Source organism: Coffea arabica, chromosome 10e (assembly GCF_036785885.1).
Source record: "Coffea arabica cultivar ET-39 chromosome 10e, Coffea Arabica ET-39 HiFi, whole genome shotgun sequence".
NCBI lineage: Eukaryota > Viridiplantae > Streptophyta > Magnoliopsida > Gentianales > Rubiaceae > Coffea > Coffea arabica.
The window spans coordinates 5,324,491-5,388,540 of NC_092328.1; the positions used below are offsets into that span (position 1 = coordinate 5,324,491).

Sequence of the window (64,050 nt, forward strand, 5' to 3'; positions counted from 1 at the left end):
TTGGATGATAGGTTGATGATCTAATCCATTCTAAGGTCCGATATATGAGAGGGGAGATTATTGAGTTTATCCATATAGCTAAGGTCCGATGTATGAGAGGGGAAAATGTTGAATTTTATCTCAGGGGCATGGCTTTTCCTTACACTACCACTTTGATAGCTGATATACGATAAAGTCAACAATCTCCCCCTTATAGCTTAACAATCTCCCCCTTATCCTACCTAAAGTCAACAGTCTTCCCCTTATCCCATCTACCCCTTCTATAATCGATATCGGATAAAGTCAACTATCTCTCTCTTATCCCTCAACAATCTCTCCTTTATTCCACATCAGTTATGGAAAGGGTGAGACTTTTTTTCGCACTTATAACTAAGCACACATTTCCCACATCAGTCCCTCTCTCTTATCCCACATTGGTTATGGAGGTGAGAGTTTCTCTCGCACTAATAACCAAGTTATCTTATCCCTCAACAATCCCCCCCTTATTCTACATCAGTTATGAAAAGTGTGAGACCTTCTCTCGCACTTATAACCAAGCGCCCTAATCCCTAAACAATCTTTCCCTCTCCTTGTCCCACATTGGTTATGAAAGGGATGAGATTTTCCTCACATTAATAACCAAGTTCATGGAATGAGTAAGACTTTCCCTCACACTAAGAATCAAGTTCCATTATCCTACATTGGTTATGAAAGAGGTGAACCTTTCCCTTACACTGATAACTAAAGCACATTTCTCTCACACTATCCCACATCAGTTATAGAGGGGGTGAGACTTTTCCTCACACTAATAACCAAGCTTTATGAAAGGGGTGAGACTTTCCCTCATACTAATAACCAAGTTCATAGAACAGGTGAGACTTTCCCTCACACTAATAACCAAGTTCCCTTATCCCACATCGTTATGGAAGAGGTGAATCTTTTTCTTACACTAATAACCAAACACATTTCCCTCACACTATCTCACATCAGTTATAGAAGGGTTGAGACTTTCCCATATTGATTATAGAAGGGATGAAACATTCCCTCATACTAATAGCCAAGTACCCTGCTTTTTTTTTTTCACAACCGATATGAGATAAATTTAACAATGTTCTTTTCACAATCGATATGGGATAAACTCAATAATCTTCCCCTCACAACTGATATGGGATAACGATACGAGATAAATTTAACAATCTTTTCCTCACACATTGGACAATTTTTCATCCAAGTATCTATAGGAAGAGTTGTCATAACTAGGTTTTGATACCAGTGTTGGGTGCTATTAGACCTTCTCAACCCCAAAGCAGTTCAAAGGGTGAGCCAAACTTTGACACCACAGTTGGGTGTTATTGGCCCTTCTCACCCTAAAACCAGTTCAAAGAGTGAGGCTTTCCCTCACACTTATAACCAAGGACCTGTGCTTTTCACAACTAATTTGCGATAAACTCAACAATGCGTAATAGGGCACCAGTCAATTGATTAATTCAATAACTAATGTTAATGGGATGCCAATACGACATTTATTCTAGGGGCTAAAAAACCTTAATTGAATTAAGAGAACGAAATGTTAAGATTCCAGCATAGTGTGTATGGTCCGGATAAAGTCGGCCGTTCCAACTATTCAGTAATGCTGGTCCCATTTGTTGTTGTTGTTATGGTTGATTTTTCTTTTTAAAAAAATGCATGCTGGTCCCATTTGTGATGAACTGTAATCATTGTGTTCTTTCTTAAAATTGATATTTGTGAAAAACTATGGCATGTATTATGATTGCTCTATACAATACTCTTAGAGATAGCTGTCACCAAATTTGAAATATATATATATATGCGCGCAGACACACATACGCATACATAGAATTGTGTTGTCCTTGTTCTCGTCCTCGTCACGATAATCAGAAAGAGCCAAAGAGGTAGGAAAGTGTTTGGATAAAGAGACTTGTAAAAAGATCAAAAGAAGGGACATAAAAAAACAAACATGCGTTGAAAAAAAGAACAAATGCCGGAAACTAACAACACCAATACCTGATAATGTTGTTGATGGTAGATAAATTCATTGTACATCATGAAGGATTCAGTTAACATCTGAGAGGCAGTAACAAGAGACAATTCGGTGAATGGTTAATTGGTGGCTCTACCGGAGGCCCTCAATCCAAAATAATGTCTGTTTTTTCCATGAACGCCTGGCCAGTAGACCTTCAAGCAAGAGGCTTATGCGTTTCAATTAAGAAAGGCAAGTTGGGATTACTAAGGTACAAGCCAAATCACACACATAAATAAACAGAAGTATATAGTCATATGTAGGGTTGATTTGCCATCACTCTCGCATGCAAAACAATTGATGATTGCATAACGATTTGACTAGACAATTTGTTTACTATGCATTATATGTGAATTCGATGTGCGAATTGTTTGTTGTCAAATGTAAAATAACATATCACAACAGTATCAAATGGTTTCTATTCTTTCGGAATCAGAAGGCTGAGGCTTTGAGCACGATTTAATTAGCAGCAATGCTAGAATGCAACCTGACCGCATGCGTCCAAATTATGAGTTCACAATAGGCAGACCTAACCAAGATGATTCTTTTAACAATATAAAAGAACTGCAAGTAGCTTTAATTACTATAGATAGTATTGCAAGAATGTTGTAGTGACCCTTTCCAACTATTGATAATTAACTATGTACTTGCATAATTATGTATGTACATAATTAACTATGTAGTAGCTTTTGACTATATACGTACATAATTGTATCCATGAAAAGCAAATACCCATCTAGTGCCTTAATAAGGATGTCAATAAGAATTCTCCCAAGTACATAATTAACTATCAGGCTGTGGGATAGGTCACAACTCGTTTTAAACAAACTCGTGCATCTTAATTAGGTTCCCTCTACTTGGGAGAGAATTCTTATTGACATCCTTAAGTAATAATGGCACTCCGTCCTATCTTTTCGATTATGTCAAGTAAACAAGAAATATTTCTATCCTTAATTCCATTTACAACTATTACTGTTTTGTCAAGTTGTGACTAAACCAGAAGTGATGGTATCTTTATATGTTCAAAAGAAAAGAAAAAATTATGGCTTTTGTCATAAACAAACAAACAGACAAATATGGGAGTGTCAACTAAACTTCCCAGAAAGTGTACCAAACATTTGCAATTTAACATGTGCCATCATTCTTGAGCCGCCATGGATTAAGTGGAAAACAAGTCACTGGGCAGAAGTTGAAGTCGTTTTAGTTAAATCCTTTTCAAGTCAGGAATTTCAATTTTTAACTCATAATATAGTACCGTGTAATTGACCGACCAGCACAAATTTTCTTAGTCAACATGGGAATTAAGTCAAGTTGAAGCAAATACAAGTCCGGAATGAGTGGCTTCTGAAGATGAGTTGATGATGAAGCCAGAAGAAGCAGCACATAGTTTCTGTATAAGTTAATGGCTGCGTGACTTATTCTGCCACTATGAACTAAGTCACGACATTTCTCCTTTGCAGAAGGGTTTTTTTTTTTCCCACTTATGTTCCTCATTGAATTGACCCTAATAATAATATATTCCAGACATATTTCACTATCCCATTGTCCTCTTTCCCTTCCACCAAAAAGAATCAATTATGTGTTCATCGAAGCCCTCTAACTATTTTGTTCTAATAAAAAATTTCACACAGGTACAATCCACAAGTGGAAATATTTTTTGTTTAACCCGTTTAAAATATGTTTAGAACCAGAGACTTGGTCCACGAATGGGAGTTTGTTTAATGAGACTCCTGTTTAGTTAGGAATCCTCCAAGAAGCAAATCGAATAGGGAACTAAAGAAAAGGAATTACTCCTAAAATATGGTACATCCGCTAGCATATACCATGAAAAAGTAGATCGTCTGTGAGTAGTATTTTGATTTGTACATCCAAGTGCATGTAGTAGTGGATAACTTTTGCATTACTAGCATAGAATGATATTGCGAAGTAGTTACTCTTAACTTTTACAGTTTGAACAAGAGTGCTGTTGAAGGATCCTTGACTAGGAAACCCTGAGTGGTACACTTGTCGCACGTTTTATTGGGTACAAGTACAACATAAGGTTTACGAATACATATATTTTGCCACAGCAAACCTATCACAAAGAACAAGAAAGGAGTACAGAAACAGTAGAATCACCCTAACAGGCACCGAACTACTTCAATACAAATATTGGAAACCATACGAGGATAATTAAATTAGGTCAATAATGCACCATTTCTTGGAACAACCACAGCTGAGAGTGGCTTCTTCATCTCACTTGACAGCTTCAATACCTCAGTCAAATCAACTGGCTGAGCTTCATTGTTCTGAGCCAACATGAAATTCTGCACCAATTTAGCCACCCAAAGGCTCACAGTCGCAAGTCCTAGGTTCTTCCCTGGACAAACCCTACGGCCTGCTCCAAATGGTGCAAGCCTAAGGTCATTTCCTCTCACGTCCAAATTTACACCACCAGCCCATGGTATGAACCTTTCTGGCTTGAACATCCATGGCTCATCCCACACCTGAGGGTCATGTGTTATAGCCCACATGTTAACCATGGCAACTGTGTTGGCTGGTATGACCATCCCATTGCTCAGGTGGACATCATCCGTCGATAAACGGGCCCACGACATAAGGGGTCCTGGTGGATGCAGCCTCAGAGTCTCTTTGATCACAGCCTGAAGGTAGGGTAGCTTAGCCACGTCTGCATCTGTGACACTTTTATCTCCCAAAACATTTTTCATCTCATTGTAAAGATAGGTTTGGACTTGAGGGTGCAAAACTAATTCTGCCATGATCCACTCAGTTAGAAGTGCAGTAGTGTCTGTGCCCCGAAAAATCATTTCCTGTAAATCATGTACATCAACAGGCAGCTAAATAGTCACTTGGCTAAGTGCCGAAGAATAAAATTTTGTTTCTTTTGTGTTGGTCACCAGCAAAAGAATCGAATTCTTGAAACCATACCATAGGAACCAAAAATAAATTACATTTAGTCTAATGCAAATACTGCAACAACCCAACCTACCTAATCAGTCCTAAAAAGGTTAAGTTTTATTTTCTTTTAAGAAAGGTCATTTTCAGCGTGCTCTGGTGCAAAAGTCCAGGTATATACTGTCGAAATTCGTTAAGAGATAGAAAGTTATTTCCCAGGAAGACCTTCATGATCCCTTTAGAAAATTGTTTGCCAGTTGGCATTTAATTGGCATGAAAGAAATAATTTACATTATCAAACAGAAAAAATGGCATGCCATCTAGTAGTGGTAAAGAGAATTGAAATGCATTTACTAACCCATAGAACAGCGACCATATCATCTTCATCAAGCTTTTCTTCACCTTCTAGAGAGAGCAAAACATCGACAAAATCAGAATCATCGGAGACCTCAGCTGACTTCCCAACTCGATGTTCTTCAATAATCTTTTTAACAAGTTTTCTAACCCGAATGACAAGAGCTGAACAACGTTGTTGAATGCGAAAAGGGTCATAAAAATTCTTCAACCAGGGCAAATGATCAGACCAATTGAATGCTCCCAAGAGCTCAAACCCTTCTCTGACCATTTCATGCAACTCTTGAGCCTCTTCACTAAGTGATGTCGTTTCATACCTTTTACTAAACACAATTTCCATTATATTGTTTAAGGAAGCTACTTGTAGGTGTTTTCTAAGGCTTACAAACCCTTGCATGGTTTGCTCCTTGGAAATGGCCCTTAACATAGCTGCGCATTCTAGCTGACGTCCAGCTTCATGGGCTAATATGCGTTTGGGTGCAAAGAGGTGAGATGAGGCAATTTTCCGCAAAAGCCTCCAGTAGGCTCCATTGGGAGCGAAACCGATGGCTCGGCTAAACATGAGCTGCTTAGCCGACTGTTTTATGGGACGGCTGGAGAAGTGGGGTGAGGTCAAGATCTCACGAGCCGTTCGTGGTTCGGAAGCCACTACGATGGGAGTTGATCCCAAGCTGAACGCCATGAGTTGACTTGCACCATGGCTTGAAGCCATGCATGCAAGAGTTCGGTGAGCCAAGCCGTGGCTCAAGTTGAATAAGCTGCCTATAATTGGCAGGCCCCTGGGTCCGGGGATTGGAACTTGGCCTAACTCGTTCCGGCCAGCTCTCCATGCAGGCCCTCCAGAAGAGAAAGCCCAAGTCATGAGCCCTGCAGCTAGGAAGAACATGGCAGTAGAGAACAAAATCCAAATGTTGCATAAGTTCTGGGATTCAAGAATTGCTGGGAGTGTAAAGAACACCCACCAATTATCCTCCGAGACTGATGAAAAATCCATGTTTTTTGGGTGGTTTGAATGATGGAGTGGAAACGAAAAGAGTTTAATATGGAATGGAAGAGGATTTGTGGAAGGAAGATTGTGAGGATGAATTGAAAGGAATAAGGTGGCAATGCTGCTTAAATAGGAGGCATGTCGTGTAGTGGGAAGCAATTTGAATGGTTAAAATATTAGTACCATGGCTTTTATTTTTGTTTTCATTTTTTTTGGAAGAAAGGGTTTTTTTTTTTTTTTTGGGTGGGAGGAGGACTGAGGAGTGGTATGGTGCTCAAAATTGACTCAAATGACGTCCAAGCACACATTGGACGGACCATTAAGCGAATGGCTGTGTTTGAAGTATTGTTTACTCGGCCTTCGTCTCACCTAAATGAGTTTGTATTTGACCTTCCCTCATACTTTACAAATACCTCTTCACTTACTGATCACTTCTATACTTGGCAGAATACCTGTGATTGCACAAGTTTTTATGGTTTCTTATTCTTAATATTGAATCTTGATCTTGTGCAAACCTATGATGCCAACATCTTATAGAATACAGCAATTTGGTAAAACTAAAGCACAAAGAATTTGTCAAATAATGATAGAATTCAGGAAAAACCCAATTGGAAAGAGTCAGCTAAGCAGAGTCAAGAGCGAAAGGGAAAGAACATTAGACAGTGAGAGAAAAGCACGCCCAAAAAAAAAAGGATCACATAGCTATCATGAGACGTGAAAAGTTAGTGCCTCAAAAGGAACTACATGCCAAGTATCTTCTTAATCTTTTCCATGGACGGATCATCTAATTACCGGTGAAAACCTCTGTTAGAAAGAGTCTACGGAGCAGAGTCACTCTGCTAGAAAATGGGAAGAAGTAACACAGGCAGTGGAAAGAAAAGTTTATGCCTCAAATGCAATTATTTGCAAAGTAGTAATTTCTTAATCTTTTCCTAGGATGGATCAACTAAAATATTCCGTTCTTGAAAACTGACAATTTTCTTGGTAAGTTCACATTTAGATGTATACATTCAGCATCCAAAACGATTGGATTACTGAGTATTTAGAATAGTGAATGATGTGTGCCGGCTCTTTCCTAGTGAAGTACACACCACAGACACATCTCTTTCCTTGCTTACATCGATGATCTGCCGTCAAGACACGAGCATTTTCTTTCTAAGATGTATTTCTGGAAGAATTTAACTAACATTAGTTTTCTATTTCCAGTTGGCTAGGATAAGATGGAAAAGCATTCCAATGGGAAGTCCATTATCACCCTCTCAAAAGCTAGCTAGCATGGTGAGCTGTGTAATGGTTGACGGCACTGTCATTAACAATTGCATGGAACTCTCTCAATCAACTAATTGGTTTTATTTAATTGAGTTTGGTTTGCTTGATTAGTTTGATTTACCTTGTTAATGTTGCTTTTTCGTTCTTAATTACCACTACACTGTCTATGGAGTTGGAGACGATGATAACACCCAAAATTACTATTTGGTTTTCAACAAAGTCACTGGACATTAATTTCAATATTGGCAATCATTTAGTCATATTTATTTACATAAATCTCTTAACATACATGAAAACTTTCTTTAATAATCTGGTCTATCTCTCATACACACGCGCATGCACGCACACATTAATTTAGGACCTCAAAGGTAAGTATCTTTTACTAAGTAAAAGCTTCTACACCTAAAAATAGAAAGAAATTAAGCCAAACCCTCGATGAAAATAGATACACGTCTTATTGATTTAAGAGGATAGACCATTAATTTCATTTTAATATTTTGAGAAGAATTATTCGTATTATTTCCAGCGTGAAGTGAGGGAATAATATTCCGTGGCAAATAATTTCCTAGAAAACCCCACCCTACTTTAATATATAACTTAGATCAACGTTTCAAAGACTGGGATTTACGGACTAAATTTGATCAAAAACTGTACACAACTGAGTTTAATGCGAGCAAATGGCATGAATAATGGATAATTAATTAACATAAATAGAAATTTTCTAAAAGAATGATAATAAAAATTATAGATAATAGAGAGCTAGCTGTGAGTTATATCATGACTTTCCGGTAGAGGATGAAATATAGGACTCTTTCCACTAATTGTGGAGCTAATTTTTGTCTATGGTCTTTGGGAACAATAGAAAATGAGTTTTCCTGCAGACAGACAGCTGTGGAAAACGAAATTTAGTTAAATATGCATCTTGCTTGTCTAAATGAAGCCAAACGAAGAATGATGCGGCCTTTCCTTAAAATGATGCTTATTCACTGTCACACACGCAGGCACACGCACAAGCACCTCTACATGCACAAAATGGCACAAATAAACTGCCAAATTCTAATATTCAATTACTATATATCCTTTTGCTCAGAGAAATGCAATATCTATAATTAATGCAGCCAGTGTACAGCAATTAAGAGCTGAGGAAATTTGTCGGTGTGTATTTTCACATCAATCTACCTATTGCGTGGCAAATAATTAAGGTATTAATATCCAAAGACTTTGCAGGCTGAAGAGACTCGATTAGAGATATTTTGGTGCAACTATGCATATCGATATGAACCCTAGGTATGATCAGGTCGGATTACTGGAAAACATAGTACAGCTAATTGCTAATCACCAAGAAAGTTTAGGCACCGACCCCTTCCAACTTTGAATGTCACAGTACCCGTTGTGTTTAACCAGCCTCCTTGTTTCCTTAATTTGACCGGTTGATGATTGGATATAAACCTGTCTACTGTCTTGAAGAAGGCGGATACAGCTATTAATTTTTGTTATAGCCATCACAGAATAAAGAAGTAAATAAATTTTGGGCGCACTGAATAAGAAGTGGGTCTAGTGTTATTTTTTCTGTGGAAAAAAAAAATTCTAGTGAAAGTATTGCAATTCAGAGGGGCGGCGGGTGGTGGTTTTAAAGTATCCATAATTAATCCACTTTTTTTTTTTTTTTTTTTTTAGTGTGCTTATCATAATTGAGCCATTTAAGGTGCAGTATTCGGGCTAGTTTACCTCGTAGCACAATTACTTTAATTCTAGTGAAAGTACTGCAATTCAGAGGCGTGGGTGGTAATTTAATTTAAAGTATCCACAATTGATCCACTTTCTTTTTTTTTTTTTAGTGTGCCTATCATAGTTGAGCCATTTAAGGTGCAGTATTCGGCTACTTCACCTAGTAGTGCAATGCTTGTATTGAAATTTTTAAGAGATGAAATCTAAAAAGAAGTTTTTTAATACGTGCTCAACGGTCATTCGTTAACATATTTAAATTTTACCTGACTTATCATGTATATACACATATTAATAATTATTACCTTTTATTACATTTATACACACTTGACCTACATCTTGATAATTGTCAAATGGGTACCCGTTAGACATATCCATCTAAAAATTAGTTATCTTTTAACGCCCTATGGGGCAACGACTAAATGACCAAATGCAAAATAAAACAGGAGGTTTCGAGGGTTTGGATCGTCTCCTCCCAAGGAAATCAATTACATCACCTAATTAATATAAAAAAAAAAAGGGCATAACTTTGTTCATAGGATACTTGTTCGGACATTATGACTAAAATGTGTGTGTGTTTTTTGGTTATCCTGCGTTGTATAATCTTTAAGTGATCTGCTGATCTCTGCTGTGGTCTCGTATAGTGGAGGGTAGAAACAAATGGAGGCAGAATACTGAGCTGAACTAAAAAGAAAGCAAAGGTATTTGCTGATCTTTTGCAGGAACTTAAAAGTAGCAGGTTGATTAGTCCAATGAAGAATAGTAATCCCCGGCAATCTAGGCAGCAGCACAACACTTTCCACCCCGTTAATTACTCTCCTTTTACTAATAATTGCCCTCATAAACATTCATCCGAAAGCATAGAAGACCACACGAGCATTTCATCAATCTCAACCACGCAATCAGCACTTCACGCAAGCGAGCACACACACATTTACAATTCCAAAGTTAGATCCCTAACCTAATTAATACACAAAGTTTATCGTCAAAATCGACGCGTGTGTGCGTGCGGTTTGGCGAGAAGCCAGGAGGGCGGGTGGGGTGATTAATTTGCATAATCCCAATTAAACTCTCCAAATCCACATGCCAAATTCGTATCTTGCTTACGAGGCTTCCCGTTGTTGATGCAAGTGTTCGCCTGACCTCCGTTCATTGTTGCATTTTCACAAGGTTAATAGTAATTTAGTAATCTCGAAGATTTGACACTAATCATGCTAGGTCACTGATTTGCGCCGTCCTATTTTGTTCTGCGAGCCTACGCTAGGAGCTGCACGGGACTAATTGGTTAAACGAGTCTGAAATTATTAAGTACGAAAGTCAAAGAGATTTTGAAAAATTTCATGCAACTATATAATGTTGTTTATTATAGTTTTTGTTAAATTTTGTGAATGTTTGTTGTCTTGGGTGTCTTGCATTTCCGGCTGCAACTGTTAATCGTTGGTCGACCGTTGACATGCATGTCCATGCACGCCCGTTTAGGTCGCTTAGTAAGAAGTGAGAAGCAAAAAAGGCGCCTTGACGTTCTATATCACATTATGTATGGTCATATGCACAAAACGAGGCAACAACCAAAAAGAGCCTTGATGTTTACTACTAATACAAAGTGGATCGGAGGTTCACGAGTTGAATTCTATGAGTTTCTTGTAAGAATCTCACAAATTTATTTGAATTCAACGGAACTCAACTTGTGAGACCTGAATTGTACTCTCTCTGTCTTATTTTGATAGTCCTAGTTTTTTTCTCACATAGTCTAAGAAAAAATAGTTAATTTTGTTAGAAAAATAAATGCAAGTTGCTATTTTTCTAAAATACCCTTATATTAAATAGAGTACAACTTTATGTTAATTATTCATAAAAACTTGAATTGATGGTTTATGGAAACTTGAATTGATGGTCAAGAAGAATCAATTCTCATTCGTATATCAATATGTTTTGGAAAATATAAATGTATTAAATGGGGTAGGTTATATTCAATAACAATCTATATTAAATAAGGTAGTTTATACTAACAACAACTTACATTGAATAAGGGTATTTTAGAGAAATTAAAAAATAACTACATTCTTCAATTAAACTACAATTTAGGACAAATGAAAAAGGGAAACAGGACTATCAAAGTGGGACAGAGGGAGTAGTAAATTTATTTATGGTGTTTGACGCAAATGGCAGATAAGCAATAGGTTGGGGCTTGGGAGACACTCAAGGAAACTCGATTTATGAGTTCACTTGCAAATTATTGCATATGATGTGGTCTATACACGGTAAAATAGTCATTGTAATATATGATAATGTCAAAAAAATATGATGACATGTCATGTATATGATATAAAAAAAAAAATTGTCTGAATATATAGTAATTTGCTCATCATCTGTTGAACATGCATGAAAAGAATGACAAATATGTCTTACAAATGGTTCCATATCTTGCAACAATTAATAAATTGCATTATCATCAAAGCGTGGTTGCAGACTACTCTATCTACCCAGTGATCAGTTCTGATAACGAATGATAAAATCTCATTAAAATTCGTAACACATTAATACAGTCACCTATTTTGTTTTCTCATCAACTCTGTCCAAGATAAGATTACTAGCAGTAAACATGTGACAGGACATCTTATATAGAATTAGGTTTTATCATTTTTGAGATTATCTATTACAGTTAAGAGGTCTTATAAGAAGACCACATCATCATAAAACATTACTTAATTTGCCCTGTGCAACAGTTGGTGAGAGTCGATCTTCACATTCACTGTCCTCCTCATTTACAGAACTGATCAGCTCATGTAACTAGTTGCTTATTTGCTTATTAATTCGTAGATCTTTCTGTTCTTGTCGCCTCTATAATTAGGTATGTTGGGAATACAAAACAATAACTGATCAAAGAAGACAATGAGTAATCTTCAAGAAAGAGTACGATGCTAACTTGTATAGAAGATGTTAGAAGCAAATTCTCAACCAAAAAAAAAGATTACAAGTATTTCTGTGCGTTGAAGATTTACAATATTACCTTTTGTTTAAATATACAAAGAGCGTATAATAGGAATTCTTCCGATAATAATTTTGCTGTTGCAAGGTATTTTATTTCATATCTTGTTAAACATTTTATGTTTTAATTATTTGGTAGAATTCTCATGTTTCTGTCTTACATCAATGTACTTAGACCATTATTTACAATTTGAACAAAAATGGCCAGCCCACAAACTTAATTTTTTAGCTTCATTGCCATCAATTAATGATTAAGCATAATTAAATACTTTCTCATGTAAGACATTAATTTTTCTTGGCTTGCAGCAATTTCTGTAGACACTTTTCTGAATGCCGTCATCCTTCCCGTCTACTCTTGCTTTCTTCTTCAAGTATGGTCTCTTTGTTTTCCACCACCAAAAGCACCAAACTTATATTACGAAAACCGACAAATTGCTAGTGCCATATGAAAGAATCCTTTTGCATGACTTCTTTTTATATATTGGAACAACAGAATTTCTTGATGGAGAACGTGAAAAAATCAGCAAAAAGAATTGGCTGAAGAAACTTTGGAGCAGATTGCCCCAGTGCAATTTGCGAAGTGACAAGTCTAGCATGTCTTGCAAAAGGATGCGCTACATTATTACATATGAAAGAATTTCGTACGAATTAATCTACCTTTAATGTGAAATACCTGCGGTCAAGAATTGAGGAAATCACTCTAGTATCTACTTTTTTTTTTCTTCTTTTCTTTTCTTGTTTTTCATAAGAAGATCAACTGCGATTCTTTATTTACTTCTCGATGATGACTCGAATTCATGACCTATTGTGAAGCGTCTTACCATATAGGTTGCATTTCATTGTCCACTAGTTATCTATTGATCAGAAATTAGAGAGGGGTGATTTAAAAAAAAAAAAAAAAAATTGGCCAAACGTAAGAACGCTAACCTTTTGAATTTTATTAAAACACTGACTGAAACTACTAGATAGAGGGGACACAGGCCTTACACTCGAACAAATCAAGGACCATATAAAATGATTCACTAGATTAATATTACAGCTGACAATTAATGGGATTGCTTATAAAATAATGACCAGTATTTATCCAGCCCATTGGGCTCCTAAAATTAGTAATGGGTTACTTGGAAAATTGGGTTGTTTTAGGTTTGGTCTGAATTGGTTTGCAAAAATTGCATTAGACAAAAAAGTATCTTACACTCAAAAGTTTTTAAAAAATCAAAGAAATTATTATTATCATTTATCAAAAATACTAATAATCAGGAAAAACATTTTAACGAATCATAATCAAACTTAAAAGTGGATATAACGGATAGCAATTTACGATAACACAAAGGCAGATAAAGATTGCACAGAACATTTCAATTGAGGCCATGTATGGTGTACGGGCAGATGCTTGAACAAACACCATGAGCCGCAATTCCGCAAATTTGAAACCATGGAGAGTGTTTGGATACCCCAATTATCCCAAATAATATTTCGCTTGCATCATAAACACATTTCCCAATCTACCTTTTTATATTTCCAATCACCTTTTTATTTCACATACATCACATCACAAAAAATGCTACAGTAATTATTCCAAATAATATTTCAAATAATACACTATCCAAACAAACCCATAATATTTGTCGCTTCAAATGGTAATCAGTTCCCGGCCTTTTCAAGTTGATCTTGACCCCGCTTCACCGGGCTTGAACAGTGAAGCTCTCGTGCTCAAACTCGAGTTCGTACTTAATCTAGTTCGAATAAAATGAAAACTAATTATAATTTTTTTTTTCAAATGAATAAAATCGGTATTTTACTGTAATAAATATAAAAGCACAAGGGACTTGCATTGTAACTTCACAACGAATAAAAATTTATAAAAAAATATATATGTTAGATTGATCCGGTTTGACGAATCAATGAATCGAATATTGATATGCAGTCTCAATTTGGCAAGTCAAAACTCGATCAGTTTGTAAGCGATCGCAATGCAGCACTAAGTACCTTATAAAATTTCATCTAGATTGTTTTTGTTGCATCAGATTTCTTGCTTGAAGTATTGAATTGAATAACTTTTCACACAAATTCAATTCTAAGTAACCTAAATTACGTTAAAACCAAACATGCCAAGCGCACATGCACAATCTTGACATAGAAAATGTAAGATAGATATTTATTTCATCGAATCCAATGGTTCAAGACAGGAATTGCTGCAAAAACAGTTCATGGCGACCAATCTAATAACACAAGGGAAATGTTCAAGGTGACAAATTGCAGTTTCTCAATCAGACATGAAGCGCACGGGTTGACAATCTTGACAACTAAAACACAACTTCAATAGGCTCAAACCCCTTGTCAATAGAAGCCTTAACTGCGTCAATAACAGCCTGTGTCTTTCTACTGATGTTTGGCCATTTCTTCTCAGGCTTTGAACCATTTAATTTTATACCACCAACCAAAGAAGAGAACTCCCTCACCATCAGGGCTTCCTGAGGAAGATCCGTTCCCACAATATGCTCATTAGGGGAAGGATCACACCCTATAGCGAGCTCAACAAACTTGGAATTTGAAGTCACATAAAATGGTGCAGCACTTTCTTGGTATGGAATGACAAAATCATGAACCCGAAGATTTCCATTTGTTCCAAGAACTGTGATGTCCATTGTCAAGTTGGTGATGAAAGAACAATAGAAAGTTGCAACTTTTCCATCTTCCCAGCGCAAGGATGCACCGCAGGACAAGATCACGCCTGCTTCATTGAATTCAGGATCAGGCAAAGCTGTTACAGTTTTAGGGAGTTCGTATTCTGCAGCCCACAGAATTGCCCGAGTGCAATACCAGCCGGTGTCACCCAAAGCACCAAGTGCATCAAGATCAGGTTTTACTCTGATATCATTCTTGAGAAATTCAGGGCCCTCAACGTATGAGAAAATGCTGTGGACCTGTTGAAATTATGAGAACACTAACATCTATATATTAAAAAAAAGGTAGTCCAATGGGCACTCCAGTAGTCTTAAAAAACAAAAAAGGAACATTAGCATCTAAAAAAAGGTTGTCCAATAGTCTAATTCAAGCTTTTAATAAGGCAACTACCATATATATATATTGTCATTTCCATTATTGATCCTACTGTTGCTTTTGAATTCCCATTATTGGTCCTTTTGTTGCTTTTCACCCCGTATTCATTGAGTGAACCTATGCATCAAGAAGAAGGACTATTTTATATCAGTACCAAAAAAAGTCATGGCTTAAAAACTCCAATTCTTGTAGTTACATCAATAATTAGGCAATAATTCATTCGCGAACTCTTGTATAACGTGTGTACGTCTTTAAAAGACCACATCCAGCTTGATTAAATTTGGATTGGAAGGACTAAATAATCAAAGAAGAGAAAAAAAACATGTAAATGGTACCAATGATCCACTTTTTGGTTCAAATTCAATACTACAAACGAGAAAAAATTTGGCTGCTGTTCATGCCCCAGTCTAATTTTATTTCCCATGGTAATTTTTTGCACAAAATTGCCTAACTTGCTCTTCACAAATCCAGTGCAGTTTACAATTAAAAGATTTTTTTTGGACAAAAATAAAGTGCGGGCTATGGCAATATCATGATAGAAAGAACAAAATTAAACACGCAAAAAGGAAAGAAAAAATTCAAAAAGAGGAGGAAAAAAATTTTTTAAAAAAAATTACCGCCTTGAGCTGGCCGAATTTTTGAGGATCAGAGAGAAATTCCCTCATCTGAGAGGTGCGTGGATGGTGCATCCACATGGTAGCATCCATGAACTGCACCCCACTCGATTCACAGGCCTCAAGAATTATATCCAGCTCCTTCACGTTCAGCGCCACCGGCTTGTCCAAAAGCACGTGTTTCTTCTTTTGAGCCGCCAAAACAGCCCAGCGCAAGTGTAAGCTCGTAGGCAGCGGAATATAGACCGCTTCCACGTCCGGATCGTCCAACACGCCGTCGTAGCTTCCGTACACCTTGGCGGAAGCCGGGAAGCCGTTCTCTCTTGCGAAGCTTATGGCCTTCTCCAGTGAACGGCTCCCAATAGCTACAATAGTTGAGTTTGGAGCCAGAGTTATGGCTCGAGATAGTTTTCTTGCTATCTTTGCACAGCCTAAGATTCCAAAACGAACCGGCGGCTCGGCCATTTTTTCCGAATCCGTGCTTCTTTTTTTTTTCCCCCCCTTTTTCAGTAGCAGTAGGCTGCGTGAAATTAGATTACTCTCAGGCTCAGCCAGCATCCATTGAAGCTTTGTAGAGTTGTCGTAGTTTCGCTACAAGTAGAGGGCTTCAAGTCATCGGTCGCAAGTCTAGCCGTGGCAATTCGGTCACTTCACTAAGACTCTTCTACGTGGAAAATGTTGCATTGATTGGCTCACTGTGTAATTAATGTAGTATTCATTAAGTGGACCAACAGGGACTTCACCAGAAGAGGGGAAAGATCTGATTGAAACTTATAACAAACTAAGATTTGAGGATAACCATTTCATTAATTGGCATGGTTTGGTTGTTTTCAAAATTTGGGATCATCTTCCTCTTTTGATTCTATGGGTAACTAGAGAGAAAACAAGACCTGAAAGCCATCCAAGTTTGTGAAAGATCTCCTCGCCGACAGCGAGAAAAATTAGGGAAAAAGAGAGGTGAGAATAAATCCCAAGATTAGTGCTTCTTCAACTGTACCATGGATCACAAGCCTGAATTTTTTTTCGTGTCTGCAAACTTTTTTCAAGAGAGGCAAAGGGTTTTTTCTCGATAATTAAACATTCCTAAACAAAATATTAGCAGCCAAGAACAATTAGTAAAAACGAAGCTTTATTAAACATATGTTAACCATTCCTAAACAAATAACTGCGTTGTTCCGCTGCTTAATTTAACTCTTTTCTCTTTCAGCGACTCAACTGTGTCGTCGCAATAATTTTTGTTTTGACTAATAGTGCTATTACATTTCATCTTGTAAACTATCTGTCTGAATCAAAATAGATCTTGTTGTAGAACCACAATAATAATACTGCTTCTTATTTTCGAATTGGGATTGCCTCGTAATTGTCCTGATACGTAAAAATCTGGCTCTCTAAGCATCATATGAGGCGAATGCAATTGCAATTTGCATCTAGGAATGTCAATTCAGCTTCCTGAGCTGAGTTTTGATAAGTCTCAGCTCGACTGATAAAGTATACGGGTTTTCAGGTTTCAAGTTTTGGTTATTCGAGTTGAAATTAAAAAGTTCAAACTTAGTTCACACTATAATATGAGTCTTGAGTTCAAATCGAATTTGGACTAAACTCATATTTAAATGCATATTTATTAATTATATATAATATATATTTTATAATTATGAATTACTATAAATTTATATATAAATTATTAACATTATATGTTATAATATGTTTAATTATAAACTATGGATATTATAAATACTATATATATATATATATATATAATTATACGCATATATGGGCGGGTCTTAATCGAATCTGAGTCTAGTATAATCCAATTTCGATTCACATTTAGTTTAAAGCTAATATTGAAGTTCAAACTATGTTCGATCCAATTAAAATTTGTGCTTAGAAAACTTTTTTTGAGGTCAAATGGGTTGGATTTGGGCTAGCCCGACCCCATTTTCAGTGTATTCGCAAAGTTCTATTTACACGTCATTGGGAATATTACCTCCTATTTCCAAAGGGATATTACCCCCTACTAACGTGAATTATCGACAAGGACATCATCATTATCATGTTAGATGAGAATTACGATTCTTGACATGGAATCCTGCATGAGGTAAATTAATAGGAGTCTAGAGGCTTCTGTTGTTGCCAGTTGCAATCGCACCCAGTGTAATTTTTTGCACTTTTCTGTAAAACCAAACAATTTTTAACAGATAATCTACATCAACTTTTAGAATTGCCAAAAATAACCTTTGCTGTACTCGTGATTTTTTATATGTTTACAAAAGCAAATATTTCGACACCAATGAAGCTAGCTAAAGCAACTTTTTGAAAGCATTTTACAATCTAGCCTATTGCTTTTTTTTTTTTTTTTTTTTGTCAATCATCATTTCTACTCTATTCTAATGTAACTACGGGGAGACCCAACTGGACCTCTGAGAGATCGATGGGGACAGAACCACCACCGGACCAGACGGGTGTACCACGCACCTGTCTGAATTTTTTGAAGAACCACAAATGTGGCAAATTAGTGGGAGGCAAGGGTTCGCCAAAACCTTTAAGGTGGTGGCCATCAGCCTAAGGCTGATGGTTCTAGCCTATTGCTATTTGGATAGGAGTTTTTGAGAGTTTTTTTATACTCCAAAAAAAAATGTACTATAACTAGTAAAAAAGATAAGTGAAGAATATATCAAGAGAATATTTTAAAAAAATTTTGTGCAAAACTCGGCAATTCAAACGGGAGCCTCTAAAACTTCCAGTACAAGTGGAGAGATTTGAACTCATTGTCATTTTTTTTTAAGCCTAAGGAGGTTATGGTAAGGAACTAGTGGTATACAGATCCAATTAAATTAAAAAAATATTATAACACAACTCTTAAATTTTTTTCACTGCAAATGAGATTCAAACCCTCACCTACAGACCAAGAAGGAGGGACTTAATAAGTCCCTCTCTGGTGATCACTGAACCATTGGCCCAGTGATTAAGTCCCTCCCTGGTAGCAATGGCTGGTTTCATTGTCATGACTCATGTGACAGTGACAACATCTTGATGGATGATTTTCGCAAAGCTGGCCGGAAACAGAGGTCAAATTTGTCCGTTCCGTGCAGGCAGTAGCCACCATTATTATTAATTAATTAATCTGAACCATTGTCAAAAGCCAGGGGGAGTAGTTGCGGGTCAATTCTCTCGTCCACTTCCAGTCTTTCTCCGGTATCCGGAGTCTGGCTAGAATGCGACTTTTTGTTCTATCTAGCGTTCGTACTTTCTCAACGGTTGTGCATAATCTCTACGAAGAGTGCAGTGAAGACCAATCAGTGTACAATAATTGTCCGTCAAAACCAGGAAAGGTTGGTCAAAATATACATCGATAATCCATACATTCATTATACTTAGATTAATTACAGCTAGATTCATAAACGAATCAAAAACTTGACAGACAGTTTGGATTCAATTTGAGTCTGATTTTTAATAAGTTTGAATTTGAATCGAATTCGAACTTTTAAATATTCTACTCGTAAAACTTGAATAATTTTTTTATATTCTCTAGTATTTAACATATTATTAATATTTTATAGAAAATCACACATTTATTAGTCGGATAAATCTTGCATACATTGGCTATGTATATACTAAGGCTTTTGTTTGGATTACATTTTTGTAGAAAAATTATTATAACTATTTGATATATGTGAGGTAAAAAGATAATTGAAAAATACGTCTACGAAAAACTTAACAATTTTTCAAGAAAAATTGCAATCCAAACACACCCTTATGTAAAATTAATGTTCAAGAATGATTAATCCAAACACACCCTTATGTAAAATTTCAAGAAAACTTGTCTTGATACATGCTACATATGTAAAATTTAATGTTCAAATTTAAACTGAAATGGTTTGGCATGCATCTAGACATATGTGCTAACGGTATAAGAAAAATTAATCGTTATTATTTTAGTATGTACATATTATATATATTATTGATAATATAATATTATAAATTTAAAAAATTAAATAAAATTTCGAACTCTTGAATCAAACTTGAGCCATTAGATAATTTAATTGAATCGAACTTAAGCTTGAAACTTAAACTCGTATAGGGCTTGAGCTTAAATTCAAGTTTGGGCCCAAAAAGTAGAACCGAGCATGACGGTTTAAAAGTTCGAGGTTTGCTGCCCTAATTACGGCATAGTTATGAGATGATAGAAGGGCGTGCTTGGTAGTTCAGTACTAGGAATGTACATCCATGGCAATGAGCCAATAAACCATACAGGATCTGGAAGTCAGTTTCTTCACCAGAATCACGAGCCTTTCGAATATAATTCTGAGGCTTGCACCAATATTAACATACCTGCAAATGATATCATTCTGTCCAACAAAATCCAGCAAGATACCAACACGTTGTAAGTTCCCGCTTCGTGAAGAAACAAATTTGACGCTGTTAATAAATCAAAGCTCGAAATGAAATCCAATGGCAAACAAAGAAGAATCTTCTTTACAAGGAGCAAATTCTTCTTTACAAGGAGCAATCAACATCTTATTCAAGATAAATGCCCAATGGGCAACGCAATACAGTGCAATCAGCCAATAACTTCAACAGCTTCAAAGCCCCTGTCAATCGATGTCTTGACCGCATCCAAAACTAGCTGAGTCTTCCTGCTGAAGGTTGGCCATTTGGTTTCTGGCTTTGCACCCTCAGCTTTGATGAGTCCAACCAATCTTGAAAACTCCTTTACCATTTGAGCCTCCTGGGGAAGATCTGTTGTGACAACATGCTCGCTTGGCTTGGGCGCCCACCCAGTCACAAGATCAGTGAAACCCGATTCAACACTGGTCGAAAATGAAGCCTTTTCCTCTTCAAAAGGGATAACAAAGTCACAAAGGTGCAGAGAACCCTTTGTTCCAATAGCAGTTACATTCATCGTCATGTTGGACAGGAAAGAGCAGTGTAAAGTAGCCACTTTCCCGTCTTCCCAATATAAAGAAGCTCCACATGATAAAACTACCCCTGCTTTGTTGAAGACAGGACCAGGCAATGCAATTACCGATTTTGGTAGCTCAAAATCAACAGACCACAAAATTGCTCTCATTGTGTACCACCCAACATCACCAAGAGCACCTAGAGCATCCAGATCAGGCTTCACCCGAATATCATTTTCCAGGAAATCAGGATCAGCAGTAAATGTGAAGACACTGTGAACCTGCAAGATTAGCTAATTAATAGAAAGCTAGTCCCTCTGGCAGGATTCATTTTTATTTCTTTCAGTTGGTGCGTGTATCTACTAAGATAAGATGCCACAAACACAAATAACAATTCATTTATTTCCACAAAATACTCATCCCATCCATAATTCTATCACATTACTCCTTGTACCATTGATTATCTCAGAACCATTCCAATATGCATACAGACTCAAAATTTTATTTGCGCTAGGAGTTTATTCTTCAACAAAAGCTCTATATCTGCACCGGTGCACCTGGAATGAACCAGCCGGTAGATCTTGAATTACCACTAAATCTGCTAAAAATCTTTCCAGCATTTTACCCCTCAAAGATCACTAAAAAACCAAAGGTTAACGTGTGACATCACTCTTATCTGCATCAAGAAAAAGTAAATCAACCCCTGTATACCCGCCTAATGCTAATAGAAGTCGGGGGAGACCATTGCATCCTATCATACGGCAAAATAAAAGAGAACCAATATTACATTTGATGTTTCAATTAACAGCACAAAAATCCAACCTCTAATGATTAATTCCAGACAAAATTCCAATTATAACAACTAAGAGAGGATACTTTGATCATAAATTGCTGTACTTGAGAAAAATGCGTCCAAATGTTTGACTCAGACTGACAACTTTGTCAAAATCACACTTAGATTCCGCACAGAAAAAAGAGCAAAGAAACCCACAAACAAGACTATTCAATTTGATTAATCAAGATATCTAATCCCATAGGGGAAGAGAATATAAAGAACTGCTAGTGCTACTGAAAAATATTTGCTTGGGGGGAGAATAAATTATCTATACCGATTTGAATTGACCAAACCGGTGAGGGTCATTTAGGAATTCTCTCATTTTAGCAGTACGAGGATGATGCATCCACATGGTAGCATCCATGAACTGCACCCCACTGGATTCACACGCCTCGAGGATCACATCAAATTCTTTAACGTTAAGGGCCACTGGTTTCTCCAAAAGCAGGTGCTTTTTCTTCTGAGCAGCCAAAACTGCCCATTTTATGTGCAAGCTGGTCGGCAACGGCACATAAACAGCGTCAACATCTGGGTCATCTAGAAGGGCGTCATAACTGCCGTATACCTTTGCTGAAGCCGGAAAGCCATTCTCTTTCGCAAAGTTTGAGGCTTTTTCCACCGAACGGCTGCCTACGGCGTAGAGGGTGGAGTAGGGGGAAAGCGTAATGGCCCGGGAAACTTTCCGGGCAATATCGGCACAGCCCAGAATGCCAAATTTGATGGGGATTCCGGCCATTGGTTTTTCTAGGATTTTTGGCGTAGGGATTGAAATGATAGTCAAGTATTTGTGATAATGTGTGAACGGGGGGAGAAGCGGATGCTTCTCAGGTTTTGCGGAGCGAGGGAGCCCGAGAGTTGGCAGAGAGTAAAACGCGGTGAGTGGAACTAGTTTGCAATGAGTGGGACAACAAAAGCGAGCAGTGACGCCTCTTGCTGTTTGGATTTTGCCAAAATAAATATATAAATCAATAAGTTTTTTTTTTTAAAGCAAAAGAAAAAAAAATTGTGTTATAGATAATTAAACAGGGGCCATATTGCTGGGGCCTGCTAATCGTGCGAGTTGTCAGCATTATTATGATACCCAAATGGATTTGCAAAATCATTTGAATATGTTGTTTTATTTACCGATCATCCAATCGGAGGAGGAAAGGTTCAGATCATAAAGTCAAGAAAAGTGGAGTATAGGGATTTTAAATTTTACCTTCATTGCAAGACAAATTTTGGAGAAAAAAAAAAAGTCACTCATTAAAATGTAATCATGGAGTTAATATATTAAAAAAGCAAAGTTAATAAGGAAAAATTTATAAATATAAAATAAGATAATAATTGTTATTGTATATATATATATTTATATAATAAATTAAGTGTGATATACATGTCTTAACAAGTGTTCATTAACAAGTGTTCATTAGACACTCGTTAGGGGAAAAAAAAAAGTACATGTTTGGTAACTAGACTCAAATGCCATGTTAGGATCTAATCAACAATGGCCATGTTAATTGAAACGATTTTTTTATTAATTTGAAACCACCTACAGCAATCCAAAAAAAAAAAACCACCTACTAATAAACAGTATGTTTTTTTCAAAGAAATCATCATAATAAAAAAAACTGAACCTGCAATTTCATGCTACTTTTAGAGGCTTATTGACTAAGTTTACAATTCAAAGGTGGAAATGAATTCCAAGCAACATTCACAAAACTTTCAACCAGATTTTTGAAGGAATAAATTAAAGAGCACTCACTACATACCATTGCCCAGGCAAAGATAGGAAGAACTGCTAATTCAAGATGGATGCCAAATGGGCAACAGGAAAAAGTATGATCAACTAATCAGCTCAACGGATTCAAAGCCCTTCTCAATTGATGTCTTCACTGCATCCAGAACTAGTTGTGTCTTCCTACTGAAGGTTGGCCATATCTTCTCAGGCTTCCCACCTTCAGCTTTAATGATTCCAACCAACCTCGAGAACTCCATGACCATTTTAACTTCCTGAGGTAGATCAGTAGCTACGACATGCTCATTTCGGTCGGCAACCACCCCCCTCTGAAGTTCAGCAAACCCTGGATTCTCACGGGTAAAAAATGAAGCCTTGTCCTCTTCATCAGGGATAACAAAGTCATGAAGGCGCAGGTATCCTTTTGTACCAACAGCAGTTACATCCGTCGTCAAGGTGGACAGGAAAGAGCAGTGGAAAGTAGCCACTTTCCCATCTTCCCAGTACAGAGAAGCTCCACAGGATACCAGCACCCCTGATTTGTTGAAAACAGGGCCAGGCAATGCGGTTACCTTTTTCGGTAGCTCATAATCAAAAGCCCACAGACATGCTCTGACGTTGTACCATCCAGCATCACCAAGAACACCAAGAGCATCCAGCTCTGGCTTCACCCGAACGTCATTTTCCAGAAACTCAGGATCAGCAGCAAATGTAAAAACAGTTTGCACCTGAAAAATTACAGAGTCAATCAACTATGCATTAAGATTTAAAATTAATCATCAGTGGTTGCCGCAAGGAAAGTGAGACCACTGAGATGAAACCTTGATTTATTGCAATAACTAACACTACCAATACTACTGAAACTTTTTGTGTTTCTGTTCAAATATATGGATATCACCAACATATAACTTGCACCTACATACCAAAGAATGGACTAGCCAGGAGCATTTCTTTTCAACTACCAGTAATTCTGTCATCCGGCTTTACGCTTAGAGCATTTTACCCTCAATGACCACGAAAAGTTCACAAAGCTAAGTAACATCCCAAAGTAACCGAGGAAAATAAAGGGTGATTGACATCTATACAACTAGAATAAAACCCCGTGTATTGTTGAATCCCAGTGATAGAAGACAGAGACATCTGCACTTTCACTATGGGGAAAAGGGAGAACATCATAAGTAATCAACTTTCACATTGGGTATCATGTAATATGGCAAATATAAAGTTCACCTAAGATGAAGGCTCAACGTTGTTGTCTTCAGCAGCTGAAAACATCATGACACGCATAAGGGGGATCAATATCATCACTGATTTCTACCTTTAGAATTTATTTTAACCAAGGCAACGAAGAACTAACAACAATATTAAGGGCTCGTTCCATGGGGTTACAATCACCTGATTGTGCCTTTTCTCAACAAAATCTGTTTTCAGATGCTTTCTTAGCTTATTTTAATCTTCAAAAAATGATTATGAGCTAACACTTGATGCTTCTGAAAGCAACATTTTCAGGAACTAGTGTCTTTGAACTTCTACTGAACCTTTTGAAGTTCTGAAAGCAAAAACATTACTTTACCTACTAAAACAGGTTATCCAGAATGCTTTTCCATAATCAGCTTCAGAATAAAAAATAAAAAAAAAAAACACCATCTTGATTGACTGGACCAAGAGCATGCTGGTACATCAGAAGTATAACCGAATTAAGTAACAAAATAAGTCCAAATTTCTACTCAGATTACACGACTTGAAGTTAGGATCAGCAGGGAAAAGGCCCACAAAGCAAAAATATTTGATTAATTAGTCTATCTAATTTTAAGATGACAAAAAAGAAACTGCTAGTACTAAACAACGTTTGTTTTGGGGAATGGAAAGTATATAGTATTACCGTCTTAAGTTGACCAAATCGTTGAGGATCATTAAGAAACTCTTTCATTTTTGCAGTACGAGGATGATGCATCCACATGGTACCATCCATGAACTGCACCCCGTGAGATTCACACGCCTCCAGAATCACATCCAGCTCCTTAACGTTAAGGGCAACGGGCTTCTCCAGAAGCACGTGCTTTTTCTTCTGGGCAGCCAAAACAGCCCATTTGACGTGCATGCTAGTGGGTAACGGAATGTAAACGGCGTCGACGTCTGGATCGTCCAGAACGGCGTCGTAGCCGCCAAAGACCTTAGCTGAATCCGGAAATCCATTGTCTTTAGCAAATTTTGCTGCTTTTTCGACGGAACGGCTGCCTACGGCGTAGAGTGTGGAGTTGGGGGAAAGTCTTATAGCGCGGGAAACTTTCCGGGCTATTTCAGCACAGCCCAGAATGCCAAATTTGACTGGATCTTGTTCGGCCATGGATATTCTTGAGGTATGAGATGAAGAAGAAGAATAAAAAAAAGGATTGGCAAGTGCTTGTGAAAATGCCGCAAAGAGGAGGGCTCCACTATATAGACGCCGAAAAAGGAGATTCCCATTTTGTTGGAGCCCGCAGAGGTTAGTGCTATGCATAAGTGAGGCATCCCCGCGAAGGAGGCGTAGAACAAAAGATCGTTTGTCCTTTCCATTACAGAATTGTTACACAAAGGCGGGTCCTGGTAGGCGGCTGCGGACAATCTTGGACAAATGTGTACTCTTATCCATTACTCCTGTCCTCCATCTAATATCTTCTCAACAGTGACGGTATTGCCAATAACAGCATAATAATTTTGGAGGTTGAGTGGATTTTCCAATGTAAAAGTGGAATTTTTATTTTTCTGCAATCTTTTTCTTTTCCAAAAGTACAAGTGGCATTCCTATTTTCTTCAAAAAAAAAACAAAGAAATTTTGAGAAAGTATTGAAATGAGTAGCAGCTAAAATAGTTCTTCAATTCAGTACAGTTAATTGTATTTCATCGGAGTATTACCTATTTGAAGGAAATATAACGGATAACTAAAAATTTGTTTGAGAATTGTAATTCAAAAACGTTTGGCTGGAAGTTTAGGGGCTTTTTCAAGTAAAGATCTGAGCACTGACGCAGTTATGTCGGTTGAATTTTAGTGATGGGCTGCTGGGGAAAAAAAAATAATGTTAGCAGTGACGCATTAAGTGTTTGGATTTAGAGCATAGAATAAGGCGCAATAATGTATTTGGATGGTCTTTGGATCTAAAGTTTTATGCTGGCCCATACAATTGTGGCTAATCGTTTTCTGAGGCTAGTAATCTGTCAATCCTCGGTCATGTAAAAAAGGCTTTTTGATAAGTGACCACTAGTTGGGGAGGTCCCTTGAGTTGATAGGTAATAATCACAAAATCCAAAGGTCAGGACGGCTCAGTTGGGATTCTCTATGCTACTATTCGATATCAAATTCAGTGTCAATCTCACTTATCACATGATGGTAGAAAATATTTAAATAAATAGCACGTGATAAATTAAATAAACATAACATTTGTCATAAATATAGAAGTGACATTGAATTGTCACTAAAAAAGTGACACTGAAGATCCCGTGTGTAGACGGCTGGTCACTAACATCTTAAACAAGTTTCAACGGGAAGGAGGGTAGGAACAACCGTTCCTGAAGGTTGATAGTCAAGATTTTACAATATATATACATATATATATATATATATATATAAAAGATTCAGATTGTACCTTGTACGTCATTTTTCATATCATGTGTGAGACACATAAAATTTTGTTTTATAGTTATATGTTGTTGAAAGTAAGTTACACCATGTGCATACAAAATTATATCTTGTGTATTTTGCAAAAAATCGACCTAAATGATTTTTCTAACAATCGTTCGGGCCGGGGCCTCGTGTCCTTTCAATGGGTGTGTTTGGATAGAAAATTATTTAAAATATTATTTAGAATAATTATTATAGCATTTTTTTGTAATATATGTGATAAAAAAGTATGTTAAAAAATGTGTTTATAATGCTAAGAAATAATTTCTATCCAAATAGGCTCAATGCTTCTATGCTTCTGACGGCAAGTATGCTTTCAGTGTGCTGAGACCTTGGCTGCTCCGATGGGTGACCGCAAAATTTGTCTTCGTCAAGTTGGATTGGAAAGGATGCAAATATGCAATTAAAAGCTTTGCCAAATGAAGAAAGGATTTTTATCTTTTTGGGGCTTTTTGATTTCATATTTCCCTCAAAACTTGCTTTATATTTATGGATGGTAAGAAGTTACGTATTCTTTGATTCGCTAATGTCTTAATCTACATTCTTGGATTATCACAAACCAACTACTACTACTTAGTTTTTTTTTTCCATTTTTAATATTCTCCTCACCCTCTTTAAAATTCCTTCCACCCAAAACTACTCTTTAAAATTCCTTCCATGAGTCTCTTGAAACTCCTCTTTCGTTTGTGTAATAAGCTTTTACATTTCTAAAATTTCTTGGTGGGGGAGTTTTTTTTTTTCCTAGAATTTTTCGTTCATTGGATAATGTCTTAATCCATGCTAAATTAGTTATTTCGTATGGCTAAACAACTGGATTAGCCCAGTTGGTCAGGGTGTCGCCTTAAGGTGCTCGTGCTGTCAAGGTCAAAAAACCAACGTGACCAGTAGATGTTTTTCAACCACCGGGCTTTGGTCTAGTAGACCAGTTAGGATCCTCTATGCCATTATTCGGTGTCAAATTCAGTGTCAATCTCACTTATCATGCGATGGTAGGAGAAATTTAAATAAACAATACATGATAAATTAAATAAATAGGACACTTGGCATAAATATAGAAGTGGTACTAAATTGCCACTAGAAAAGTGACACAGAGGATCCCGTGTGCTAGTAGACACCCCCGCGAGGTTTAGTTGGGATCCTCTATGTCACTATTCGGTGCCAAATTCAGTGTCAATTCCACTTATCACGTGATGACAGAAGAAATTTAAATAAATAGCACATGACAAATTAAATAAATAGAACACTTTGCATAAATATGGAAGTGGCACTAGGATCTTGTGTGGATATTGAGGCATGGAATGGTTTAAAGGTAATTTTCCCTGATGACGGGAATGGGAGTAGAATTTTGTTTACTACTCGGAGCCATGCTGTTGCTTTGGAAGCTAAAAGCCTTACTTATGCTCTTCGTCTGCTCTCCGATGAAGAGAGCTATGAATTGCTCTCAATGAAGCTCTTTAATGGAGATCCTTGTCCTAAGGAATTGTCCAGTATCTCATGCCGTATAGCCAGCTGTTGCAAAGGGCTGCCACTTGCATTGGTTCTGATAGCTGGTACTCTGAAAAGGACAAAGAGAAAAAAGGATTCTGGGAAACATGTCGCTAAGACGTTATTCAGGTCATTAAGCATACAGGAACAAATCCTGGAAATTCTTGAAGTTAGCTACAAGCGCTTGCCAGATCACTTGAAGCCATGCTTCTGTTATTTAGGAACTTTTCCAGAGGACACAACAATTTCAGTGTCAAAACTGATGCGGTTATGGAATTCCGAAGGATTTGTGCAGCAGTCAAATTGGGGCCGCAAGAACTTAAAGCAAGAGGCAGAGAGTTACCTGAATGAGTTAATTGATAGAAGTCTTGTAATGATAGCCAGAAAAAGTTCCAAGGGAGGAGTCAAAGCATGTCTGTGTTCATAATGTGCTGCATGAATATTGCACAGCAAAACTTGGGAAAAGACGATCTATGACAGGAGAAGACATTTCTCATGGAATTGCAAATCTTTTGGGTAGTTTCCGACTGCATGGTTTGAATTTTTTGCACATCTCTACGAACATCTCTTCATTGCTGTACTTTCATAAACCTGGTGGAACTGAACTAGTGAGTTCAGGGTCTCTGCCTCCTCAATGTGCGTTCAGAGATTTTCTTTCTAAGGGCAGGCATAATCTCTCCGAATAGATAGGATTAGGGTATAAAAAAGGGCTTGTGCTTGGCACCAGAACTAGCCAAAGCAGGCACTTAGATTATGGTTCAATTCTCAAGTGCAAACACCTTAGTGTGCTAGGCTTGGGAAATGTTCGAGTCCAAAGTAGCGCCGACACATCTAATCTTGTCAAGATAGCCAAGCAGGTTCACTTAAAATACTTGGCTGTCCGGATTCGTACAAATAATATTCCCTCTGATATCGGCAACCTCCGAAACTTGGAAACTTTTCTTATCAGTGGTGCAATTGGTAACGTCATATTACCAGAGACTATTTGGAAATCGGCAATGAAGAGGGAGCTTATACTGGATCATTCTTTCTTCAGTTGCGAATATTACAGTCAAGAGTTTCTTGAAAACTGTTCTGACCTGAATAATCTGAAATCCATTTCCACCATTTCTATACAACATGGAAGTGCTGAGAAGTTCTTGAGGAGGCTACCCAACATCGAGAAATTAGGATGCATATTTTCAAGAAAATGGAAGGATTACTTTAAAGCTTGCAATCCGTTTCGGATACTAGAGCTTTTGTGTGAACTTCAATCGCTCAAGATGTCGTTCCATGCTTGGGCGCCCTGTCCCCTTATCTTTAGCCTCCCTTCAAAGCTGAAAAAGTTGACAATGTCGAATGCTCGCCTACCGTGGCATGAAATTTCAGTGATTGGCCAGTTACCAAATCTTGAGGTTCTAAAATCACACGACAAGGCATTCGAAGGGGAGCAATGGGACATGAGAGAAGGCAAATTCCAGAAACTGAAGTTCTTGAAACTAGAATCTCTGGATATTGTACAGTGGAATGCAACTAGCGAGCACCTCCCCTTCCTTGAGCAACTTGTAGTGCTAAGCTGTGGGCAACTTGAAGAGATTTAGAGAAATTCCAACTCTACAATTGATTGAGATGAAATGGTGTAGGGCTTCTGCCACCAATTCTGTTAAACAAATTGTAGAAGACCAGCGTAATTATGGCAATGATCAGCTCAATGCCATTCTTGTTGGTCCCTAATGTAATTTTGCAATTTCTTTTTTGGTTAGAAATAAATTGGGGCTGGCATACTCTCAGATGCAATCTGGTGCAAGTATTGTCAGTTGATGATACGAAATTAAACTTTTCTATATTTTCAAGTTTTTGTGGACTTTAACTTTCTCTGAGTGCAGTATTTGATGGAGAACCATAAGAAGTCAAATAAACTTGTCCATGACACCATACCATTACTAGCTCACTAGTCACTGCTCAAACCGAAATTAGTTTAGCCAGGAAAGATAATTGACGTGGAATGAAAGATAATTGTCAATTATGAACTACAACCTAGCTACTTCAATGAATTGTCAAATTAATCTACATTTGGCACGAATATATCCCTTTAAAATTAATTTGTATCTGATACAATAATGTATGGAGCCAACTTTTAAGAATAGCTGTGATTCATGCTAAAGCTAAGCACATTTGTATCTTGCTAAATTACCATACAAGAAAAATAATAAAGAAGCATGGCATCTAACTAGATTCCTAAAAAAAAAAAAAATCTCGCCATTTCACGTAATTTTACTTTCAAATTATATATATATATATTTTTTTTAAAAAAACTTTAGCTATGAAAGAAGGGTTAAGGGATGACAATAAAATTATCAATGTTTTACAAGGACCCTTCCATATGTTCTAAAAGGGGGGGAGGGGGTTCTCCCTCCACATGGCCCTACTCTTGTATTAGAAAAGAATAGAATGGAGATACCTTAGAACACATTCAAAACTTGTTCATGGTTGACGCAGCTAGCATATGCTCTCACATGTACTTTAATTTGCTTCCATTTACATATGATGAAAAATAATTTGAACGGGTTTAACTTTCTACTGAGGTATTATCAACTGAAGATGATAGGACAAAATTTATAAGAATCAGGCAAATAACCTATGTTCTAGGGGGTACGGCTTAATCGTGGTAATGATCGGAGTTGAACTCATCCAAATATTTTTTTTTTATAAAAAAAAAGACTAAAAATCAAGTGGACTATATCTAAGTGATTGCCATATAACACCTCATGTGGTTTTCATGACCTCTGTGTTTCTGTCTAGTGGATTTAAGCCAACATCAGTCAACACCAATCACCATATCATTTCAACTAATGGGGAAAATTTTTTGAAATTGGAAGGCTAAATTTGAAAGGATTGAAGTATGGAGGGGTCAATTATAGTATCGCAACTTTCGGAGGACTAACGTTTAATTCACCCTACGGACTTAATGCCACTTGCGTGCGTTCTGCTTGAATAGTTCAGTGGAGACGGAGAGTTTTAATTGCTGTGGTGTAAGACCGCGAGAGAATATGTTGTGTATTTTGCATCATCTCATAGTCATAGACTTGGAAATTAAAAAGAATGTTTCTCTCAGAAATAGTAATGTTACAGCACTTGATTGACAGCACTTGGAAATTTGAAAGGATTGAAGTATGGAGGGGTCAATTATAGTATCGCAACTTTCGGAGGACTAACGTTTAATTCACCCTACGGACTTAATGCCACTTGCGTGCGTTCTGCTTGAATAGTTCAGTGGAGACGGAGAGTTTTAATTGCTGTGGTGTAAGACCGTGAGAGAATATGTTGTGTATTTTGCATCATCTCATAGTCATAGACTTGGAAATTAAAAAGAATGTTTCTCTCAGAAATAGTAATGTTACAGCACTTGATTGACACACACAAAAATTAAAGTTAAATTGCCAAATTCAGAGATTGAAAGAGTAACGTCTTAACTATCTAATGCTTAAGGGGAACTCGGCTTAAAAGTAGATTCTTTCATATTAGCCAGTATTATTTTGTAATAATAATGATTAGATGACAAGCCAAACCCATAATGGTGAGATGAATTTTGACAAATTACAAGTTATTGACCAATAGTATGCACAAATATGGAAACTAGCATGGTTTTGGCCGTGCTATGCAGCGACCTACCCACTGATATGATCAACTAATATCATATTTATCACAACAACTCAATCACAGCTAGACAATCGAGACCATATATCTATATGACCAACTGAAAAATGAAGAGGTAAATAATGAATATGCAAATCACAACCATAGATTACATAAACTCAATCATTTATGTCTTAGCAGAACACACACTTCAGTTCAAGCCACAGTTACATATTAGGGGGTTTAAATAAGTTTCATTGCCTATTGAATTACAACATTGATGGTTAAACCATTCATAGATATATTAGGATCCATTACTTTTTAAGTCAAAAGAATAATGGATCATAATGTAATTCAAAAGGCATTGTCTAAGCAATCAAGACAGTCATCAAGGCAATGAACAAAAGATATAACAAAAGTACAGAATTAGACCATATCAGTCTTCCTTTGCTTTAGCTTTCTTTGCTGGACTATCCTTCATATTGCCAGGTGGGCTATATGATTTTGCAGGTTCTTTGGCAAACTGTTCAGCAGTCTTTGTTGCATGTTCAGGAAGTGTGTCTGCTGGTAAATATTCTGGAAAGTCAAGGCTTCTTTTTGCTCCACTGGTTCTAGACGTCTGCCCATCTTTGTAAGAACTAGCTCCAGCAATTTCTTCAAGTACCAACTTTGTCGTTGGTGTGAACATCTGATCCTTTGATGATTTTTCTGGATGCCTTGCTGATGAACTGCCAAGTGCAGAAGAAACTTGAGTGTTTTCTGGAAGTGCCAGTGGAAGGGGATGGTGCGATAGTTCAGCTGCAGTGTAAGCCTTGATGACAGTATTCTTTCTCTGCAGTTGACCTTGGAAGGGAGTCTCATAGGATTTCAGAAAACAGACAACTGTGTATTTTTTCAAGGCATCATTAAGTTCAGTATCTATTCCAAAGCCCTACAGCAGAAAAATTTTTAAGTTAGGTTCTGTGAATTCTTGTCTATGTATATTTGTATTTATGGCTGAATATAAGACAGGAAATTTGTATTTACATTTTTCTGTGCTTGTTTAAGTTGTAGTGGAGTGAACTCAATCATTTTTCAGCATCTTCTCCAAATATAATGCAATGTATTGAGTTCGAAGGATCAGTTATTATAATTGGAATGCGAGCCCTTTAGTCAAGTGAAGGAATTAAGATTAATATATGGTAATAAATGCGAAGAATGTTTAATTTAGAAGCATAAGTTTATGGTCTAACCTCAGTTCAACTTCACTTTGCTGTTTGCATGAAGGACAATGAATGATCCAGTCAATGTCAACATTCACAATTTTGTGACAATTCACACAAGCAGTAGTCCAATATTTGGTGAATCCATATGCAAGTTTGACAGTTCCTTGCACCCAAGCTGCCTTTTGCTGAGTCAAGCAACCAAGAATGGTATTTGAATGTCAATTAGAGACAAAAAAAGTTATATTTAAGCAGAATTTTAAAATAACAAATAGCTCTTACAATTGGAAATAATGCTTGAAAAGTGCTGATTGCTTTGATATCTTCTTCATTTGGAGGAGGAAGTAAACAGTTAGCATCACTGTATGTTTTAGCATTAAGCAAATTTTGGATTTCTTCCTTGTTCAAAGTAAACCTGAATGATTATGTTTAGAACACAAATTAAAAATGTACCAGTAAATTTAATTGATAATTTAAGGTAAAAAATCTAAAAAAAAAGTAGACTTACCATTGCTTGAAAGAGAGGTCATCTGGGAGTGAAGGACTAATCAGAATTCCAGATGAATACCTTGTAGTGAATGACAAAGCTGTAAAAATGATGAAATGGTTTAGTAATTATAACATAAAGTACTAAGAAACCAAACAATAGAGAAATCATAATGCATAGTGAAAATTTTACTATTGAATGTGGTCACTTTAACACGAAGAGCTATGATTAGAGGGGCAGTGCTAATCAGTCAGCATATTTAAGTTTTTCTTTTTGCTTCTTTCTAACATGCTTAGATCAAAAACATCATCAAATATCTCATCTATCAGTCTAAAAACTGAACTAAATTTTCTTTTTTTCTTCATTATGAAACACAAAAGATCAAAATCTAATTTTACTATAAATACTATAAAGAAAGTAAGATACTAAGCGAAAAGCACACAACAATGACAAAATCAAAGCATCCTAGAATAGCTAAAACTAACTAATATATATAGAATGACTACCTTAATAACCCAAACTACAATAACACTAAATTATGTAATTTTTCAATACATAAACAGGTAACAACATCATGCAGCATTTGAAATTAAAAAAGAGGCAAAAATAAACATAAGTTAATCCGAAAAATAACCATCATAGCATAACATGAAACACATGGAGGTCGTTAATTAACGGAAGGCAATAGACAGATGCAACAACAATGAAACAAAAAAATTGCAGTTCAAAATGGAAGGAGAGAAAATAGAAACATACCTATATTTTCTTTGCTCGGCTGAATGTTGGCAAAAGTCGGGCAACATTTGAAATCAATAAAAACAGAGAAAAAAATAAACATAAGTTAATCGATAAATTACATCATAATCATTCTTTTATGCATAATATGAAACACATGACAGTGTCTAATTAACGGAAGCCAATGATAAACAGGAGGGAAGAACATTCAAAGTAAAAAAATTGCAACTCAAAAATAAGAAGAGAGAAAATAGAAACATACCTAGATTTTGTTTGCTCCTCTTCTGAGTACCGGCAAAAGTGGGAAACAAATGTATATATAAGGCTGGAAATAATAAGTTCTGAAAACTGTACCATGGATGATAACTCGGTACAGTAGCCATACCTAAAATGAGCTGTTTTTGGGGGAAAAAAAGAATTCACGTGGATGAGGAGGATTTTTTGGAAGTGAATCGAAAGGAAGTACAATTAGTTGCTGGAACAATTGGCAAAAAACTGAAAATTTTGCAGGCTCGCAGATTTTGGGGAAAGAAATTTCAATGACCTAATTTTTGGGGGAAAACAAAAATTCACGTGCGTGCGGAGGAATTTGTGGGTTGCAATCAAAAGAAAGGACAAATTGACTGAAAACTGAACATTTTGCAGGCTCATATAGCTAGCTACTAATCGGCGAAAAGAAAGAGGCTATGCGATGCAAAGAAAGAGGAAGGAAACTCTGCCTAAATGAAGAAAAACTTCAGTGACTAATAAGACCATTTATTTGACTTCGTTGGTTCCCGTCAAACCAAAGAAAGGGGCCGAAACCTTTTCCTTTCCTCACTGTTTTTGAGTACAAAAATGGCCTACAGTTTGGAACGAGAAAAGACTGGAGTCACGTGCTTAGAAATCGATGAGTGGATTCATCGTCATAGCTCTATAATGCAGGGAACAAAGACGTGGAGAAGTAATCTTTCTTTGGAAGACTTTGGCTGGCACATTAGTTCTAATGGCTTTTACATTTGGAATATTTAATTAGGAATATTTATTTAATAAATATAATATAATTCAAAACACCCCATGTGATAAAAGGACACCCAAATAGTCTACAACTGTTTACATTTGACCAAAGAAATATAAAAGGAATAATTTTAAATGGACAAAAATAACCCTAAATAGTTAGCAACTATTTAAAAAGCTAGTTTTTATAAAAGGATTCAATTGACCTTTCTCACCAATTAAAAACCAAACAAAAGAATCAAATGAAAATAATTCAACTATTTTTACCAATTAGCCCCTAAATAGTGAGAAACTATTAGGCCTTTGAACTTCAATACCAAGGCTCAAATAGACATTTCTCTCTCATTAATGTCCAAAATAAAGAAATGAAATTTGTTTCCTCAAATGAGACCTTGACACTTGACATCAATGGAGAACTTGAGTTATTCTCTTATCTAGTTGGTAGATAACAATCCATACATAGTGAAAGAAATGTTAACATCTACTTGCCAAAATCAAGACACGAAATCCCAACCTCAACACCAAGAGTTTAAAGAAAGTATGAAAAAGATTTCATACTAATTTAGACTCAAATTAAATTTGACCCTATAAACATAAATCCTGGAATTTGATAAAACTAAGCATAGCTTTCCCAATTTGATGAATACTTATTTGGAACAATTATTTGTGCTTAACCCAAACAACAATTAAGGCCTTGTCTGGAAAGTCATTTTTTTCCAAAAAAAAAAAAAAAAAATTTTACATTTTTCGTGAATACAATTTTTAATTATTTTTTTATTTTATATATATTATATCATTACAGTATATTTTTTTTATAAAATTTCAAAAGATAACAATCCAAACAGAACCAACTTTCAATATTATAGGTTTTCTCTTTTTTTTTTTTATTAGCAAGAAACGAATGGAACTTATGAAATGAGGGAGTGGGCAGGGATTTGAACCTGCAACATTAACATTATAGTTTGGCACAACTAAATTACATTAGTCTAAGGTTACAAAAATGAGAGGATCAAAACACCCATCTGCTCCAGAAAGTAATCCAACTCTCGTCCTCGTCATCATGGGACGGAAATCCATCAAACAACGTACGTGTCATCATTCCATGTAAACTGGCAATGAATTGAAACGTGGCTGTTACTTGAACCGAACAGCGGCGCCGTACACTGTACTGCTGCTACGACCGACCATGCACTCGCTCCGAGCAAACCAGTTCCAAAATGGCCATCAAGCACCAACCAACTATAAAAGCCCCGAGAAAACCTAATTTTAATTTAAACAAAGCTGGTTTAAAGTATTAGTAACAAAAAGTGGTGCTGCTAATGTCGTCATTAGGGCCGTGGCAGGGCGGGCGAAGGCCGGATTTCGTTCCCTTGCTTTCTCCTCCTCGAATATATGGGACCCTTTGGCTATGGTGACGACGGCTGGACCACCGGCAGGGGGGGCGGTGCGACCGGGGTGATGACGTGTCTGCTCTGGCTCATGCCAACGTGGATTGGCGCGAAACTGACCATGCCCACTCCTTCGTGTTGATCTGCCTGGTTATCGACTTATCGTTCCTTTCTCTTTAATCCAATTTTCTTTTTTCCCACAAAAAAAAAATCTTTAGTTTAAAATCATGTAGTTTAAATTATAGCATAACATCATTTAAATAGTGGTCTCTATTAAATATCTCTCTCTTTTTTTTTTTTTCTTAATGTTTGTGAGCATCGTTTTATAATCCATTTGCTTCAACTTAAGTAACATCATTTATTTCATTGGTCTAAAAGATGATATTTATCTATTATTGAGATTTGGATGTAATCCAATAATTAAGAGTTTTCATCCAAGTTTAATTATAAGCACAATCCACTTTTCTTGAGCACTTTATTCTTTCCATTTTTTTTCCCAAATTGGGCACAAGAAATGTATTTGATGACCTCAATATTAGATAAAAGAGCAAAAAAATGTATTAGGTGAACTGATTTAATTGTAATTATTATTTTTTTGTTTGGGGTATTTCATATATGTCATGTATGTGGTGAACAACAAGGTTTGTTCAAGGGGTGTGCAAAGTCGAAAAATTTCGATTTACCGACCGATTTCGAATTAAATTCGGAATTTCGAATTCGGAATTTCGGTAATTCGAAATGAAATTCGGTAATTTCGATTTCGAATTGATCGAAATCGGATCGAATTCGAAAATATAATTTTTGAAATCGGAATTACCGAATTCGAATTGGGGAATTCGAAATCGGAACTATGATTTCGATTTCAAATAATAATAGTTATATATAATATAATATAATATTTTTTAACAATACATAAATAATATATATTATATAACAACAATTAACAAAAACAAACGTACAAAAGAAAAAAAAAAGAAAAGAAAGAAGGGAAACACCACATTCACACGCACAAATACACGCAGAGACCCAGGAATCCTAACCAAAAACATTCTCTTAAATTCCAGAGTTAGATCTAGCGAATTTATGTGAATGTAAGCAGTGACAAATAGTAGTATGAGCAGCACTGGACTGGGGGGCATTTCGCACTACCACCACCGGTTATGAATCCCACTGCTGCTGACCCAGCATCTCCGTCTCCTCCTCCGCCGCAGCCTCCGCGTTCCTCCTTCAGCTGTGACCGCTACCTTCAGGAACAATTTACTGGTTTCTGCCCCTCCTGCCTCTGCGAGCGCCTCACCACTCTCGACCAATCCTTCCTCCTCTTCTCGCCGCCCCTCCGCCTCCTCCTCCTCCGCTGCCGCCGCCCTTAAATCCGTCTACTCCTCCTCTTCCTCCAAGCCCTCCACCTCCTTTCTGCATTTCAAACTCTGCTAGGATGTTTGTATAGGCTATAATTGTTATGTTATCAGCTTCATCCTTTATCCTTTCCTCTTGAATTTGAATAAGAGAAACAGCCGACTTGTGGAATCCAAGGGGACTGCACCTGGGGAAGTCATTAAATTGGAAGAGGTTTCTTCCGTTTTTGAACAAGGAAAAAAAAAGGAGCAGGTTTGAATTCGGTGAATTCGGAATTCACCGAATTCCGAATTCAATTCGGCATCAAATTCGAAATCGGAATTCCCCATATCGAATTCGGTCGGGAAAATTTATGTCAAAATTTCGAAAAATTTTGATTTCAAACTTCCGATTTACCGAATTCGATTTCGATGCACAGCCCTACTTCATGGGGTGTGTAGTAGGGATATGTGCAATATATTCACAAGGGTGCATGTTAGCAAGGTTAATATTGTCTAAAATAAATGGCTGCTTTAATTTTGGTTGGGGTCAACAGGGCAGACTTGAAGGTGCAGGTAGAAGATAACAACAACATGCTGGAAATCAGTGGAGATAGGGTGGAGCGCCGCCGTCGAAGCTACCGGAGGAGGTTCCGGCTGCCGGAAAATGCGGATTTGGAGGGAATCAAATGTGGGCTTGAGAATGGAGTCTTAACTGTGACTATCCCCAAGAAAGTGACTCGGGAGACTTCCCAGAAATGTTAGATACATAGATATTGCTTAGTTTAATTATCTCCACTTGTTGCTTGCTTGTTTTCTAGGTAATCAATCACTCATGTAATGTCATTTGGGACGAAGTGTTAGTTCGTGTGTTAGTGATTGTACATGCGCGAAAAACTTTGCAATAAATAAGGAACTTGAATTTCATGAGATCAATACTAGATTACTCATTTGGCAAGGATGATTGGTTAATAATTGTTTTTAGCCGCAGGTTTTGAAATTTTTTTTTTCTCAATTAGATTGAATTTAACTAGTTGAGCACCATTGGGTTGGGTTGGATTGGATTGGATGATTAGGGGAGGAATTGTAAATAACAAGATCTTAAGAAAAAAAAAAAAAAAATAGTTGAGCATCAATTAGTTGACAGGTAGTGCACCGTCTCTCAAATCTTAAAAATTTTGTCTTTTCCCTTAAAAGTCAAGGTGTTTAACAATTTTTCTCATAAATTAAACTGTTCCTGTAATAACTGATAGAGGATTATGTAGGTATAAAACTTCCCCCCTTGACTTCAGAATTACTACATTGTGAAATTAATAATCAAAGAGCATGCCAACAAAATTTTCAAAAAAAAGAGCATGCCAACAAAACATTATCCTTATCCAAAGAAGGATCTTAAGTCACGCAGCGTGGAAAAAAACACTCGTGCACATTTCGTATTTGGACTGTTTTAGTGATGATCATCCAACCACGTACGTTAGAGAAAGGAAATAAAAAATGCACCCTTTTCTTTTTGAAGGAAATTATGTACTAGTAATTTTCTTACCTCAAGCTAGAAGCACCCCGTCACGTTGAGAAAATGAAGCGAAAAGCAATAAATCTTACTACACAAAATATCAATTCAGTCTCCTTTTCTTGCACGTCTTTCATGACATATAGAAGAAAGTTGTCCTTGTTATTAATGATAATTGCACGTATCTTTCTTCGTCTTTATACGGATAAAATGATGGTTGCATTTGACAAATTTCGAAAAGCAATATAGTTCGTGAGATTATTATATGAGTAAATTTTATATATATTAATAGTATATATATTATTATTATCGTTTGATTCATGATATATATATGCAAAAATTAAATTTCATTCATCCAACGCTGTCAGTGTAGGAAAGATTAATCCTTATTATATTAGTTCTATCATTAAAATTTATATCCATCTCTCGTCGATTGGCTGTATAATTAAATTTAATATAACTAAACTATGTTATTAACCTGCAATCTAATAATCTAATGACATTCTTAAATTTTCACCATTTTCATTTTGATAAACTTACGCTATCCTGCTGGAAAGAAAAAGAAATCAGAAACTCTGGCTTGTTTTTTTTCTTTTAAAGATCTCAAGCATTAATGTTATCCGCTTGAAATGCTAGTGTAGTTCAATTTTAAGTTCGCTTTCAAACGGCCTACTTCATTCTTTTGGCATTTTAAACCAACTTTGGTTGAATTAAACAATCTAGAAATCAAACGCAAAATCCATGTGCCGAAAATTAAGGTCATGCTAATCTTGCCAATTTGGCAATTTTTCATTCCTTACCAAAGACGGGTCCCACTCGTAAACGCAACCTTCCGCTCACTCTCCATAATCTAGCCACGTGGCATTCCAGGAATCTAACCAAAACCGATAATAAAATGAACAAAATTTAACCAACAGAACAGAACCACTCAGCAAAAGAAAGACCGTCGCAAATAATAAAACAATGCCACTGCTCCTCTCGCCACCTCAACAGCCGCCGCCGTTATCTTACTCTATCCGCCTTAAGAATGCGGCGAATTTGAACTCTCTCCGCCGCGTTCTTCCACTATCAACACCACCTCATTCCTCTATTTCTTCTTCTTCTTCTTCGTCTTCGTCTTCAGCTTCGCGCGCCGTGGAAAATGTGGATACGTTCACCAAGTACTCAGGATATTTATTCCGGCTGAGCCCCTCGGAAGCGGACTCGTTGACGGAGTACAACGTTTCGAAAATCGCCGGAATTTATCAGAAGAAGCCGCTCATTGTCCTCCGTCGCCTCTTCCAACTCGCTAGTACACTCGGGAAATGGTTCGCACTTCGCTACGTGGATAAACTCACCGAGCGTGCCGACAAGATGTTTGAGGTAATTTTCACTCCAACCTATACTTATCAAGATCTGAATAACTCTTATTGAACTTTTGAACCAATCAAATTCTTTTTAAAATTATTTTAAGCTCGAATTTGACTATATCAAGTTATATTGAGATGATAAAAGCTTATTTTTAATAGTTAACTCCATGTTGGTTTTTAGAATCCATATTTTATGATCATTCAAGTGGTAGCAGGGAGTGTTTTGTAGTTAAACTGCGTTGTTCTTTGTTTAATTGTTGTTATTATTGATTACTCAGGTTAGAGCAGAGGAACTGAGAAGGATATTGGTAGAGCTTGGGCCGGTATGTTCTAGACGTATTAACTTTTTAAGCAGAAATTTATGAATTTAGTCATGCGTCTATATTTTAATTCAGGCTATTTTTTTTTTCTTTTCCTTTTGTAGGCATATATTAAAATAGCTCAAGCTGTTTCAACTAGACCTGTAAGTGACACTTCTCTTTCATTACCATTGGCTTGGCTTCATTTCCTATTTAATTTGTTGTCAAGATTAAGTTGCTAAGGCTTCTAAACTTCTTGAATTTTTTATACTTGTGATTATTTATGATTTTGACTACTATGAGCACAAAAATTTGGTACTAAAGCTTTCTACATAGACCCCATGGGTGATGCTGATCATTGATGGCATAAATAGAGTCCTCAATCTTTATTTCCTTAAGCTGTGAATTTTTTCTGATAGTTTTTTTTTTTTTTTTTTGCATTTTTCTTGAATTTTGATATCTATCATTTTCTTCTTCAGTAGTGGCTCTTGGATCTTCTTGAAGGAGAGTAAAGACAAACAAGTTTTTTTTTTTTAGCAACACTGACCTTTTATTGATTATACTGAGAGAATGTGTGTGCACAAGGTTAATCCACAGCTACATCAGATCAACACCACAAACCCACAAATGCAAATAAACTCTAGTAACCTAAAAAAGATTTATCCAGTGGCAAATCCAATTGAGTGTTAGTTCCAATTTTCTCTGGTTTTGGGAATCTTTACCCAAGTAAGCACCACATGCGTCATACTCTGCACAATAGCTGCCATGACACCTGCAGTAGAATGCTTAGCTTGGGATATCCCAGAATTTCAAGCTCTCCAAATTTCGTACACAGCAACTGCAAAAATCAGCCTCTTGAATTGGTGCGCAAAAGAAGACGGACAAGTAAAATTATCTAAGACAACCAATTAAACCCAGTGGTTCTCTGTGCAGGCTACATATGAGCTTGCTTCAGTAGTTCCTATGAAGTTTCTGAATACCATACATTGAATGTTTGGGGTATTTAGGAGATATTTGCATTTGGTTAGCAATCAGAGAAAAAGAATATAACAAAGTCGAGTTGCAATTATCAGAGAAAAAGTAACAACCAAAAGTTAGAGGCAATGTCAAAAGGAGAATTCTTCACATTTTCTCTCATTGATAACTGAGCAAAGCCATTCTCTCAAACAGCTCCCAAGTGACAAAAGTACAAAGAGCTCATCTACTTTGTCAAACATGTCCAAACCATCTCCTTCATGTTTACCATCCAGAAATTACATTTTTCTGTTCATGTTTGTGTATTTAATTTGAATTTAAATCAATTTGAAGGTAGTATTGAAGCTGATAAAATGTGCAGTTTGATGATTCCACTAATTAGCAGCACATTGTTTGAAACCATTAATTTCTTGCAAGCTGCAACTTAAATGAGTTCGTACAGGAGAAACGATGCTGGCCATACGTATAGAAGAATTAAGGTGTCTCTGTATTCAATCAAATAGACTTGCATCAGGCCCTGAATTAAATTCATACATCATTTGGTGATGGTTTCTCGATTAGTGTTTCAACATCTCATGTTTGAATAAAAGAGAACAATTTGTGATAACAAATTTGATCGGCCATGTTTAGTTGCTTAAGCCATCATTTCTCATGTTAACACTACTTACTGTAAGTTCAGATACACAAAAACAACGTCCTCTGAAAAAACAAAGAAGATAGAGAGATAGTAAAGGAAAGATAGTCCTCATCTTGTTCTCCAACCTGATACCTGCCAATTTGCAGTGGACATGTATTATTGGTTATTTAGTTCCTTCTGAAGGTGGAGTATCTTTGTTTAAGTTAAAGTATCCTCCTTGTTAGGAACACTCTTGAGCTATATAATATATGGTGATTGCAAAATCAAAGTTGATTAAAAAAAAAAGTGCATGCTTGTGAATTTCAGGCATTTAAATTATTATAAGCTGGAGATGTTTGAGTAGTATTTCATGATTTTGTTCAAGAAACAGCATTTCATACATTCTAGGTCCCCTGTTTTCATTCTAATAGCATTGTTGCATAATCCTGAAAGGGACTGCATTAATGTTATGCAACTACATTGTTTTACGATATTTTATTTACTTTATTTTAACCAGGCACATCTTACACTCTACTTTGACATATTCTTCCAGGATTTGATACCACCTTCATATTTGGATGAGCTCTCACTGCTTCAAGATCGAATAGCACCTTTTTCTTCTGATGTTGCTTTTGATATGATAGAGAGAGAGCTTGAGTTACCAATAGATGCAATTTTCTCAGAGATCTCGCCTGAGCCTGTAGCTGCAGCATCTCTTGGGCAGGTTTTCGGTTATTCATGCTTATTTGTAACTTATTATTTAGATTCTAACTCATATTGAGTACTTCATATGGTGACAATAACAAAATTAATGCTGGTTGTGGTTGTCCCTAATTTTTAACCGTATAACTAAAGGTTTGTTATCTTTTCTTTATCTTTGGGTCTGGAAAGGTTTATCAAGCTAGGCTTCGTTCTAATGGACAACTAGTTGCTGTCAAGGTTCAAAGGCCAGGAGTTCAAGCAGCAATCTCTCTCGACATATTAATTTTGCGTTACCTTGCAGGATTAATAAAGAGAGCTGGCAAATTTAACTCTGACCTTCAGGTAGTCTTTTGTGAAAGAGATAAATGATTCTTTTGTGTACAAAGAAGCGGAAAATATGTAGTTTGGTCACATGATCCTTGCATTTCCTAGGCTGGAAAGTCTACAACTAGTGTTGCCAGGCAATGTAGGCTGAATCCTATGAATTGGTGCATGTATTGTCGCCTTAGGAATACTTCCTGAAAGGAGGTCTTTGTGATCTTTTCTTGTGGAGGTTATACCTCCTTATATCTAGATCCACTTGTAATTAAATTACAATAAATTTAGTTTTATTAGTGTAATATAGGGGTTTGACTGTCTGATCTTCAACTCGTAGGGTATCGTTGATGAGTGGGCATCAAGTCTTTTTCGGGTATGTATCCATCATTTTACACTTGATTGCTCATATGTAGCTACACTTCCATGGTTGCATGTATGTGACTGCTAGTTAGGGCATTCATCCAAATTCTCAGTGCTAAGACAAGTTTGAAGGTTGAGACTAAATGAATCTCCCAAAAGAAGTTCTCAGTTAGTTGCCTATGGAAATAACCTTACAAGATGAGGTAACTTAAGGAGTCTTAAGTTCATGCACGTGAACAGCATTCTTACTTATTAAAAGTGGCTTGAGTCAAAATCTTATTCACATTACAGCATCTTTTTATGAGGGGTGAGCAGCATTAGAGTGAAACTCCTATTTTGTTAGATCAAGGTAACTTATGGTCCATGCAATATTGTTCCTTTCATGTGTAATTTCAGTGTTCAGAAGCATTATTCATTTAGAAGAAGGGGAATGGATGATTTATGATCCTTTTAAGCACTAATATGAATAGAAGTTTTCTGTTATTTGAATAGATGTATCTCATGTAATTTGTGTATAAAAATGGAATCACTTGCTGCCAAAATACTATAGCAGCCACAGTTATCATACCCTGAATCACTTACTGTTTAAATACCACAGTATTCAGGCTACCATACACCATGTTTTGTTCTCACAATTTAAATTCTGCTTGTTAATCTCCATCACAAGATCAAAAGAGGAATATATTCTTAGGGCTTTGTATTGAATACAGGTAATCAAATTGAATGCAGGAGATGGACTACATACAAGAAGCCAGCAATGGAGTTAAATTCAGGTACAAGGTCAATTTCGGCAAATATGAATTCCAAAATTTTAACTTATAATCATATTGCACTTATTATGTGTATATGTATCTGTATGGTGCTTCTGCAGTCTCTTTTCAGCTCATCATGAGAGTTCGTTTTAGCTTTACAGGCTAACATGAAACCTATCTGGAGCAGGACCCAATGAATCATCTAACTGTTGAAAATCTTTGCATTGCGATTTATGAATTAATCAGGGTCGTCAGTCAACTCTTTCTGCTAAGATAAATTTGGCAAGTATCTGTTGGATTCTATAACCGTCTCACAGTATCTTATGTCTACGATGCATTGGAAAAAGTTTCGCCTTTCAACCCCTTCTTGAAAGAATGTGTGTATAAGTATCTAAGTTAATCTTTTCTTGTGACATAATTTTTTGTTTTGGGGTACATTGCTATAACGCTGACCAATCTGTAATGTGATGTGGTTGTATGGTTGCATGCCAATCAAGAGTTATTGCTAGAAATGTTGGCTGTTATAGTCAGCTTGATTACGAATGGAACTGATATATGTTCAGTCGACCTTGGTTTAGTTTCTATTATGTTGTATTGGGACTGGGCTTTTTAGTCATATTTGAGCCATGAATCTCACGATCCCTTCTGAGTTCAACCTCCACAGAAATGCCTAGTTTCTCACTCATTTGTCTTATTGGTTGATTATATTGACCATATTTTCTGTCTTTGTATGTTTTAACTATTGCCCCGTTGTGCTATGCAGGCAATTATATGGTGGAATAAAAGATGTTGTAGTTCCCGAAATATTCATGAATCAAACAACTCGCAAGATCCTTGTCATGAAATGGGTGGAGGTAATATTGGAGGTTCTTGTCACAACTACCATTGATTTAGCTCGTTTTAACAAACCAATTAAGTTTTCTGCTAGCCACAGCATAAAGAACTCAGAAATTTGTTAGGGTATAAAATTAAAATAAAGAAAGGGGCTCAGTAGGAAAGCCCTGTTTGGAATTCACTAATTTTCTTGGTCAACATTAGCTTCCTACTTTAGTCCTCAATAAATTAACTGCAGAGCCAACCTAGCTATTTACAAGATTCGCCCCTGGCCACCCAATAAAATTACTTCTTGCTTCTAGTTTGCTTGGTTTTGGGTTGTCTAGAATCACGTTTTGCAAGAAAAGTGCCTATCTGGTCGTGCTTCTTCTCACTTGACATGGAGCTACCTTCAACAAAATTTGCATTATCTTAGGTCATCTAAGACTTGACATCTAGGACAACTTGTACGGGCATTTTTATTTCATTTGTTATAAAGTTAAGGCATTTTAGGATCAGGCTGAATGTTTCTGCTTGCTCATATAGCTAACTATTTATCTTTGTTCTTCACTGTTAACCACCAAATCCATACTCTGCATTTTAGAACAATACCTCTAGAAAGGGGTACTATCATAACTTAAATGTTAAATCATACATCTAGACGTGTTGTTCTCATTGTTTATTCCCAGGATTACATAGTTCAATATCTGTTCACTTGCTAATATGGAGGATAAGTGTCATATAGTATAATTTATGCATTCATCTTCCAAAACTAGTTCAATATTATCCTCGTATAATTCAAATTTGGTGATCTCTAGGGACAAAAGCTGGCTGAAGTGAAGGATCTCTATTTGGTTGAGGTCAAATCACGAACCCGTTTTCTGTTCTCTTTTTTTTTCCCCCTATTTTTCAGATTATCTGCCATATAGCACAATGTTGTAGACCTAAAAGCCGCACTCTGAATTCACACAGGTAGGAGTTTATTGCTCATTTAATCAACTTCTGGAGAGAGGGTTCTATCATGCAGATCCACATCCTGGAAACTTACTTCGCACATATGATGGGAAACTTGCATACTTAGGTACTCTCTTGAACTTACATCTATTATGAAGCATATTAAGATTTAGTTAACACAACTAATGGTAAACGGAAATACATAATGCTGTATTTAATTGCCAATAGCCCCTGATTTTCCTTTTCCTTTCCCCTTTTTCTTCTCGTGTTTAGGTTTTAACATTATGATTTCTTGTGTTTAGGTTCTAACATTATGATTTCCCTTTTTTCTTCTTGTGTTTAGGTTTGAACATTATGATTTTGCCTGTTTAGTTGCCTTGATTGAAGCTGAAACCTTATTTTGCCATTCTAGTGTAATCATAATTAAATTTACTGCTTAAACTAGTCAAATTAACTTCCCTGTATTTTCAACTTCAGACTTCGGTATGATGGGTGAATTCAAACAAGAACTTCGTGATGGTTTTATTGAAGCTTGTCTTCATCTTGTAAATCGTGATTATGATGCATTGGCCAAGGACTTCGTGACACTTGGGTAGATGATCATGTTTTCATTCAATTGCTGAAGAAATTGGTTCTACCCTTGATGGCATTGATTAAACACTATTTACTTGTTTACTTGACAGACTTCTTCCACCAACTGCAGACAAGGAAGCTGTTACAGTGGCACTAACAGGTTAAAATTTACTCTTCATAATATGAACTCTTGTGTATGAATCTGAAGAGGTGACGTCAATATATTATGTATGGGTTCATTGATAGTTTTCCGGCCTCCACAGGTGTTTTTCGAGATGCCGTTGCCAAAGGAGTTCGCAATATAAGTTTCGGGGATCTTCTGGGAGATTTGGGAGTTACCATGTAAAGCTCTGATTTTAAGCCTTTTATTGAATAATTACATGTATCTCATCGTAGGAAATCACAAAATTAGAGAATAGACTTGTACTATTGACTGAAGAACTAACCTAGCATTTTGAGTTTCACTTCCGTTATTTAAAAAGAAAAAACAAATCATTTAAAGATGGTGATATTGTGAAATGGTTGTTCATGAATATATATATATATATATATATATATATTAGAGATTCCTTTACATGAAAGTGTTCTTTTCAATCAATATTCTCTACGTTGCATGAGAGTTGTGCTAAACATGCTTCAATGCTTTTTGTATATTTTTTCCCATTTGATACATTGGTGCCTAAGTTGAATATGCAATCTTCAGCATACACCTTGGATAAAAGTCTGAACTATGAACCTGCAAAACAATGACGTTTAAGTAAAATCTGTTGTTGTCCTTCAGAAAGCATACCTAAATATGTTCTTCTTTCTTTTTATTCTGAAAAAAATCATATATGGTTGATTTTTTCTTCTCATCATAAACATTGTTTCAATAATTGGCAGGTATAAGTTCAAATTCCAGATACCATCGTACTTCTCTCTTGTCATTCGGAGGTGCCCATCTTTTCCTCTTCAATTCTAGCAGAATAGTGTCACTATACTCACTAGAAAATCAAAGTAAATAAAGCAGATGTTTGTTGTAAGAATTTCTTGTTCTTTTAGCCCCGTACATCCTTGTAGTAACCTTAGGAAATTGATTTCCTTCTAGCTATTTTGCATTTTAATCCACCATCCAAATTCATTACTTGTTTCCGGCAAACTTCCAGCCTTGCTGTTTTGGAGGGCATTGCTATCAGCTTTGATCCAAATTACAAAGTTTTGGGTAGTACCTACCCATGGATAGCCAGGAAGGTACTGACCGACAGCTCATTAAAGCTGCAATTGTCGCTTCAAGCTATTCTCTATAAGGTAAATTTGTGGATACAATTCCTGTCTCTGCTGAAGATGCAATCTAACTGTATGTCATTGTTTTATCTGCTATATCATCTACCACCGCTTTATCCTTGTCAAAACCCACAGCCTGATTGACTAATTTTCATGTCAGGATGGTGTGTTCAGGATTGACCGTCTGGAGTCTCTGGTCACAGAGGTGAGATGGTTGCATGGGAATTTTTTTGCCCTTAAATAAATTTTTTTTTTTTTGAAAAGATTAGTTTTATTCATTTCATGTCTCTAAAGCAAGTTGTCTGCTGACCTCTCTTTGTCCCGATATTTTCTGTTGAATCATTGGCTAATCTGCTATTGCCACTAAAGATTCTATTTGCACAGTAATGTGGAGCATCTGAAGAGTATTCTGCTTTTGTTACTAATTGTTTGACTGAAATATGCTTTCTTTAGTTCCTAAATTTCATTATTCCATTCTATTCCCTCTCTCAGTTTGGTATTTTCATACCACTAGCTAATTTCTTTGAAAACCTTGAATGCTTTGGCAGTCCCTACGTGCTCGGACAGAAAGATCGATCAGAAAACAAATTGAAGATGGTGATTCCCATATTATTGTCAAGGAAGTCCTTTCCTTTACATTGACTGAAAAGGTTTTTTGCTTGTTCATGCATTATTGCCGTTGAAGGGACTAGAATTTTGCCATTCAGTGAAGAGAAAGGATAGTTAACTTACTAAAAATTTTGCAGGGGGCTTTTGTTAGAGAGATAATTCTTGAAGAATTTGCGAAGGTATAGTAGGTTAAAGGATTTTTGTTTAATAGTTTTCTGATGCATATAAGAGATGGAATCAAGGTAGCGGATGGTCCATGAACATTTATATCTTGATTAAAATACAAAACCCTTCTCCAATCCATTACAGCAAAATAACAAACAAGAAGCTGAATTTTCTCCAAGCATGTAAATCCAACAGCTTAATTCACAGTGTTGGAGAGCCTTGACAGTCTTTGTTCAGAAAGAGGAAAGTAAAGCTATCATATTTTTTCTTGTGTTTGAAAAATTGCACGCATGCAGCAATTTATAGCATCTTTAAAAGATTGGTTCACCTAATCACATTCTGAAAGAGCTCCTGCATTATGGTTCTAAATCCACAAGATTCTAAACTGCCAAATAGTTGATGGTGTTAAAATTCTAAATCCACAAGATTCTGCATTGGTGTATAAGAACTACTTTTTCTTCTGTATCTTAACATGCTGCTGTAGATGCCTCAGGTTACTGATAGTCTTACGAATTTTTCTAGGGATTGGATGCATTTGGACTTGCAACTCTTGATTCTGTAGCATCTTCACTTACTGCAAGACTCCCGTTCTCTGGTTCTCCATCATTTTCACTAATGACTGATGAAGATAGTGCAAATTTGAGAACATTGCAGCGCCTTGTGTCGTTGCTATCAGGTCTTCAAGAGGATAGAAAAACTGGCATGGTAAGAGATTTTCATTTCAATAGTTTAACTAGTCGAAAGTCAAATCATTACTCATCTGTTAAGTAGGTCTCTAATGATAGAAATGAATGAAATGACTTGCACAACTGCGTGTATATCAACCTCTACAGGCCTCTGTGTACATGTTGAAGTGTAATGATAAGTTTTGGTACTTGCGTTGTGGGGAGAGAGAGAGTGTGTGTGAGGGAGAGACAGTTTTTATGTTTTATCATAAGTGCGTTTTTCTAATCAAGCTACCACCAAAATATTTGAAAATCTTTTGCCCAAATATGTAACAGTGCTGCAAGTGAAAAAGCAACTGTAACTGCTGAATGACAAATATGTCAAGCCATCTTCATTGATGATGCATAACTTTCTAGTCCTTGAGAAGTTGGATGTGTGACCATTAGAATACTTCCTATAGTCACTTCACAAATTTAAGCTGTTGCTTTGATACTTTTGGAACCCCAACTTCAATTTCATCATGATTATAACCGCCAGTGATTATGCAATTCAGTCTGTAAGAGATAGCTTAAACATGGATGAATATGTTAAACTTGATTATAATGTGCTGTATTACGGGTCTGTTTGTTTCGGGTGAAAATGTTTTCTAGGAAAATATTTTCCTAATTTCCCGTGTTTGGTTGCACAAAAGTTACTGAAAACATTTTCCTATGTAAAATATTTTCACTCATCTTATGGAAAACAACTTCCCTTTCAAACTTACTGAAGTTGTTTTCCGAAATGCATGCGTCCCGCCTGTAGTATGTTCCAAACTTATTGAAAACATCTTATAGTATGTTCTTTTTTTTTTAGTATGTTCTAAACTTATTGAAAACATCTTGTAGTATGTTCTTTTTTTTTTTAGTGTAAACAGGAGGACTCGAACACAAGACCTCTTCTTTACACTCCCTCCCTCGTACCACCCAACTCAACCCTCCCCCTAGCATATTCAAAATAAAAAAAAACCTCATCCTACTCATCCTATGCTAGTAATTAATTATGTATAATAGGGACATTCTTTTCTAGAGAAATTTTCAGCAGTGAGAGTGCAAGATATATGTTACAATAAACATTGCATGTGATTGATATTTGACACTAAATGGCCAGCAATTTATTTATTGCTTAAGGAGATATTTTTTATTTATATATACATTTCTCCAAGATTTTTTAAAGTTAAATAATGAGATAAATTTTCTTATTTTGTATGGGAAGAAGTATGTAGTTATAATGTGTAGAAAATAAAGATAGAGATAAAAGTGAAAATATTTCAAAAGTTAAACAAACACCAGAAAAATGAAGTAAGAAAATATTTTCAATAAGCTAACCAAACACCTGAAAATGATGAAAGGGAAATGATTTTCATGGAAAATTACTTCCATGAAAAATATTTTCTCAAGGAAAACATTTTACTTCCAACCAAACAGACCCTACAAGGATGAATTAATCAATCGAACAAGTTGTTTAACACTGCTCATTGAGCAAGTGAAATTCATTGTAGCTCCACATTTGATGTATAATTTTTAAAATTTGGTTTTAAATAAGAATGTTAATTTAGTATAACATAAGGGATGAATTCACGACTGTGTCACAAGAGTTAATCCTAATGAAGTGATAATACTCTAGCTCATAAAACAGTAAAATAAGAATGAGCTACGACTTAGGACCACTAAGGCCAGACAATATGGTACAGGTTTTCTCTCATGAAATGTTCAAATGTATTAACATGTCCAGATGGGGCATTTACATAATTTTTTGCAGGTCAGTGCTTACAATAGCCGGAAAATATCTTCAAATGGAAATTCCCTGGTTCCTTATCAATCTGTATCAATTGAGGAATTAGGGCGATTCCTTGCTGTCGTCCCCGAGGTAATTTAGCTCTTCAAGTCTGAATAGACCGATGATTAGATGTTTACAGCGTGGTCAAAGGAATATCATGGCCGAGTCTACCTACAGGATACTAGTAATGAACTCCCAGATATTAGAAGCCTCTCATTGTTATGGCTCTCACAACATTTAGATGTTCTTTTCTTTATGAGAGTGAGAAAAGGGGGGTTAGATTCCTTGACTACTTACATTGTTTGCATATAAGTGAAGACTTCCAATCTTATCAGAAAATCCCGGGCCTTTGTGATTGTTCATTTAGTATATCCTCTGATTACATTTGCTGATTAGCGTCATTGGTTTTGGGTAATATGAACTTCTATGGAAAGGAAGTTCTGACAAATATGTTCTACACCTTTGGCAGCTCCCACCAGATGTGCAACAACAGTTACTTCGGTTGCCAGCTGACCTGTTTGCCAAGTTGGTTTCTCGTGTTGCTGCAAGAGCACTTCAGAGGCTTTTCTTGTAACGTCAATTCATTATTTATTGATTTTTTAATGGGAAAACCACATGATATTTATGCTTCTGCTGCCTTTAGTATTCTTTCACAATGTATTCCCAAATTCTGGAATGGGACGTCATTCAAACACAGGAAGAGAGAGCGAGTACATGTTCTCTTGAGTAGGTGGCAAAATGTAGGGCCACCGCCTTGCGTAAATTCAAAGGTTTAACAAGGAAAAACAAAATAATTGTATACAGGAGACTTCCAGGCATTGAGTCATTGCTGCATGACTCCATTATTTTTCAAATGGCTCCCAGCAAAATGCAAGCTAAGTGATTTGGGTTTGTTTGGGTTTAAACTTATTTGCAAACTATTTTTTACTTTTATCATAAATATATTTTTCAATTAACCTTTTTATTTTTCTAACTACATTTTTATCGTACGTACATCACATTATAAAAAATGCTACGTAACTTTTTCAAATAATCTCCCATCCAAGCACCTTCTAGTTCTTGGGATGTTTTGTCCATAGTTATAAAATTCGGTTCAGCCCGACAATCGAACTGTCTAAATTGGTGACTAAGCAATAGGATTGGGTTGGGTCATTAATTAGATCGGACAAGTAATAGACTTGTTGATCAGTCAATTATTCGGCGGTTCAATCGGTGAATTGCAAAAAAAAATTGCCAGTTGAACCGTTTACTTAAAAATGTTATTATTTCTGTAATTTAAAATCTATTATTACATTATCTAATATAGATGCCGTCCAACCTGCTATTGAACCACCCAATCTACGGTTGAACTGATCACCTCATCTTATAAACTATAGTTTTGCCTATGTCTGCTTCTGCGAATAACCCACACGTACAAAAAACATTAATAATATATGTAGAACGTAATTATCTTGCTACCAAGTGGAAATATGCTCATGACATATAACTGAAGTTCACAATACCAGAATACCAGTTTAAGTTTGGTCAAGTAGATAGAAAGAGCAAAACTATTAAGAGTTCTTCCTACTATCAGGTTGAGGGTTCGAATATTGGATCATTAATCTGAGAGTTGAAAATAGAAAGGGTGTGGAAAGGAAAAAAAAATCATTAATCTTTTAATTGGTTAAAGGTTTGTATTTATTGATAGCGACAGCTCAGCTCATGTAAAGACTTCATTATGTGAACAAATACTTTATAAGGTGTTACTAATTCCGAATTTTGTCCCTTTTTTTTTTTTTTTTTTAAATAAATGGTGTAACATGCTCTGAATTGATCTTGAAGCGATTTTTCAAATCTGTAGTGCATGTACGAGAGTCAGGTAACCTTTCCACCTAAACAGCTTTAGGTTGTGGTTTTTCAAATTTTTTACGTCATGCTCACTGACTAGGTCTTTGTTCATCTCCTGATTTTATCAGGTCAATTCTCGTGCCTCAATTGACTTTAAAAAAGCTGGATAACATTTATTTGCATTCATAAAACAGTAGTAAAAGCAAATTCCAGAAAGCATCTTTTTAAGAATATGCTCCTAGTTTTCTGCTCAAATAAAACTTTAATATGTGAAAGGATGTTAAACAACTAAGCGAGACATGATATCATCGAAAATACTAGGAAATAATAATATTAATGATTCCCCAAAATTAACATCTTTTTTTTTTTTTTTTTGTTGGGTAAGATACCCAAAGGAGATACAAAACTACAAGGGGCATACCCCAGGAAATACACAAACCAGTTAGCAAAAGACTGCTACAGATCCAATTGCGCAATGGTAACCATGGCGACAGCTTTTACAAGTTGGAACAACAATACATTCTGCCCAAAACAAAGAACTGCCTGCTTCCCTAGCTGTAGCTTGTGCATGCAACTGAGGGTTTTCTGCTTCAAGCTAAGACACCAAACTTGACTGCAATAGGAACACAAACGTCCAACCATCAAAGCCTGAAGAAAGCTAAGACAAAACTTGTCTTGCAGCAGACAGGCAAGATTCTAGCCGAAAGTGGGCTCGAGGAAAACGTATAATGAGCATAATTAAAATCTGTTTCAAAGACAGTCAAGGAAACATGAAGATCAACCCAGATTTGTATCAGCAAGAGGAACTAACTAAGATCGAGATTAAGTATCCTGGTGGCTGATTTTCAGTTGTTATAATATATAGTAGCAGCATCAGCATGAGATGGTAACAATAATGTGACTACTGAAATCGCAAGTGGGAACGAGCATACCGTAAGAATAAGATCAACTTCAAAAGATACTCCAAGATCAACTTAGAAACTTCAACTAGCAACATGAATTAAGGTCCAGAATGCGCACTGGACAGGCTAAATTACATTTGAAATGAGAAAAAATGAGCTGTACTACCACTAGCATAATAATGCAGTCACCTCTTACTAAATTTTTCTTTTACATTCATCTGTTTGTGCTTTTCTATTCCTAACAAGTTATAGCTAGTTGATCAAGAAAACGAGTAACAGAGACCCCGATATCTAATGCATTTTTTTTTTTCTCCTTTTCTTCTGTTGCAAATACATCATTAGGAAACTGAGAATTCCGTACAAGATAAACCATTTTGCTCTGCAATCCCATGCTTCCATTTTGATGCCCCTATCCATTTTGCAGCAGTTTACATGCGGAAATATACTCAACATCTTACAAAATTTCAGTGTGCATATTATGTAAGAAATTCATAGATGACTTCACTGAAGAAATTACTTTCTTTCGCAAATGTTGCTGAACATATTATTCTTTACCATACAAAGATTTTGCGCAAACATTTCAGAGATGTAAAGCTTGAGGATATACTATTAGACAAACAACCCTGATAAGCTTTAATGGAGATTGGAGCTTTACCAAATGATTGCCTCCTCAATTCATAGCTTGATCTAGGTTAGAAAGACGAAGATACGTTAGTACACAAAATGAATGGACAGGGAATAAACGTAGGAGCAAAACTATTTACAACTTCTCCAAATAACAATCAAATCAAGTGAAAGACGAAAACATTTTCTGCTCTCGCTAATCTCCTTTTGCCAAAGGAGACCAAGTTCCTTGAGCCCAAACATCCTCGCCATTTTTCTTGTAGCACTTTGGGACTCTGCTGCTGGCAGAAGCTGTTGGTTTAACTCAACTAGTCCAGGTGTTGGGATGGTACAATAAATCCCTCATCCTGGGAACGCTCATAGCCTACTGATCAATCATATAATGATAAACTACAATTTTTTGAAGAAATGCAGATTCCTTACAATGAGATGGGAATTATACAAATTCATCATTTACAGATGCTAAACATTTTCTAGTTACCACATGGAAAGAATGCTATGCTAAAGTAAGACAGAATTGCTGAGTATTGTGTTTCTCGGGCTTTTACTCTTTGGAATTCCTGCAGACGAGGGGCTGCCAAGGTTTAAGAATTATATGATACGAGATTCTGCAACATTCATAAGCTATGTTCAACTTGTATAAAACACTTTTGAGTAAAACCAGCAAAACTTCAATTTACATTATTACTAGGCTATGCATCTTCCCAGGACTTTTACAGATGTTCCTATCAACATCCATAAGATGGCACATAACAGACCAAGCAATGAAAAAAAGAAAAATCCACTCTTACATTTGACTGAACTACTTGAAGTTGCTGAGATACTACCTGCAGCAACATTCATGTTTTTACTATTTATTCTTACCCTACTAAAGCTAGACATTCGCTCAAAGGCCCGATTCGCACTTTCTGAAGCTGAAGCAGGAGTGGTGGGTATAGACTCCACAAAAGACCAGAGAGCAGAAGAAAACCAAGAGTCTGTACCATCCTGTTTGCCACTCTGATTTTGATCAGCTCCAGAACCATGATCGGAAAAGTTACCATCATAAAACATACCTAAACATGCCAAAACTTATGAATATTAGCAATTAAGTCTTACACCACAGTAAAAGCAGAAGAGCTCTTGAAGCTGGCTCAAACTCTCCCATATCCACTTGGGCAGTAGAGTTTTCACCAAGTTGAAGATGACATGGTCTTCCCATACCATCCATCTGACCAAGAGCTCTATAAGATTAGCCGAGAAAGACAACAGTTTTTGTACAAAAATTAAAAAACGTAAATGAGACTACAGATACCGATGCCAACCAAAGATGTCAACACTGAATTTGGTTGTTTTTGCAGTACCTGAGATTGCTGGCTGTATGGTCCCCTGATGAGCATCTGTTGCAGCAAAGACGCTGCTCCTTTGATCATGTGACCATGGTTGAAAACTCACCTCCTCTGGATTGCTTAAATAAGTCTGCTCACAGTTTATAGTTTCCGTTCCACCATCGTTGAAATAGAAACTTGAAACAGGATCCACAACTTCAGTGCCCATATTATTCATATAAGGTTGAGCAATCTGCCCCTGTTCCCCTGTTTCAAACTCATTAAGAAACAAGGGTGCATCCTTATACAGGTCAAGCTCGCTCAACCCATCGAACTCATCAAACTGCAGATTTTCAACAGCGGATTTTCCAAAGGCCTGAACAGTTGGTTGTGGACCAAGAAGATCATCCATCTCTAGAAAATCTTCCAGGAAATCCCCTTCAACCGCATGAGGAGCTGATGCATAACTCTGTGGAGCAGATGTGACCTCAGATGCCTCGTGCAACTGTAATTGAGATGTACCTGACTGTGTCAAGTCAAAGCTAGGCTGCACATTGTACTCCTGACAGGCTGGGTGAACAGCTGTGCTTTGATCATGTAAATTGACTTCCCATGAGGATTGATCCACTAGATTACTCTGGGCCTCCTCCTCGCACAAGAGCTCCTCCAAAGAATATTCATAGTCCACTGCAGGAGATGGAACAACTACAGGCTCGTTTGCCATCCCATTCACAAACTCCTCGAAATCATCTAAATGGGACTGTGGCTGAGACACAATTCCATTCTCACTAACAGGAGCTGTTTCATTAACCAGCTTCACAGGATTCTCCTGGTCGTTATGGTCAATAAGTCCATTGGTCTCACCTCCTTCATCATCCCACTCCTCCTCCTTAAAAGGTGCACCATATTGTTCACCATTCTTTGGACCTGGCCCACTCTTTTTATATACCTTGTAAAGTGCATAATAATCCTTCACAGCCTGAGATCTTTTTAGCTCTTCTTCGTCCAAGGTGTATTCATGCATCACCCAGTCTGTTCGCTCACCTGAAGGTGCACGACCTTTATAGTAAACCAAGGTTTTCTTCACCCCAACATCACGAGCATTACATGCAATTATCCGATCTTTTCCCGTTGCTTTCCAGTACCCATACCTGGTTGCCCTGTTGGACCTCGCTCCATTGGGATACTTCCTATCTCTGGGACTGAAGAAAAACCACTGCCTGTCCCCAGTTTTTAATTTAGACAATCCTGCAATCAAATTTACAAAAGGAATGTCAGTAAATTCTTCAGAACTGAAAACCAATTTCAAATCTACAACTCAATAACCAATAAAGTAAATATCCTCAAACATTTTCTCAAACAAACTGAAGATGGAAAACTTAAACCATTCAGAATATTTATAGAACTTGTTCCATGACTAAAACACCGCAGAAGCTCAGTCTGCAATTAAAGTACAAGACCAGCAACCATGCATCTACCATGTTAATTATCAACTTATTGAAAACAAAGGAACAAAAAAGGAGGCAGATAAGCGGCCCAGCCAAGATTTTAAATCCTAATAACTACCAGGGGCAGGTTCATGGTCGATATTCTGATAACCAGGTCTCAAAAAGTAAAATAAAATCCATGCATAGATAACAGCACTTAGGATGCAGCATCAATCCTATCACTGCTCCTAATTTAGCTTTTGTCAGAAAGCTAACACACAGATGAAGCAAATATAATCCCTTGATAAAGAGTTTAACAGAAGACCGACTGACCAACCAGATACATGTATAAAACCAAAAACAAAAACTGTCAAACTTGAAAATTGCCACCACATGAGGTAATCACACACAGCTTCAGCCATGACATTTCCAATCAAAACCATTCAATGACTAACGAGACAATGGAGAATCAACCAACCAACAAATATTTAGTTCCAAACAACAGTCCAAAACCATTTGACAATCAACAAGAGTACACGTGGACCATAATCCCAGGAACAATCCAAGGTTTCAAACACAAACAACCTATGAACCATAAATAACCATTGATCCACTCAGATATCACACATAGCACACAATTAAACAGAACCCACATGAAAAATCAATCGACACACTCAAGTCAACCATCAAATACACCCAAGACATCCATCGAAACCCCCAAAAACACATCAAAAGCCTCCCTCAATCATGTAAACACCAAAAGCAGAAATCACAACCAAAAATTGAACGGCCAACCAGAATGACAAATCAAGTCAACGCAAGAAAACCCCTATGAGCAAAGCTAAACCAAAGCAGGAAAAGAATAGTAGTCATATACCAGGCAGCTCTTCTGGGTCCCACTTGTAAACATCAGTCTCGCCGATGACGTCGAGCAGATGTCGACGGCGACACATCTTCTTCTTCAAATAGTAGAGGACCAGCTCTTCATCGGTGGGGTGGAACCGGAACCCGGGTGGAAAAATTTTACCGCTCCCAAAACAAGACGAGATTTCCTCTTCAATCACCTTCATCTTTTTGGATCTCGCTTTAACAATCAAAAAATTACTCACTACTCTGAACAAATAAGTTCAGAATTAAATATATAAATTGAATATTCTACCGATCAAAGGACAAAAATTTGGATGAATGGATGAAGATAAGAAGGAAAACCCTAAATGGACCAAGGCGACGACCCAAAAGGGCTTGCTTGGAAGAGTAGAAGTGATGGAGTAGTAGAAGAAGGGCGAGACAGAAAAATGGGATTTAATCAAAAGAAGGAATAATTAACAAGAATAAAAGAGTTGACGGGCTTTCGAAGGCTGAGGGGGTAGGGCCGTGATCCCTCTAGGGGAAGATTCCAGGAATTTGGGTATATGGAAAATGGTGATCAGGTTAGGTTTGAACGGATAAAAATGAGCATGGGTGGAAGTAGCAGGGGGATTGAAAGTGGACTTAGAGGGACTTTCCCCTTTTTTTTTGTGGATTTTTAATTGGTTAATCCATGAAAGTTCTTCAACTTTTCTTATTTATTTTCTAAATTTTTTCATGTAATTGGAGAATTATTTTTTTTACAATTATAATTGGAGATTTTGTGTTAAGGGGATGACAAAGTGAGAGTCAAAAATAGGAGTTAAGAACTTAAGAATCGAACTTGATAAAATGAATAATTATGTTTCGAACCACCGGACCATTTGTCCGGTGCCCACCAAATGGATCTTTAGAGGTGGCAATTTGTTCCAAGTTTTAATGGGTTACCCATGCTCATGAGAACTTTGGACGAGATGGGTATTGAAATTTGATATTGAGTTTACAATGGGACAAATCCCAATTGTATCCATTAATTGATGGGAAATTTTGAAAAATACTTGGATATCCATTGGACTCAAATAGCAAGGGCTCCGTTTGGATTTGTTATTTTTTGGGGTATTTTTGAACTATTTTATTATAGCAGTGTATATAAAAAAAATTTTTGAAATATTTGATGTACTAATATGAATAGGATGTTTTTTGAATTATTGTATATTACTATAATATTGTATTTGAAAATTTTATTTTTTGAAAAAATAGCCAGTCTAAACGGAGTCTTAGATTCAAAAATTATCTTTAACAATTTTTATAGTCATACCAGCGCATATAATCTGGCAATCTTCCTAATCATATAAGAATTTCCAGCATTTCAGTCAGTTTAGACCTGTCATCCTTGGACAATGATGAGGATAAATATTCAACACTCTAAGTGTCTTGGCTATCTTGATATGTGTTGAAATATGGTTGTATATCTATTTTTTTCTTTATTTGTTAATCTATTTTTTTGTGGGAATCATGAGTATAAAGCACTTGCATGTTTATTTAATACGACTAAAAGAAATTTAATAAATACAAATATTAAAGTTATATAAAAAATAAAAAATGAATTAAAGGAAAAAAAAATGTAGAAAATAGATTTGAGTATTGAGCGGGATCAATCTAAACCCATCCCAAAGTGATCCTGCCCAAATTAGTCCCAAAATACACATGGGTAAGGTTGGATCCAAATCCATATGACTCGGTTCCATTTCAAACCCAAGCAAATGCCACCCATTTTGCCATCTCTATGGATCTTTTAAGTCCCTCTTGGAATGCCTCCTTTTTTTTGGGGGTGGGGGTGGGGGAATCAAATATTCTTGCCAACAAGCATCAAACATTAGTATTAGATGTGTATTCGAGTCGAGTTAAACTTGAGTAATATTCAAGGTAAAATAAAACTACTGAACTTGATCTCGTCTACCTTATTTGAACTCAAGTTTAATTAAATCTAATCAAATTTAATCAAGTTTATTCGAATCTAATTAAGCTTCGGGTTCGAGTTTAATTAAATCTAACTAAGTCAAATCAAACTCAATTAAACCTATTTGAATCTAATTGAGCTTACCTAATAAAAATTAACTTTTACATATATTTTTAAATAAAAACATACAATTGACATCTTACAATAATAAATAGAAAATATATATTATAAAAATCTCAATTAAATCTGTTGAGTTTTGAGTACAAAAATTTGGAACTCGATCTCGACTAGTGAATTTGAATTCGAGCAAAACGAATTCAAGTCAAGTTGTTGACCGAATAATTCGTGAGTTCAAGTCGAATTATTTGATTCACCATCATCCCTAGTCAGGATTTCTTGATTTTTCAAATTCAACGAGTACATTCGTTTGATTCAGCAGTGGTTCCCCTTTGGGTTTCCGGTGGCTCTATTGGGTAATGTGGACAAAAGAAAAATAACTAGTATGTTTTGGACAAAAGTTGGGTAAGTTAATATTGACCAACGAGAGATAAAATTGTCCGTTAAGTCAAAAAATTTTTTGGCTCTTAATTGTGTTCTGGCAGTAGCAATAGCTGGAGTTGGAAGATAAAGCTAGAATAGGAGTGTTCAATTTGAATTAAATCCACGTAGTGCACAATGCACAATCATAGTAGTACTAGGTGAATGCAACGTGCCCGAAAACAGGGAGAATTGACTTGCTGAAAAAAAAAAAGAAGAAATCCGTAATACCTAGGAAATGTCTACAGCAGGCATGATTTTGATTTGCAGCCCTCTGTGAGTTTTATAAGAATTTTCTTTCCTTTGCCACTAAGAATTACGCATTATATGTTAGTTTTGGACCACTATTTTTTTTTTTGTGAAGAATTGGACCACTAATAGTTGACCTGACCATTTTCCTTCCAAAAAAGAATAGTTGGTATGGCCATTTGGTGTTCTTTATTGATTGGACGTTTGGATTGCATTTTTCATGATTTTTCATAGAAAAATTACTGTAGCGATTTGATGTATGTGAGGAAAAAAGGTAATGGAGAAATATGATCACGGAAAACGATGCAATTTTCTGGTAAAAAATGACAATCCAAACAGGGCTGAACTGTTTTTGTTTTCGTGCAAATTAATTTTATATAATTAATCCTTGAAAATCAGATTTTTTTTTAAAAATAATTCATATATTCTCGTTTGTTGTTACAAAAGCTATTTAAATGTATGCATGGGTGTTCTCAAAATAAAAAAAAAAATAGAACCCACAATCAGACTCCAAAAGTAGTATGATACAGCCTTTAATTTGCATTTTTTTTTTGGTCCCCGACAAATCTAAAATCAGAATACAAAAAGTTGAAATAACTTTTTAAAAATGAAAAGGCTGAAATAAAACCATAGAATTTGCTGAGAGCAACGCTTAGCCTAGATTGATTGAGAACAAAAACGAGCTGATCGAGTACGAATAGGTATTAACTGATATAAACACTTTAAAATTTTAGAAAAGATTGTAAAAAAGAGAACAAAAAATCACTTACTAGCATAATGGTTTAGAGTAAGATAATTAATATAGACACCGACCAAGTAATTAGAAGACTAGGCCAAAAACAGAAGAGATCACGGTAAGCTTCTTATTCCCCCAAACCCATGCTTTTTTTTTGTCAAAACCCAAACCCATGCTATTCAAAGGTGTACGTCAGTACATTACCACTCATCATTAATGTACTTTTGTATGGTAAAATTGCTGGTCAAAGAAGAGGTTTAACTGGCGTAAATTTAAGGGTTTAAATGTGATAAATACCATTATTATCCTCGTAATAAAATATTCATTTGGAATTGCTTTGTTGCTCTTTTTAGGCAAAATAAGTAAGTAAATAAATAAAGCCCTTTAGAGGAGGGTTTGGTTGGATAATAAGGTAGCACGGGGGATTATAGATAGAAAATTCTGGTTCAAAATTTCTTACTTGAAAAAAGAGAAAAAAGAAAACATTGACTTTGCAATATGGGTGGTCCTCATTCAACGTCTTTCTTCCTTCCTCTAAGTTCACACATGTCCATGTAGTAATAAATAACTTTCAACGATAGCAGGCTAAGTGGCTAACCACTGAATTTTCATCCTATTAAACAAGTCAATCAGTCAGTTATACAAATTTCACTACTGAACTTCTATTTTTTAATAAGGTATTTATAATTTCAGAAACCTTCCTTGAAGTTTTTAACAATTTCATTCGGCTCTCTCAAGATTTTAAAAATTACACATGCCTCCCTTATCATTTGAAATTACAATACTACCATTAAATATTTTAATGAAATTCATTTGTTTTGTATGCTTATACTTAGAATGGCTTTTTAAAATTATTTTTTCATTCTTTTTCCCTCTTATTCTTTTTTTTTTTTTTTTTTTTTGCCAATAGAACTATAGAACTACTACTATTATCTCTAACTTCTATTATAATCAAACGCCGAACTATTGATTTTTTTTATGAGTTAACTTTATATGCAATCCAATGTTTTTGCTGATCTTTGTTTTCAAATTTTTTGGTATTAAAATTAACAATAAATCAAAAAGAAATAGCCCAAAATCACTACTGAATTATGATAATCCCACTATTCAAAAAATTCATAAACCCTAAATGAATTATTTCAACATTTTCTTTTGCTATCTTATAAATCTAAATTCATAATAAAATACCATTAAAAGTTTCTTATCACAGTGATAAATTATTATTATAGTTATTTATCAAATAGTAGGTATTGACATGAAAATTTTGGCGCCTTTTCCTTATAACTATACTACATAATCTTATAATTATATGGAAAAGTAAATTAAAACTCATTACACAGGGGCATTTTTGAATATTCATTTCAAAATTTGATCGATTCAATAATATTATTTTAAGGTTTTATTACTAAAACTATCAAATCAAAGGAGGTAGGTATAATATTTCAAATCTCAAGGGAGTTTAGTGAAATTGTCAGAAACCTCAGAGATGGTTCCTAAAATTATCCCTTTTACTAAATCAAATTGTCTATTGTTAATTAATGTTGCTGTAATTAGCTTCATTCTTTCTTGGGTTTTCTTTTTGGTAAGAGTAAGACTATCTTCCTCATGCTAATACGAACGTAGAGCAACG

The 64,050-nt window shown here is 36.1% G+C and overlaps 8 protein-coding genes and 1 long non-coding RNA gene across 14 annotated transcripts; 3 read left to right on the forward strand and 6 right to left on the reverse strand.

The window, feature by feature from the left end:
• Positions 1 to 3,984: 3,984 nt before the first annotated feature.
• LOC113712634 (cytochrome P450 78A7-like) lies at positions 3,985 to 6,363 on the reverse strand. The gene is made up of 2 exons (XM_027236124.2): positions 5,274 to 6,363; positions 3,985 to 4,830 (listed from the first exon to the last, which is right to left on the reverse strand). The coding sequence occupies exons 1-2, from the start codon at positions 6,261 to 6,263 to the stop codon at positions 4,198 to 4,200; spliced, it is 1,623 nt and encodes a 540-aa protein (XP_027091925.1). The 5' UTR covers positions 6,264 to 6,363; the 3' UTR covers positions 3,985 to 4,197.
• An 8,007-nt stretch (positions 6,364 to 14,370) lies between these two features.
• On the reverse strand, positions 14,371 to 16,895 carry LOC113712293 (uncharacterized oxidoreductase At4g09670-like). The gene is made up of 2 exons (XM_027235647.2): positions 15,920 to 16,895; positions 14,371 to 15,166 (listed from the first exon to the last, which is right to left on the reverse strand). The coding sequence occupies exons 1-2, from the start codon at positions 16,472 to 16,474 to the stop codon at positions 14,546 to 14,548; spliced, it is 1,176 nt and encodes a 391-aa protein (XP_027091448.1). The 5' UTR covers positions 16,475 to 16,895; the 3' UTR covers positions 14,371 to 14,545.
• A 3,418-nt stretch (positions 16,896 to 20,313) lies between these two features.
• On the reverse strand, positions 20,314 to 22,576 carry LOC113712294 (uncharacterized oxidoreductase At4g09670-like). Its single transcript, XM_027235648.2, has 2 exons — positions 21,924 to 22,576; positions 20,314 to 21,095 (listed from the first exon to the last, which is right to left on the reverse strand). The coding sequence occupies exons 1-2, from the start codon at positions 22,383 to 22,385 to the stop codon at positions 20,475 to 20,477; spliced, it is 1,083 nt and encodes a 360-aa protein (XP_027091449.1). The 5' UTR covers positions 22,386 to 22,576; the 3' UTR covers positions 20,314 to 20,474.
• On the reverse strand, positions 21,049 to 25,950 carry LOC113712732 (uncharacterized oxidoreductase At4g09670-like). 2 transcript variants are annotated; one of them, XR_011821777.1, is made up of 3 exons: positions 25,249 to 25,950; positions 23,401 to 24,094; positions 21,049 to 21,095 (listed from the first exon to the last, which is right to left on the reverse strand). XR_011821777.1 is itself a non-coding variant. In XM_027236274.2 (2 exons), the coding sequence occupies exons 1-2, from the start codon at positions 25,864 to 25,866 to the stop codon at positions 23,474 to 23,476; spliced, it is 1,239 nt and encodes a 412-aa protein (XP_027092075.2). In that variant the 5' UTR covers positions 25,867 to 25,949; the 3' UTR covers positions 23,261 to 23,473. The 2 variants fall into 2 exon arrangements, 1 of the variants encoding a protein (XP_027092075.2); XM_027236274.2 differs by lacking the exon at positions 21,049 to 21,095 and having other exon boundaries at positions 23,261 to 24,094; positions 25,249 to 25,949.
• Positions 25,951 to 28,279: 2,329 nt separating this feature from the next.
• LOC113712636 (late blight resistance protein R1-A-like) lies at positions 28,280 to 30,089 on the forward strand. The gene is made up of 3 exons (XM_027236125.2): positions 28,280 to 28,874; positions 28,960 to 29,145; positions 29,302 to 30,089. Exons 1-3 carry the CDS (start codon positions 28,280 to 28,282, stop codon positions 30,087 to 30,089), a joined length of 1,569 nt encoding a protein of 522 aa, XP_027091926.2.
• A 2,179-nt stretch (positions 30,090 to 32,268) lies between these two features.
• On the reverse strand, positions 32,269 to 35,534 carry LOC113712237 (uncharacterized). 3 transcript variants are annotated; one of them, XR_011821680.1, is made up of 6 exons: positions 34,811 to 35,534; positions 34,570 to 34,588; positions 33,835 to 33,913; positions 33,609 to 33,741; positions 33,357 to 33,514; positions 32,269 to 33,055 (listed from the first exon to the last, which is right to left on the reverse strand). XR_011821680.1 is itself a non-coding variant. In XM_072066618.1 (5 exons), the coding sequence occupies exons 1-5, from the start codon at positions 34,649 to 34,651 to the stop codon at positions 32,982 to 32,984; spliced, it is 477 nt and encodes a 158-aa protein (XP_071922719.1). In that variant the 5' UTR covers positions 34,652 to 34,803; the 3' UTR covers positions 32,269 to 32,981. The 3 variants fall into 3 exon arrangements, 2 of the variants coding, with proteins under 2 accessions (XP_071922719.1, XP_071922720.1); XM_072066618.1 differs by lacking the exon at positions 34,811 to 35,534 and having other exon boundaries at positions 32,269 to 33,006; positions 34,570 to 34,803; XM_072066619.1 differs by lacking the exon at positions 34,811 to 35,534 and having other exon boundaries at positions 34,570 to 34,800.
• Positions 35,535 to 36,817: 1,283 nt separating this feature from the next.
• Positions 36,818 to 39,202, forward strand: LOC140015369 (uncharacterized). Its single transcript, XR_011822005.1, has 2 exons — positions 36,818 to 37,082; positions 38,824 to 39,202. It is a non-coding gene; the product is annotated as an uncharacterized lncRNA (long non-coding RNA).
• Positions 39,203 to 40,682: 1,480 nt separating this feature from the next.
• LOC113713005 (uncharacterized aarF domain-containing protein kinase At1g71810, chloroplastic-like) lies at positions 40,683 to 52,634 on the forward strand. The gene is made up of 21 exons (XM_027236690.2): positions 40,683 to 41,138; positions 41,404 to 41,448; positions 41,550 to 41,588; positions 43,569 to 43,739; positions 43,907 to 44,059; positions 44,373 to 44,408; positions 45,125 to 45,168; positions 45,911 to 46,001; positions 46,779 to 46,820; positions 46,933 to 47,041; positions 47,392 to 47,506; positions 47,598 to 47,647; positions 47,751 to 47,829; positions 48,370 to 48,420; positions 48,633 to 48,774; positions 48,911 to 48,955; positions 49,299 to 49,400; positions 49,497 to 49,538; positions 50,047 to 50,229; positions 51,988 to 52,095; positions 52,475 to 52,634. The coding sequence occupies exons 1-21, from the start codon at positions 40,740 to 40,742 to the stop codon at positions 52,577 to 52,579; spliced, it is 2,151 nt and encodes a 716-aa protein (XP_027092491.1). The 5' UTR covers positions 40,683 to 40,739; the 3' UTR covers positions 52,580 to 52,634.
• Positions 52,635 to 54,169: 1,535 nt separating this feature from the next.
• Positions 54,170 to 59,546, reverse strand: LOC113712371 (NAC domain-containing protein 17-like). Of its 3 annotated transcripts, none has more exons than XM_072066901.1 (3): positions 58,970 to 59,546; positions 56,702 to 57,913; positions 54,170 to 54,445 (listed from the first exon to the last, which is right to left on the reverse strand). In XM_072066901.1, exons 1-3 carry the CDS (start codon positions 59,160 to 59,162, stop codon positions 54,423 to 54,425), a joined length of 1,428 nt encoding a protein of 475 aa, XP_071923002.1. In that variant the 5' UTR covers positions 59,163 to 59,546; the 3' UTR covers positions 54,170 to 54,422. The 3 variants fall into 3 exon arrangements, with proteins under 3 accessions (XP_071923002.1, XP_027091566.2, XP_027091567.1); XM_027235765.2 differs by lacking the exon at positions 54,170 to 54,445 and adding an exon at positions 55,975 to 56,413 and having other exon boundaries at positions 58,970 to 59,545; XM_027235766.2 differs by lacking the exon at positions 54,170 to 54,445 and adding an exon at positions 56,151 to 56,568.
• Between the last annotated feature and the right edge of the window lie 4,504 nt (positions 59,547 to 64,050).

Excerpts from the sequence above, each read along its gene's own strand:
- LOC113712634 (XM_027236124.2), bottom strand. The coding sequence starts at position 6,263 with ATGGATTTTTCATCAGTCTCGGAGGATAATTGGTGGGTGTTCTTTACA. Across the intron at positions 4,831-5,273 it reads ATATGGTCGCTGTTCTATGG|GAAATGATTTTTCGGGGCAC; the intron begins GTTAGTAAATGC and ends CATGATTTACAG.
- LOC113712293 (XM_027235647.2), bottom strand. The coding sequence starts at position 16,474 with ATGCTGGCTGAGCCTGAGAGTAATCTAATTTCACGCAGCCTACTGCTA. Across the intron at positions 15,167-15,919 it reads AATTCGGCCAGCTCAAGGCG|GTCCACAGCATTTTCTCATA; the intron begins GTAATTTTTTTT and ends TAATTTCAACAG.
- LOC113712636 (XM_027236125.2), top strand. The coding sequence starts at position 28,280 with ATGGAAGTGGCACTAGGATCTTGTGTGGATATTGAGGCATGGAATGGT. Across the intron at positions 28,875-28,959 it reads GAATGAGTTAATTGATAGAA|CAAAACTTGGGAAAAGACGA; the intron begins GTCTTGTAATGA and ends AATATTGCACAG. Across the intron at positions 29,146-29,301 it reads AGGGTCTCTGCCTCCTCAAT|GCTTGGGAAATGTTCGAGTC; the intron begins GTGCGTTCAGAG and ends TTAGTGTGCTAG.
- LOC113712371 (XM_027235765.2), bottom strand. The coding sequence starts at position 59,162 with ATGAAGGTGATTGAAGAGGAAATCTCGTCTTGTTTTGGGAGCGGTAAA. Across the intron at positions 57,914-58,969 it reads GGACCCAGAAGAGCTGCCTG|GATTGTCTAAATTAAAAACT; the intron begins GTATATGACTAC and ends ATTTGATTGCAG. Across the intron at positions 56,414-56,701 it reads CATACAGCCAGCAATCTCAG|GTATGTTTTATGATGGTAAC; the intron begins GTACTGCAAAAA and ends TGGCATGTTTAG.
- LOC113712237 (XM_072066618.1), bottom strand. The coding sequence starts at position 34,651 with ATGTTTATTTTTTTCTCTGTTTTTATTGATTTCAAATGTTGCCCGACT. Across the intron at positions 33,742-33,834 it reads GACCTCTCTTTCAAGCAATG|GTTTACTTTGAACAAGGAAG; the intron begins GTAAGTCTACTT and ends ATAATCATTCAG. Across the intron at positions 33,515-33,608 it reads TTCAAGCATTATTTCCAATT|CAAAAGGCAGCTTGGGTGCA; the intron begins GTAAGAGCTATT and ends TGCTTGACTCAG.
- LOC113712732 (XM_027236274.2), bottom strand. The coding sequence starts at position 25,866 with ATGCATAGCACTAACCTCTGCGGGCTCCAACAAAATGGGAATCTCCTT. Across the intron at positions 24,095-25,248 it reads GATTTGGTCAACTTAAGACG|GTGCAAACTGTTTTTACATT; the intron begins GTAATACTATAT and ends GTAATTTTTCAG.
- LOC113713005 (XM_027236690.2), top strand. The coding sequence starts at position 40,740 with ATGCCACTGCTCCTCTCGCCACCTCAACAGCCGCCGCCGTTATCTTAC. Across the intron at positions 47,507-47,597 it reads AAGGACTTCGTGACACTTGG|ACTTCTTCCACCAACTGCAG; the intron begins GTAGATGATCAT and ends TTTACTTGACAG. Across the intron at positions 47,830-48,369 it reads GGAGATTTGGGAGTTACCAT|GTATAAGTTCAAATTCCAGA; the intron begins GTAAAGCTCTGA and ends AATAATTGGCAG.
- LOC113712294 (XM_027235648.2), bottom strand. The coding sequence starts at position 22,385 with ATGGCCGGAATCCCCATCAAATTTGGCATTCTGGGCTGTGCCGATATT. Across the intron at positions 21,096-21,923 it reads GGTTTGGTCAATTCAAATCG|GTTCACAGTGTCTTCACATT; the intron begins GTATAGATAATT and ends CTAATCTTGCAG.